At 44.5% G+C, this 72089-nt stretch overlaps 1 protein-coding gene and 1 long non-coding RNA gene across 2 annotated transcripts; both read right to left on the reverse strand.

Annotated features, from left to right (window-relative positions):
* Positions 1-5128: 5128 nt before the first annotated feature.
* Positions 5129-44270, reverse strand: LOC138765517 (immunoglobulin mu heavy chain-like). The gene is made up of 11 exons (XM_069942546.1): positions 44134-44270; positions 43655-44024; positions 43447-43585; positions 42882-43002; positions 37505-37819; positions 36290-36592; positions 33122-33421; positions 32719-33036; positions 12585-12887; positions 12179-12496; positions 5129-5358 (listed from the first exon to the last, which is right to left on the reverse strand). The coding sequence occupies exons 1-11, from the start codon at positions 44177-44179 to the stop codon at positions 5144-5146; spliced, it is 2748 nt and encodes a 915-aa protein (XP_069798647.1). The 5' UTR covers positions 44180-44270; the 3' UTR covers positions 5129-5143.
* On the reverse strand, positions 37893-42874 carry LOC138764823 (uncharacterized). The gene is made up of 2 exons (XR_011358321.1): positions 42407-42874; positions 37893-41452 (listed from the first exon to the last, which is right to left on the reverse strand). It is a non-coding gene; the product is annotated as an uncharacterized lncRNA (long non-coding RNA).
* Positions 44271-72089: the final 27819 nt, after the last annotated feature.

A 72089-nucleotide genomic window follows, 5' to 3' on the forward strand; every position in this document is an offset into this window, starting at 1 on the left:
CAAGAAAGCCCACTTGGACTGTTCAGAGCCTTTCCCTGCCTCTACACTATGGCTCTGGGTACACCTGCCAAAGACAATCTCCCAAACCTCACCCAAAGAGGTGTGGGGGTGGGGGGGGGGGGACAGTGTGTGTAGTGGGCTGGGTTGCTGTAGTGAACAGCCAGAGCAGCAGGGCACAGGGCTTTCCCCCCACCCCCCACCGCGCAGAGGTTCCAGGCTGCAGCAGCGCATTGTCGGGGAACGGCCAAGCCTCACAGCAGTATGATGACATCACTCCTGTGAGCCTGTCTCCTCCCTGAAAAAGGAAGCTGCGTGGTTTGAATAAACGGCAGTTACTGGTTTACTTGCTTGGTGCAGACAGCATTTATTTCAGTAGCTCTGCCTTTGGCAGTGCGACACACAGTCTTTTTTACATGGGGGAGGGACGACTTCTGAGGAAAGATTTTAAACGTACCTGAAGAACAACTTTCTTGCTGTGCATTTGGAACGTGTTGCCAGTGGAAGTGGTAGAGGTGCGTACCATTGTAAAATTTAAAATATCCATATATGTTGGCATATAAGATGGTAATTGAATCTTAAAAATGTCACGCCAAAACCAGGGGTCATCTTGTGCACCAAGAATAATATCTGAACCTTAAAACTCCTACCGTCCTACCAGTAAATAATTTTTTCCTGAACCTTGTGTTTGAGAAGCTGGATTAATAGTAAAGATATATTTAAACAATAAAAATATAATAAACCTGCCAAACAAACCTTACAACAGCACAGAAAAATGAAGTGAACAGCATTAACCAGTGGCTGTTAGCAACAACTGACGATCCATTCGCCCAGTCTGACTACCATTGACTTAAAACATCCTGTTAAAGGAGACAATGGTGGTTTCTTTTAAAATATGTTAATAAAATTTAAACCTTTGCTGGGTAATATGCTTTTAAAATATTGTTTCAGCATTACTCCTCTGGTCAGTGGTATGTTTGGTCAAGGACTATTGGGCAATAAGCCCTCAGTGGAAAGTGCCAGACTTGAAGTTGTCTTGTATGCTACCTCGACACCAACATTTTAGGTGGAAATACTGGGGGTTATCTGATACATGACTCGTCTTATATGCTGACATATATGGTTCTCAGAAAGTGTGTGGACAAGAAATTCTTTGATGGATATGGCTGAATATAGGAACATTGGAATAAATGGGGCAGACAATTGGGTCGGCAGGGCTAAATTGGGCATTGAAGTCTGTTTCAGTGCTTTAAAGCTCCATGACTCTGTCTTGCTTGTGAAATTCTAGGGTGAACGATTTGATTTGCATATTTTGGAATAGAAAGGTATGTTTGGTACATCAATTCAATGTCATCCTTCGAATCATTTGGAACAGTCACGTTGCCCCTCTTAATTCATCTAAATTCCCTCTCAGTTGCCCATCATCCTTCACTGATTCTTCTTGGTTCAAGATATAATGTACAGAATCAAATTAGCTGGCAGCAGGTCTCTGGTTTATGTGGGAGGAAATCGGGGCAACTGGTTAACCCTCACACAGTCACATGCAGATTCCACCCAATTCGCACTCAGGGTCATATCTGAATCCAGATGACTGCATCAGCCACTGCAACTCAATCCTGGGACGGTCCCTTCTTTGAGAATCTCCATCCTGGAAAATTCCAATCCTATGACACATCGTCTTGGGAATAATCTCACCCCCGTGAGACTCCATCCTGAGAATAATCCTCCCCTGTCCAACGCCATCTCAGTACACTCGCATGCTGTGAAATTCCATGCTAGAAATATTTGATTTTGCAGAGGACTGGATGACTCGACCTGTCAAGTCGGTGGTGATTCACAGATCATTCCTTTCTGTTGCTTTCTCCCTTCTATTTCCCGTTCACTGTTCTCTCTCCCACTCTCCAACAACCCCTCACTGCTCTGGCATTTATCTGAATTGGCATCAATTTTCTATCACCAATGAGCCCACCAGCATATCTTGGAGATCAATTCTGCACAGTTGGGGAATAAAGGGTCCTGGGGTAAGTTGGAAAGTGAAGTCCATGGCCTGATCAGCCATGATATATGTAAATGGCAGAGCATTCTCGACGGGCTGGATGGCCTGATCCTGCTCCAGTTCTCATGTGTGAAGATCCTTCAGCATCCAGGAAAACAATAACATCACGTGGAGAATGTGTGGAGAAAAATTCAAAGTCTCTTGGTCACTGAAACTGTGCCACAGCAGCACTAACTGCTGCAGTGCTCTGCGCCTACTCTGTGAATTCTATCTGCCCTTTGAACCTCCAACTGGGAATATCCCCATCATGTGAAACACCCTGGTGACAATATCCCTGCTTTGTGAAATTCCACCTGCATGGAAAAACACCAATTCCTCCAATTTACTGCCTCCCTCCTCCCTCCCTCCCCACTGTGGACTGGGCAGAAGTTGATTTTCACAACTTGGCTCCACTTTGTACAAACAGAGTGTCTGATTCATTGGCTGAGAGGAGCTGAAACACAAAAACAGGAAACAGAATTTGAGGCCATATTTGTGAGCAAGGATGTCTTTAAAATACACCGGAAGATTAGCCGTTCTTATTCACAGTGGGAGAGGAGATGGCAGGTCAATGTTCAGAGCTGATACTTGTGGAGAGGAGCAGAGGCCAGTAGCCTGGTAAGGTCCTTCTTTGTTCCACTTCCTGGGTTTGTCGATGGCTAAATTATGAGGGTGGGAGGGAGTCTGGTTGCTCAGTGACAGGTGTTGTTTGTTGGCTGCTGACACCACGCTGCTGTGAAAGATGGAAGGAAGTTGACAAAGTGTCATAGGTGCACAAGGTGGGGAGGGGTGGGGAGTGAGAGGGAGGACATTGGGGAGAAATCTATTATTAACCAGGAAAAAAACGGAGGAAACGTACAAAAAGGAGTGATTTGAAGTGGAAGGCAGAGGGGAGCTGAGTGCATGGATCAGGAGAGAGAAAGAGGGAGCACGAGGAAGTGGAGGGAATGAAGGCGTAGAATGGCAGATACACCAACATGATTTTTAATTTACTGGATGTCATAAAGAAACTGCATGATTTGGGCACAAGTTCCAGTCAAACAGCAGCTGGGAGGTCAAAGTTCATTCCATTAAATGTGTGGAATGAAGGGCCTGTGTCAGTGGTTTTGACATTTTAAAAGAAATTGGATTTTAAATCTGACACTGACAGGCTTCAGTGACGATTATCTGCTGACTTTACCTGGCCTGATCTGTACATGACTCCAGACACCGCAGTGCAGTAGCTGATCGTTTGCTGTGAACTGGCACAGTGAGCCACCCAGTTCAAGAGCCATTAGGGATGGAAACAAATACTGGACCTCTCCACATCTTATGAATGAAGAAATAAATGTCACGCATTTTTATACTGTGATATGACTGATTCACCTCGATGTTTTCTTCTATGTTGGGGCGGAATGGTCGGCGGAGTGATTAGCTCAACTCTATTGTGGCACCAGTGGCCTGGTTTGACTCCGGCACTGTCCGTCAGGAGTTTGTATGTTCACCCCACATCTTTGTGGGGTTCCTCCGGGTCCTCTGGTTTACTCGCACCCTTCAAAACATGTGGATGTTTAGCAATAACATAAGGGGTACCGGAAGTGCCTGTTTCCGTGCTGTCCTTATGTTTAAATTTAATAGATCTATCCCATTGGATTGGGATTGATTCCTGATCTAAATTGCAATGTAATTAATTCATTGTTATGTAATTTAATGACTGTTTCATTGTTTCCATGGAAACAGGATGGACAAATTGTTTTCATCTGTATAACTGGCTGTGGATGGTTTACCCATGGGGCAGGTCATCTCCACCAAGTCCTGTTCCAAGGTCAGATTCACCCTTTGTTTGTTCCTGTGATTTATTCCCCCAGGATCTGAGTTCAGGCCATAATCCACACCCACCTGCTCTGCACTTTGGGTTTTGGGGACTGGGATTCTCTCCCAATAGGTTATTTTTGGTGCAGTCTCTCAAATCTTATCCAGGTATAAATTATGAACCATGGGCATTTGTCTGGGGTCACATTGTGAATTTGATCCTCTTCATTTTCTAAAATAACTGATATTCTTGTATGAATTGTTTCTCATACATGGGAATCAGACCATTCTCCAAGATAAAACATATGTCCCTCATGACGTTGGATGAGGAGATTAATTATATTCACATCATTAAAATCATGTTGCCTTGCCCTGTGCTAACTGATCTCTATCTGTAACGTTGCTCTTATACTGTGTTTTACTTGCTGTACAATCTACGAAATGACCAGCTGGACTGTTTGCAAAAAAAGCTTTCTCAGTGCACTTCAGGGCATGTGCCAATAAAGTAACTTGTGTCTTCATAATTAACTGTGCCATCTGGCCCTAGGCCGGGGTCTGCTGTTTCCTGTTATCTGCAATTTCAGAGGTGACCCCATGACTAGGTGTATTCTTCCCGTATCTCATCCTGGTGCATTCATTTCCAAAATGCCTGCCCCTTGGACTTAGTTCACTTGCATCAGATGCTGGTGTTTATTACCCACATATGTGTGATGTCCTGCTCTATTCTTGGTTGCTATTAATCCTGACGCTGTCCATGCATTGTCGTGCTCTCCTCAGCGTCCTTCTTGGGATGCAATGCCCCGATGTTTCCACTGTGGGAAATCCCTTATGAATGTGAGCAGTGAGAATGTGACGACATTCAAACATTACAAGCTGCAAATCTCTGTGATATTTGTTCTGGGGGGTGTCCACGTGCTAGCTGGAAATGGTGGTAGGTGAACTAACTCCCAGATGTGGTGAGGGAATTAAGATGGGACAGGTATTTTTTTTTCACTTTAATCATCCATTTTTTAATATATCTGATTTTAAATCAAAACATACACTCCAGCAAAAAACTGAAAAATAAGCCACAGGCAATGATTTCAACAACAACTTATTTACAAAAGTCGACATACCAAGACCCCAAGCACTGACCCACCCTCCACCACGTTGCTTCAAACTCCTCTCCTGTCCCCAGATCACTTTCCTGCTCCACAATATCAATACACCCTCTCCCTCTGCCCTCTTCATTGTCACTGGCCCCACTTGCATTCCCAAAAATTAAACCTGCCTGCCTCTCCCCACCCATCCACTGTCACACACCCTGACATTTTCCCACTGCTATGACCCCTCCTGTCCCTCCCTCCCTCTCCCAACCCAATTCTTTTCCAGGATCCCCAGTGCATAGAAAGGTTTATTTCCTGAAATGAGCGTTGCAGTGCAGTAGCCTAGGATTGCTGAGGGAATGAGAGGGAGAATCCATTTCAGAACATCAGCAGCTTCACCGGGATTTCCTGACGGAAGGTGGTGCGTGTATCCGTTGGTCATTGCTGTACCTGGAATGTGGACAGAGAAGTGAGATATTGTGTTTTGTAAGAGGCAGCACAGACCATGACCTGGAAGGATGGGTAAAATAAATAAAGGGGACTGTCCTTATTCGAGGAGACGGACCCTCCGAGACGGGTGGTTCCCCCCTTTTCTAGGACCCTCCTGGTTAAGGGGTCTGTCACACTTACAGATAATGGATCCCATGGGAAAATGGTCTATTTTTCTTCTAGGAGATGGTTCCTCACGGACAGGTGGTCTCTCAACATTCTCTGAGGAGGTCCCTAAAGGAGCAGCAGTCTGAAGCCCAGTTGGGGTCTGAAGTGAGATCTGCCCTCGGGCTCAGGTTTTCGGAGCAGAGATCTTCCTTGTTCACATGAACACAACTCTTGTTTGATTTCAATGCTGGAGCCCAGGATCATTGTCCCAAACACTCAGCAACGTTCTGTCACATTTGCTATGTCAAAGCCCAGTAATGTCCCAGGGTTGTGCAGGCCCCCCGACTGCATCCGCTGTTGATTGTGCTATAGTTGGGATTCGAAAATCCGAGAACACAATGTAGTGAGAAATGGAAGCTGGGCTTCATGGGTTATCTCTGATATTGGTCATTTGGTTACCTTGACCACAGTGACAAAGGTGCTGTAGAGGAAACTGATAATGAACAGAATGGCGAAGGCAGCAACTGTAAGCACGTTGTCATCTCCATCCAACTCTCCTGGTTCTTCCTTTCCTTCCTCTCCTATCAATTCAGTGCAGGCTTCTGCAGTGATCAAGAAAGCAGGAAAGTTAGTTTCCCACATATGTTTCATGAAGACCAACAACGTCTCAATAAAATGAAGACAGCAAGAGGACATGAGCCATTTCATGAGGTTGTGGATGATCTGGAACCAATTGTGTTATCTGACTTTACCATTAAAACCTTGGGTCAGCAAAAATTCCAGAATCTCAGTGTGAAAATAACCTTTGGATCTAGCATCGATTGCGTCCTTGTAAAACGGTGTGAACATATCTGTAAAACTCTTCCCTCCAAAATGTCTGAGGGACAAATGTGAGACCTGAATTGCATTAAAGTGAGAAAAAAGTTGCAGGACTGACATTCACTTTTTTTGGAGGATGGAGTTCTCTGTTCAGACAAAGTTCTGAACCTTAGAGCGATGAAAAAACATGAGCAAGTTCAAGGTGGAACTTTGGCCCAGTCACTGTTCCCACTCATTGCTGAATGAAGCACAATATCTTCTCCAAAAGCAGGGCAGGCATTCTCCACATGAAGAAGCAGCTATTTCAAAGGATATGGAGTTTGTTCTCTGTTATTTCAACCTACAATTCATTGGCATATTCCAGGGGTCCCTGGAGGTACTTTCTGGAAGCAGGTTTGCATTCACGACAAGTGCAGCTTCTGAAGTACCATGGAAGCTTATGGAATTCTGAAGACACAGCCTGTTGAATGACTTGAATTACAAAATTACCTGGGAGGGTAACAGAGCCAGGACAGTAACTGTGGTTTTGGAAACTGCGCTTACTCGGTCTATAACTGATAACACCGAGTGGCTGTTTGAATCACTTCCCATCCAGCAGCCGATGACGAGCCGGCTCCTAGAAAGGCAGGACGCTGCTGAACAAAATTTTGATTTGCCTGTATTGTTGAATGACAGAATCCCAGTGGACACTCATTATGATTACTCCATTAACTTTGTTTTTACCATATGGTTTTCAGCGAATTCCGGAACCATAAATGGAACGAGAGAGTGGCGACCTTTTGCTATGCCTGGATAGCATGCAAAACAGTTTTTAAACTGCATCTTGGTGCACAGAACAATAAAAAATACACGAAATCAATGAAACAAAAAAAAATAATGTCTTCTAATTATCTCTGTCATTTTCCTTTAACATCCTGAAAACATTGAATGTGTCTTCCTTCAGCTTTCCAGATTTCAGAGAATACACCATCATTTAACTATCTCACCTTGTAATTTACCCGTGAGGGTCCAGGTCTGTCCAGCTGGAATTTCCTGTCCTGGTTGTGGTATCCAAACTGCTCAGTACTGTACACGTGTTCTAACCTACAGCATAACTCTCCCCCTTGCTGTCCTGTCCTCCTGATATAAAGAAATTGAGCCTGTTCACTATTCAACAAGATTATGGGTGATCTGGACCTGGAATTAGTTCCAAATACCTGCCTGTTCCCCATAACCCCCTTGATTCCCCCACAATGCAAAACTCTGTCTTGAATATATCTAATGAGCAGGTCTCTACAACTTCCTTGGGCAGAGAATTCCACCGATTTTCTGTGCTCTAGGAAAAGCAGATCCTCATTATCAATTACAACCTTGGATGGCATTGAGTTTGATTTTTTCTTTCCTTTTTTTCTCTTTCTTTACTTTTTATGCAACTCTTTGTACAAATACATATTGGACTGGGAGTTAAGAGTAAGTATTATTGTCATAATATATGCTTTAACCTCAAATGTGTAATAGTCTCAAGCAATGGATTTATTATATATTTGTTTTTTCTGACAAAACAATAAAAATAAATTTAAAAAGACAATATATCTTATGAGTAGATCTTCACAACTTCCTTGGGCAGGGAATTCCACTCTCGACACTCTCTGAAAAGCAGATCCTCATCATCTCTCTCCTAAATATATTCCCCCAAGTCTTCATGAGATGTTCCTTGTTCTAATTTCACCTGCCAGAGCAGGAACTTATCTATCTCTGTTATCTATCTCTTTTAGAATTTTGCACATTTCTATAAGATCCCCTCTCATTTTTCTTAATACCAGTGAATACAATCCTCTCTGTAAAAGGGAGTTAATCCTCAGTGGCTGGCACGACGTAACAAACACAGATAGATGTTTCATACCTTTGTTGTGAACATCTTGAATATTGTGTGTAACTGTGGTTGGTTAAGTATTAAATGTGGAGGGGGTAAGGTGGCGATGGGGGGGGGAGAGTGTGAAAGGGATCGAGAAAGCTTGAACTCCTCAGAAATTCTTGTATTGAATTGATAATTTTTAACTGTAATCAATGTTGATATTGTCAACATTAACATCGATAAGATGGATAATTGTTTAAGTCTAGAAAATTATAAATAGAATATTAAAGAAAAGAGTTAATCAGCACTTCTATCTTTAAACCATTCTCCCGAATCTTGAGGTTAGGGCCCCCCCCAATCAGTGGAAATAAATTTCCTGCCACATCTGATCTATCCCTTTCATAATTTTACCTTTCTGTATGATCCCCTCTGTTAGGTCTGCTTTGTTCATGAATGAGTGAGTCAAACACCAGACTGAGTCAAAATCAAGGTTCTTTGTTCTTTATTGCCGGATTGTAACACTTGCAACTAACAGTGTTAGTTGGAGAAGGCGCATTCTGCCATTATCAGCAAGTGGTGTTTTTTATATACCTTAGGATACGTACTTAGTAAATTATCATACCATGACATTGTCCAATGAATAAACTGTTGCTATCCTTCTCTGCTAGTTTCCTGCACATCAATTTGTCATCCCCACTCTTATCTTGAGAGTACAAGGTTACAACTGCATCTTGTTACGGCCCAGCACTGGGTGACTCCTTCTACATTCCCAGCTCATGATGTTTTTACCTAACACCTCTCATTCTTCTTAATTCCAGTGACTATATTCCCAGCGACTCAATCTCCCCTTACAGGATGAACCTTTCTTTGCTGGAATCAACCTGATGAACCACTGCTTCCTATCCAGTATATCCTTCCTTCTCACATATGGAGACTCAAACTCCAGGTGCAGCTTCACCTGAACCCTGTTCAGCTCCAGCAGATCCTACCTCTCTTCAATTCAATCCCTCCGGAAGTGAAGGCCCACATCCCATTTCCCTTCTTCATTACCTCTTGCATCTGCAAATTAACCTTTGTGATTCATTCGCAATCATTGCCAACTCCCTCTGGATCAGAACATACGGTAAATATTCACCATTAAAAAAAATAACCTGATCTATTATTTTCTTCCACCGTGAATGATCTCAGATTTTACAACTTGACAGACCCTTCTCCACTCATTAGTCTGTCTTTCTCTTCAGACTCTGCATTCTTTCCACAATTTTTCTCCTGTATATATGGATGACATGGTTAGCATAGCAATCAGCACAATGCCTTTACAGCGCCAGCGATTGTGACCGGAGTTAAAATCCCGGGCTGTCTGTATGGAGTTTTCATATTCTCCTCATGTCTGCGTGGATTTTTCCTGGGGGATCCAGTTTCTTCCCACTGTTTGAAACCAGAGGTGAGGGTTCATTGGGTGTAAATTGTGTGCCAAGGGCTTGTGGCCGAAATGGCCTGTTTCTGCAATGTTTTATTCTTACAGCAAGCTGGGGAACTTTTACATCACGAGTGCCCTCACCACATCTAAAAGTAAAGTTGTTCACCCCTTCTGTCATGTACCTGAGTCTGTTCAGAAGGCTCTAACATGTTACTCTGTTTTTGCTTCCACCACTATCCCTGTTCCAGGCACCAACCACCGTCTGAGTGAAAGATCTTGCTAAAACTTGCTCTTGTTCGGGTTAAACACGTTCTCTTGTGTGTTACATGTTTAGCTTTGGGAAAAGACAATGACAGTCTACATTCTCAATGCCATTCATGATTCTATTTGCATGCAGTTCTCCAAGTGACTCCAACCTGACTTATATAGCAGCCACATGTCTTGCTCACTTTGGTACTGAATGCTCCACCAGAAGAAGACAAGCAGACCACACCCCTTCTTCAGCACCTTCGGTACTTTTCAAGGAGCTGTGGATCCCAGATCTCTTTGCACATCCATGCTTTGAAGAGTCCTGCCATGAACTGACTTTCCAAAGTTCAAAAACTCACATTTGTCTGGATCAAACTCCATCTGCCATTTCTCTGCCCATATCTGTAACTGATTTACATCTGTTATATTCTTTGTCCACAACTCCACAGAATCATCTCCAAATGTACTGACCCACACACGTACATTTTGATCCAGGTCATTTATGTACACCACAAACAAAAGGATTCCCAAGACCTTTCCCTCTGGAACACCATGGGTGACGGGCTTCCACAACCACCTTCACTTTTCAAGGGGCCAGACACTTCTGAATCCATACTATCATTCACTGTCGATTTAATGCATCCTATCTTTCTGGATCAGTCTATTGTGAGGGACCTTCTCAAATGCCTCATTGAAATTCATGAGGTCAAGATCCAGTGCCCCACCCTCATCGACCATCTCTGTTACTTCTTCAAAAAATATCATTCACATAATTAAGACATGATCTACACCACGTAAAGCCAAGTTGATCTGACCATGATGCTCAAAATGTGCACATATACACTATCCTCAAGTCTCTTTTGGTGAGGTTCCCACCACAGATTGGATGTTACTGGAGTATAATTTCCTGGAATACCCTTATTTCCCTTCTTGGCCACTCTCTACAGAAATAATTAGGGGAAAAAGTGTGGAGCGTATCACCAGTCCAGAAATAACATCTTATCTCCAAATGGACCATAACATTGCTTGTGTTTGTCCTTTTGCAAAGAACACAAAACTCTGTGAATTGGATCAGGACTGGTCTCTCAGCTGCAGTCACTTGAGAACAAATAGTGAATTAGGGCTTCTGCAGAATGTTACATTCACAACGCTGTTCAAATTGTGAACCATGTGATCAGATGCTGTTCTCCATACAAGGAAGAGTGACATTCTGGAGATACCCTCTCTTTCCTCAATGGAATTAATTGGTGGTGCAATCATGACCTGGATTTCCTGGACTCTAATACTAAAGGACAGCATGCCTGTGGATGGATGTACATCACGCCAATGCAAACCGACTCCAACTGAGTTTCATTGAAGCGTTGAAACTTCGTGATGGACCTCTTCTCCAGTGTTGACAAAAACCTGAACAAATACAAGTACTCAGCCTGACTCCACCCATCTGCAGTGAGTCAGCCAAATAAACCTTTGACCCTGTTCCTCTTCGGCCCAAGTCTTCACGTCCCAGGTTACCCTGAACTGCTCAAAATCAATGAGGGCCAGCTCACACAAAGTGGCCATCATCCTCTTCCTTCAGTTGTGCTGACAGACAGACTTGCCCAAAGTTCCTGAGAAACTAGTGTCCAAACCTTGATCTTGCCACCATTATGTCATCTTTCTTTCATCGGGTGAGACTGTTGCTTATCGGACCAGCATTTATTGTTCTGCTCCAGTGACTGACTTGCCAGGCCTATCAGAGACACTGATGAATTTGGTGAGTGACTGAAGGCGAAAGAGTGCAAAAGGCAGGTGAACTTTACAAAAGGTCATCAGTGAACCTGTTAATCTTCTGTTCCTTTCCCAGTTTCACCCTCACTTCGACTGCCCACAGCAACTCATATCCTGCTATTGCTTTCTAGTTTAAAATCCTGCACTGTCCCTTCAAGTTGTGCGTCGAAGCCATTCTCCAGAGGCTGTTGAGCATAACCAAGCGTTGCCCTCCTCTGTGTTGGGCTATTGAGGTGTTCGACAAGATGTGGTGGAGGCAGATACAATTGGGTCTTTTAAGAGACTTTTGGAAAGGTACATGGAGCTTAGAAAAAAGACCTATGGGTAAGGCTGGTCATTTCTCAGGTAGGGACATTATTGGCACAATTTAGTGGGCCGAAGGGCCTGTGTTTTAATGTAGGTTTTGTATGTTTTTCTGTGAAATTGTATCAATGAATATATTTGCTTCTGTTCTATGCATTCAGGTTATCAGCTCCCTCACATAAGCACAACAATGCCTCATCGATCTTTCAGTGAACTAACTTGGCCCCAGTTTGTGGCATAGAGAAAGGTGTTTAAGATTAGGGTGAATCCCAGAACCGTACCTTGCATGTTTTTCACCTCCCGGCTGATACTGGTGTTGGAGGGGGGATGAGACACTATACAGCTGAAGACTGAGCCTTTCTTCCACTCATCTGTCCTCACTGTCAGGAAGTGGCTGGCACTGAAAGTGCCCACCTGCTCCAAAGCAGTCCGTGTAGTGGGGGTGTTGGAGGAGATCAGGGAGCTGTCTTTCTCCCAGGTGACATTTATGAGGTCCGGGTAGAATCCAGAGACCACACACTCGAGGGTGGCCGTGATCCTACTCTTGGTATCGTCATGTGTTGGCGGCAGCAGACGGACCTCAGGCCCTTTGATCTCGACTGGAACAGACGAGCAAAGAAAGGAGACGTCAACATTTTTACTCAAGGTCACAGATGTTGTCCATCTAATCACTGATCTTTTGCCCACCTTTGGTACTTTGTGTCTGTGCTGAGACTGGCGAGGACGAAGAAGATCCTTGGGTGGAACAAGTGTACACTGCCCCACTGTACCACTCCTCCACACTGGTCTGAAATTGGCTGATCACTGTGCTTTGTGTCCCTTCCTCTCTCGGTTGTTGGGTCACATTTCCTTTCATTTTCTCCCTTCCGCTCACCTGCCAGTATATTTGGACCTGGCTCAGATCAGCACCCACAACCAGGCACACCAGAGTAGCGCTCTTGTTGATCCAAATCTCTTCAGTGGATGGATTTTGTAAAAAGATGGATAATTCTGCAGGTGAGAAATAGAAAACTTACAAACTGGACTATGTCTGGTGTCAGCGGGCTTCTCCACTTCGGCCCAGACTTGAATGACAGCTGCATCTGCAGTGAACTGAACATTAGAATGAAACCATCTTTTCTGACTGCCTTGACTGAGTAAACGGAATTGAACACCAGGAACTCATATCCTTGGGAACCTGTCGGCTTTTGACAGGGACAGTGAGATAGTTGTAAACTGAATGGCATTTAGTTGCTGCAGGGTCAACAAGTGCATTCACCTGGATGTGAGATGCAGTTTCTGACCAAAGGAAACATTGCACAAATTCATCTTGCCTTGGTGCCTCTGTGGGACTGTGGACCACTTATTGACATTGTGCCTACTGAATCAGCGAGGCCTCTCCTCTCTGTTCAGACTGAACCTGGGATTCTTCTGGTATGAAAACATTGGTGCTGACATTCAGATCTTCCTTGACCATGCCTCTTGCCATCTCAGTATGTTTGACCAAATCAGTGCTTGGAATATTACAATTTTCTGCAGCGTGGGAGTGTGGCAACTTTTTGTGACCTGCTTCAAATATCTTTAACAATATTTCTGGGCACCAATTAATTCCTGGACATACCAGATGACAGGTGTGTACGTATGAAGCAGGAGCAAAGGTCGACTATTTGGCCTGTGATACCTGCACCCTCAACCAATAAGATCATGTCGGATCAGTTCCACATACCTGCCTTTCACCCATTAGCCCTGATTCCCCAACAATGCAAAAATCTATTGAACTGTCTTAATTACATCGAATGAACAAGTCTCCAAAACTGCCCAGGGCAGAGAATTCCACGGATTCGCTACTTGATGTGAAAACCACTTCCTCATCATCTCAATCCTAAATATATTCCTATCCCTTTCCGATTTCAAATTTCCTCATAATATTTCTGTAAGACTCCTTCTCATTCTTCTCTCTTCCAGCGTGTATAGTCCCAAGCAACTCAATCTCCACCCCTAGTTTTCCCTCCATTATCTACAGACTCAACCTGATGAGCCTCCTTTGCACCGCTTTCTGCCAGGATAACATTTCTCACGTAAGGAGACCAGAACCTTACCCAATACTCCAGCGGCGGCCTCACCAATAGCCTGTCCAGTTGCAGCAGAATCTCCCTGTTCTTCATTTCAATCCCTCCAGCAATGAACCCGCATCCCATTGACCTTCTTAATGACCTGTTGTACCTTAACACCAAGCTTCGGCGATTCACGCACAAGCACTTCCAAGTCCATCTGCACAGCAGTATGCTGCAAACGTTAACCATTTAAAGAATAATTTGATCAACTATATTTTTCTTCCACTGTGAATGACCTTGGTCATAGCAGGGTCTGTGAGATAGTTGCAAGCTGAGTGACCTTTAGCTTCCCTAATGCAATAAGTGCAATCTCCAGCAGATGTAGTTTCTGGACTGGCTACCATGTGACTCTAGAACCATGTGACTGTCCTCAGAATGAACAACAGCAAGTGCTCACCTCAAGGATAGGTCAGGGTGGGCATGAAATGATGACCTTGCCACTGAGGTCCAAATGGTGTGAATGATTCAAATGGTTTTAATCACATTTTTGAGAAGCTGACCTCAGTCTTGGGATCAGGTTTTTACGTGAAATACTTGCTATGTTTGGTGCACCAAGGAACATAAGAATTGAGCCTGTTCCACCATTCAACAAGATTATTGCTGATCTGGTCCTAGAATTAGTTCCAAATACCTACCTGTTCCCCATAACCCCCTTGATTCCCCCACAATGCAAAACTCTGTCTTGAATATATCTAATGAGCAGGTCTCTACAATTTCCTTGGGCAGGGAATTCCACCGATTTTCTCCACTCTCAGAAAAGCAGATCCTCATTATCAATTACAACCTTGGATGTCATTAGGTTCGATTTTTTTTCTTTCCCTTTTTTCTCTTTCTTTATTCTTTATGCAACTCTTTGTACAAATTCATATTGGATTGGGAGTTAAGAGCAAGTATTAAAAAGGGCACAAGGTGTAGGCCAAGCAACTATAGGCTAGTACATTTGATATCGGTGGTGGAGAAACTAATGGAAGGAATTCTTAGGGATAATATGTATAAATATCTGGATGGGCAAGGATTGATCAGGGACTCTCAATATCAGTTTGTCAGGGGAAAGTCGTGTTTGACAAATCTTGTTGAATTTTTTGAAGAGGTGACCAGAAAGGTTGATGAAGGTAGAGCAGTTGATCTGGTGTATTTGGATTGTAGTAAGGCTTTTGATTAAGTTCCACGTGGAAGGTTAGTGAAGAAGGTTCAATCGCTAGGGACTAATATAGAGATAGACAGATGGGTTTAGCGGTGGCTAGAAGATAGGCACCAGAGATTAATGGTGGACAACTGTCTGTCAGGATGGAGGCCAGTGACGAGCGGTGTGCCTCAGGAATCGGTGTTGGGTCCTTTGTTGTTCGTCATTTATATTAATGATTTGGATGACAGGGTGGTAAACTGGGTGAATAAATATGCAGACAATACAGAAATAGGGGGAGTTGTGGATAGTGAGGAGGATTTCCATGGACTACAGAATTATTTGGACTGTTTGGAATGGTGGGCTGAAAGGTAGCAGATGGAGTTTAATGTAGACAAGTTTGAGTTGCTTCATTTTGGGAAAAATAACCAAAATAGGACGACGCATGCAGTGAAGGGGATTGAGGAATGCTGAGGAACAGAGAGATCTTGGAATAACGGTTCAGCATTCCTTAAAGGTGGATTCCCATGTAGATAGGGTAGTGAAGAAGGCTTTTGGTATGCTGGCCTTTATAAATCATAGCATATGGTAGCATAGCATAGCTCCATATAGGAGCTGGGAGGTGATGTTCAGACTGTTTAAGGCATTGGTGAGGCCAAGTGTGGAGTATTGTGTTCAGTTCTGGTTGCCAAATTCTAGGAATTTATAGAATTATTTATAGAAATATAAATAAGGTAGAAAGGGTGCAAAGAAGGTTTACAAAAATGTTGCCTGGATTGGAGTATCTTGAATACGGAGAAAGATTGAGTAGACTGGGACTTTATTCGTTGGAGCGTAGAAGGTTGAGAGGGGATTTGATCGAGTTTTTGAAAGTTATGAAGGGAATAGATAGAGTAGATGTGAATAGGCTCTTTCCCCTGAGGGTAGGGGAGATGGGAACAAGGGGTTATAAGTTAAGGGTTAGGGGGGAAATTTTTAGGAGTAATTGTGGTGGTACACCACCGGCCTACTGCAGGGGCAACCTCTGTACCTGCAGAAGTGTGAGGGGACAGGACAACACCTGGCTGGCTATCAATCTGTCGGCCTGAATGGATCAAGATCCACCCAGTCGGGTGTCAATCATCCTCCGGGATATAAGCCTGCGCCGGCCTCCCGAGGCCTCACTCAGAGTTGCTACAGCTAGAGCCAGCCTGGCTCTGTGGAAGTCTTTGTGGATTAAAGCCTGTTGTACAGTCTTTACCTTTGTGTGTGTCTGATTCTGGCTATCAGCGCACCACAGTAATATAAGAGGATGCTTCTTCACTCAGAGAGTGGTGGTTTAGTGGAATGATCTACTGGAAAAGTAGTTGCTGCAGGGTTAATTTTGTCATTTAAGAGGAGGCTAAATGAGTACATGGATGTGAGGGGATTGGAGGGTAATGGGCATGGTAGTAGATAGGTGGAACTAGTGGAGTTTCACATAAATCGGTGCAGACTAGAAGGACCAATATGGCCTGTTTCCGTACTGTAAATTGTTATATGCTTATATTATTGTCATAATATGTGCTATAATCTTTAATGTGTAATAGTCTCATGCGATCAATTTATTATACATTTGTTTTGTTTTTCTGATAAAACAATAAAAATAACATAAAAAGAATATATCTAATGAGTAGGTCTCCACATCTTCCTTGGACAGGGAATTCCACAGATTTGCTACACTCTCTGAAAAGCAGATCCTCATCATCTCTCTCTCTTCAATTCCCCCAAGTCTTCATGATATGTTCCCTGTTCGAATTTCACCTCCCAGAAGAAAAACTTTCCTGCCACTGTTATCTATCCCTTTGACAATTTTGCACATTTCGAAAAGATCCCCTCTCATTTTTCTTAATTCCAGTGAACACAATTCTCTCTGCAAAAAGGAGTTAATCCTCAGTGGCTGCCACGACGTGACAAACACATACCTTTGTTGTGAACATCTTGATTGTTGTGTGTAACTGTGGTTGGTTAAGTGTTAAATGTGGAGAGGGTATAGCAGGGTGGGGGGGGGGTGTGGGGGCGGTGTGAAAGGGATCGAGAAAACTTGAACTCAATAACTGTTCAATTCAGAAAATTATAAATAGAATATTAAAAGAAAAGGAGTTAATCCACACTTATATCTTAATTGACTACCCCGAACGTTGAGGTTAGGCTCCCCCTACTAGAGGAAATAAATTTCCTGCCACATCTGATCAATCCCTTTCATAATTTTACCTTTCTGTAAGATCCCCTCTCATTCTTCTTAATTCCAGTGAGTATAGTCCCAGCAACTCAATCTCCCCTTACAGGCTGAACCTTTCTTTGATGGAATCAACCTGATGAACCACCGCTTCCAATCCAGTATAGTCTTTTTCATATACAGAGACTCAAACTCCAGGTGCAGCTTCACCTGAACCCTGTTCAGCTACAGCAGATCCTACCTCTCTTCAATTCAGTCCCTCCGGAAGTGAAGGCCCGCATCATCCCATTTCCCTTCTTCATTACCTCTTGCAGCTGCAAATTAACCTTTGTGATTCATTCACAATCACTGCCAACTCCCTCTGGATCAGAGCATAAGGTAAATATTCACCATTAAAAAAAATAACCTGATCTATTATTTTCTTCCACTGTGAATGACCTCAGATTTTACAACTTTGTCCCACCTGACAGACCCTTCTCCACTCATTGACTAGTCTCTCTCTCTCTTCAGACTCTGCATCCTTTCCACAATTTTCTCCTGTACATATGGGCGACATGGTTAGCGTAGCAGTTAGCGCATTGCCTTTAGAGTGCCAGCGATTGAGACCGGGGTTAAAATCCTGGGCTGTCTGTAAGGAGTTTGCAAGTTCTGCTCATGTCTGCATGGTTTTTTCCTGAGGCTCCAGTTTCTACCCACTCTTTGAAATGTACCAGGGATGTAGGTTCATTGGGGGTAAATTGGGTGCCAAGGGCTTGTGACCGAAATGGCCTGTTTCTGTGCTGTGTGCCTCTATATCTCAATTTTGTGTCATCAACAGGCTTTGATACAGAGCACTCGGTCCCTTACTTAAATTATTCTTGCATATCATGGGCCCAGTATCAACCCCTGTTGCAAACTGCCAATAGATAACACCCATTTATCTGAATCTTCTGTTTTCTTTTGGGAAACCAATCCTCTATGCATCCTAATATCTTATGCCCCAATTTCAAGCATCCTTATCCTCTGGGTGTCTTTTTTGTGGCACATTATTGAATGCCTTCTTGAAGCCCAAGTCCCCAACATCCACCTATTCTCTTTGATCCATTGCTTTCATTACATCCTCAAAGAACTTCAGGGTTGCACAGTTAGCGTAACGCTCTGACAGCTGCAGAGATTGGGACCAGGGTTCAAAACCCGCGTGGTCTAAAAGGAGTTTGTATGTTCTCCCTGTATCTGCGTGGGTTTCATCCCAGTGCTCTGGTTTCCTTCCACAGTTTAAAAAAGTACCAAAGATTGTAGGTCAATTGGGTGTAGTCAAGCAGCACAGGTCCAGGTGCTGAAAGGGCCTTTTATCGCGCTGTATCTCTAAATTTGCAGGCGGCGGCCTCGGCCCCGGTCCGGGCAGTATGGACCGACCTAGGAGGGGAGGCAGGCCCCTCCAGCCCGGGTAAGAAACCTGCATAGGAGAAGGCCACTCCGATATAAAACCTACGACCCAAGGACCTCGCTGCCACGTCCCAGCTTGCTTGGCCACGGCACACGAACCATGGGTGTAAAGGGTGGGGCCAGTACTGCGCGCACTGCACTCCACCTAAAAGCTCCTTTGCGCAGGCCCGAGGACAGGTCCACGTCCTCCCCCTCCACGTCCTCCCCCTCCACGTCCTCCCCCTCAAAAGATGCTCACAAACTCAGGCTAGCATGCTGGAACATCAGAACCATGCTAGACAAGGCTGACAGCCACCGACCTGAACGTCGGTCTGCCCTCATTGCACATGAACTCCTCAGACTTGACATCGACATAGCCGCTCTCAGTGAAGTCCGCCTGGCAGATGTAGGCAGCCTCCGAGAACGCGGCGCGGGCTACACACTCTACTGGTCTGGCAAGCCTTTGGATGAACGACGCCTATCTGGTGTAGGCTTCATGGTCAAGAGCTTCATTGCCTCCAAACTCGAAAACCTTCCGACAGGCCTCTCGGACCGAATCATGTCCATGCGACTCCCACTTCAAAACAAGCGTCACATCACCCTCATCAGTGTCTATGCTCCAACCCTCCAGGCGGAACCAGCAGAAAAGAACAAGTTCTACACCGACCTGCGCAACCTCATCCAACGTACCCCTACAGCCGACAAGGTTGTCATCCTGGGCGACTTCAACGCTCGTGTCGGCAAAGACTCAGAAACCTGGCCAGGAATCCTGGGCAAGCATGGTGTCGGCAAGTGCAACGACAATGGGCGCCTCCTGTTGGAGCTCTGCGCAGAACAGCGACTTGTCATTACAAACACCCTTTTTCAGCAGAGGGACAGCCTTAAGACCACCTGGATGCATCCCCGATCCAAACACTGGCACCTCCTGGACTACATCCTGGTGCGAGAAAGTGACAAACAAGATGTGCTCCACACCAGGGTCATGCCTAGCGCGGAATGCCACACTGACCACCGGCTGGTTCGCTGCAAGCTCAACCTTCACTTCAAGCCAAAGCCCAGGAACAATAAAGCCCCCAGAAAGAGGTTCAATGTTGGAAACCTGCAGTCAGACGAAGCGAGAGGAAACTTCCAGGCAAACCTCAAAGCAAAGCTCGACGTTGCAACCCGCCTCACGGACCCGTCCCCTGAAACCCTCTGGGATCAGTTGAAGACTACCATACTGCAATCCACTGAAGAGGTACTGGGCTTCTCCTCCAGGAAAAACAAGGACTGGTTTGACGAAAACAGCCAGGAAATCCAGGAGCTGCTGGCAAAGAAGCGAGCTGCCCACCAGGCTCACCTTACAAAGCCGTCCTGTCCAGAGAAGAAACAAGCCTTCCGTCGCGCATGCAGCCATCTTCAGCGCAAACTCCGGGAGATCCAAAATGAGTGGTGGACTAGCCTCGCCAAACGAACACAGCTCAGCGCGGACATTGGCGACTTCGGGTGTTTCTACGAGGCTCTAAAGGCTGTGTACGGCCCCTCACCCCAAGTCCAAAGCCCGCTGCGCAGCTCAGACGGCAAAGTCCTCCTCAGCGACAAGATCTCCATCCTCAACCGATGGTCAGAACACTTCCAATCTCTTTTCAGTGCCAACCGCTCAGTCCAAGATTCCGCCCTGCTCCAGCTCCCTCAACAGCCCCTAAGGCAAGAGCTGGATGAGGTTCCCACCCTGGATGAGACATATAAGGCAATCGAACAACTGAAAAGTGGCAAAGCAGCAGGTATGGATGGAATCCCCCCAGAAGTCTGGAAGGCTGGCGGCAAAACTCTGCATGCCAAACTGCATGAGTTTTTCAAGCTTTGTTGGGACCAAGGTAAACTGCCTCAGGATCTTCGTGATGCCACCATCATCACCCTGTACAAAAACAAAGGCGAGAAATCAGACTGCTCAAACTACAGGGGAATCACGTTGCTCTCCATTGCAGGCAAAATCTTCGCTAGGATTCTACTAAATAGAATAATACCTAGTGTCGCCGAGAATATTCTCCCAGGATCACAGTGCGGCTTTCGCGCAAACAGAGGAACCACTGACATGGTCTTTGCCCTCAGACAGCTCCAAGAAAAGTGCAGAGAACAAAACAAAGGACTCTACATCACCTTTGTTGACCTCACCAAAGCCTTCGACACCGTGAGCAGGAAAGGGCTTTGGCAAATACTAGAGCGCATCGGTTGTCCCCCAAAGTTCCTCAACATGATTATCCAACTGCACGAAAACCAACAAGGTCGGGTCAGATACAGCAATGAGCTCTCTGAACCCTTCTCCATTAACAATGGCGTGAAGCAAGGCTGTGTTCTCGCACCAACCCTCTTTTAAATCTTCTTCAGCATGATGCTGAACCAAGCCATGAAAGACCCCAACAATGAAGACGCTGTTTACATCCGGTACCGCACGGATGGCAGTCTCTTCAATCTGAGGCGCCTGCAAGCTCACACCAAGACACAAGAGAAACTTGTCCGTGAACTACTCTTTGCAGATGATGCCGCTTTAGTTGCCCATTCAGAGCCAGCTCTTCAGCGCTTGACGTCCTGCTTTGCGGAAACTGCCAAAATGTTTGGCCTGGAAGTCAGCCTGAAGAAAACTGAGGTCCTCCATCAGCCAGCTCCCCACCATGACTACCAGCCCCCCCACATCTCCATCGGGCACACAAAACTCAAAACGGTCAACCAGTTTACCTATCTCGGCTGCACCATTTCATCAGATGCAAGGATCGACAATGAGATAGACAACAGACTCGCCAAGGCAAATAGCGCCTTTGGAAGACTACACAAAAGAGTCTGGAAAAACAACCAACTGAAAAACCTCACAAAGATAAGCGTATACAGAGCCGTTGTCATACCCACACTCCTGTTCGGCTCCGAATCATGGGTCCTCTACCGGCACCACCTATGGCTCCTAGAACGCTTTCACCAGCGTTGTCTCCGCTCCATCCTCAACATCCATTGGAGCGCTTACACCCCTAACGTCGAAGTACTCGAGATGGCAGAGGTCGACAGCATCGAGTCCACGCTGCTGAAGATCCAGCTGCGCTGGATGGGTCACGTCTCCAGAATGGAGGACCATCGCCTTCCCAAGATCGTGTTATATGGCGAGCTCTCCACTGGCCATCGTGACAGAGGTGCACCAAAGAAAAGGTACAAGGACTGCCTAAAGAAATCTCTTGGTGCCTGCCACATTGACCACCGCCAGTGGGCTGATAATGCCTCAAACCGTGCATCTTGGCGCCTCACAGTTTGGCGGGCAGCAACCTCCTTTGAAGAAGACCGCAGAGCCCACCTCACTGACAAAAGGCAAAGGAGGAAAAACCCAACACCCAACCCCAACCAACCAATTTTCCCTTGCAACCGCTGCAATCCTGTCTGCCTGTCCCGCATCGGACTTGTCAGCCACAAACGAGCCTGCAGCTGACGTGGACTTTTTACCCCCTCCATAAATCTTCGTCCGCGAAGCCAAGCCAAAGAAAAATCTCTAAATTTAAATTTGAAATTTAAATCAGCTACTTGATGGTTATTCATTGCCCCATCACAATAAGACTCATACTGGAGACTAAAGGCACTTTTAGGTTGCCAAAATCCCCCTATGTAAAGCCACATATTATGCCCATATGTGTCTGTCAGGAGGCCACTTGAAAGCACAGGAGGTGGATGTGAGGCAAACTTTGTAACCCTCCTCCAGGAGGGATAGTCGCCGGAGTACTGAGGACCCCCGGCACCTGAATGCAGCCGCCTGAAAGCGAATGCTGAGGGGATGACAATATGCTGGTGAGCGCTTGACAGCTCCCCTCGCTGCTGCCCTGCCCGCTGGCACAGGACGTCAGGGCAGGGGCAGTGGGCATGGGCTGTCAGTGCTGGGGCAGCCAGCACGGTCAGTCAGGGTTGAGGTGACCGGCGCGGTCAGTCAGGGTTGAGATGACCAACGCGGGCTGTAGGGGTTGTAGGGCTGTAGTGGTTGGGGAGGACGGCGCGGGCTTTAGTGGTTGGATTGGCCGGTGCGGGCTGTAGTGGTTGGGCCTGCCAGTATGGGCTGTCCCTATACTGATCCCACTTATGTGGGACAGATTAATTTGTTGCTTTCCAATGCAGGCACCGAACACCAAATGTTTGTTGATAATCTGCCCACAGCCACGCCAAACCTTGAGTGCTCTCCCCACAGCCCTTAATCAGTCCCAACACTGTGGGGCGGCCGGTGTGGGCAGAGCAGTGGGATCAGTGTGGGGACCAACATGTGGCTATGGGGAGAGAGCAGAGCAGTGGGATCAGTCTGGGGACCGACATGGGGCTAGTTTAATTGGACGGTAATGTTTGGTGCACACATTGTGGCCAAATGGGCTATTTCTGTGCTGTCCTGTTCTTTGTTTTAGATATTCATTATATTTAGTGTTTGCATTTCTCTTTGATAAACTAGCTGGGTTTTTATTTGCCACCGTGATGTCTTTTGCTAACTGGTTCATGTGTAAATTCTTCTGTACCATATATTTTTCCTAATGCCTCTGCTAGTTCAAACTCTCTGCCGGTCTGATTCCTCTCAGAGCACTGAAGGTTTGACTTGGCTGTCGGCAGATTCTCAACAAACATTTGGTGCTCGGTGTCTGCATTGGAAAGCAACAAGTTAATCTGTCCCTCATAAGTGGGATCAGTATGGCAACAGCCCACGCCGGCCACCCCAGCGCTGACAGTCTGCGCTGCCCACCCCAAACCCTGTAGACCACCCCACCTCTGACAGCCTGCCGCCCCAACCCTGACAGCCCGAAGGGACAGGAGCCAGAGTGTGCTCCGAGGCACCTCCCTTGCAGCTTTCCCTTTCAGATGGCCAGCGCTGCACTTTCAATCGCAATAGATATTCACCAAGAGAAATGGTTACTTAAACAAACCTTGCTTTTAATTATTTTGAAACATGAAAATAGAAGAAAACTTTAACTTATCGCTATTGACTTACTTAACCTAACTTAACCCCCTTCTAATTCTAAGCGCACGTGTATGTAATGTGTGTGTAAGTTCTCTGGTTCTCAGTCCAATCTCACTTCTCATTCCTCCAAGTTCACTGATTGCAGGCAATTCTTATACTGTGCACAGAATTTAACATTTATGAAGTTCACCAGGCTTTGGTGCTTGAAAGGTGAGGTTCTTGTCGGTTTTCAGAGAGACATTTGTTGTACGATGGACACCAGCCACCTCAGTGTCTCGCTGATGAAACTTATCCCCTGTGACAGTACAGGATACAATCACCAATGTATATTTTTCTATATTTTTACAGAAAGTGATTGGCTGAGAGCCGGAGCCACACCTACTGGCAGGTCATAAAGGGCTGCTCTGGACTGGTCGACCTCAATGTACTACGCTCCAGTCTTTTGTCAATAAAATCGTAGCGCGTCAAATGACTCGAAGACTTGTTGACTCAAATCAAGGCTCATGGACCTTCTACCTCCCCAAACCCAGAAGGTACTCAAATGCTGCCTGGGTTTTTTTTTCTTATTATGCTCAATGAGTCCCACAGTACCCTGACAAGGCACGGCCTAATTAAGTCCACCTCCTTCCCCTTGTCAGCGGAAGCCAGACTGTCTTTTGACCGCATCAAGTCGGATATCACCGTGGTCACTCTGTTCGCAGTAGACATATCCTTCCAGGTGGAGACCAATGCGTCTGACTTTGCATTGGCAGCCACCTTAAACTAGGCCGATAAGCCTGTCACCTTCTTTTCTAGGACCCTGCAGGCCCAGAAAGCCAACACTAATCTGTTGAGCAAGAGGCCCAGGCCAGCAGAGAGGTCGTATGTTGTTGGAGATACTACCTCGCTGGCAGGCGCTTTACACTCCTGACCGACCAACGCGCAGTCTCATTTATATTTAGTGGCAGCAGCGGAGTAAGATCAAACATGACAAGATTCCCAGATGGAGAATCAAACTCTCTATCTTCAACTACGACATTCAGCACAGGCCTGGCAAACTCAATGACCCGCTGACGTCCTTTCCCATGGGACATGTGCCAGTGTACAACTGGACAGGCTGAATAGATCCACGAGGAGCTCTGTCTCCCAGAGGTCACCAGGTCTGCCCACTTTGTAAAGGCCCACAACCTGCCTTATATGGTCGAGGAGATCTGCTCCATGACCCGAGCCTGCCCAGTATGCACTGAGTGCAAGCCCAATTTCTTCTGGCCCGAGAAGACCCAGGTCATTCAAACCACCCAGATCTTCGAACATCTCAGAGTGGACTTCAAAGGGCCCCTACTGTCGATGAACCGTAACACCTACATTCTCACAGTGATACATGAGTTCTCCTGCTTCCTGTTCGCTATTCCCTGCCCAGACGTGATTGCCTCTTCAGTCATAAATGCATTCCACAGCATCTTCGCCATTTTCGGGTACTCCAGTTACATCCATAGTGACTGGGGGGTCCGCGTTTATGAGTGCGGAGCTGAGGCAGTACCTCCTGGAGCATCGAGCAGGACCACGAGCTGCAACCCACATAGTAATGGACAGGTCGAATGGGAGAATGCCACCGTCTGGAAAGCAGTCACGCTTTCCCTCTGGTCCAAAGGCAGAATGTCCTCCCAAATGCCCTACACTCCATCAGGTCCCTGTTATGCACTACCACCAACGCTACTCCGCACGAATGTATATTCTCGTTCCCGCGGAAGTCGGAACCGGGAACAACTGCACCAGCATGGCTGACGGTCCCTGAACCTGTCCTGCTGAGAACTCATGTCCGCTACTCGAAAACAACCCTCTAGTCCACCAGGTAACGCTGTAACATGTGAACCCGCACTATGCCTATATCGAGTACCCGGAAGGGCGGGAGGACACGGTTTGGATAAGGGACCTGACCCAAGCCAGGTCTAACATTGTCACGTTCCAACCCCAACCTCCATTCAATCCTCCCCTAGGTTACATGCAGGGACAGTGGGACCAGCAGCACCTCGCAGATGACAACGGCAGCAGATTGGACCAGTCCTCAGCCAACGACGTCTGTGTACTAGGCGAAACTGCACCCACACCCGGGGTCTCCAGCAATGATATTCTGCCAGCTACCCCGATCCCGGTGATCATGTGAACAATCAGGCCTCCCGACTGTTACAGCCCGTGAACACTGCATGATATACTTTCCACTTTTTCTTTTATTCACTCCGAGGTCAGTTCCTCAAGAAGGGGTGAATATGATAATACAGGATACTATCACCAATGTATATATTTACATATAGTAATAGTGATTGGCTGAGAGCCGGAGCCACGTCTACTGGCAGGTCATAAAGGGCTGCTCCTAACCAGACCCAGGTCAGTCTGGACTGGTCGACCTCAATGTACTACGCTCCAGTCTTTTGTTAATAAAAGCCTTGTTAATAAAGTCAACAAGTCTTTGAGTCATTCGATGGGCTACACCCCCTTCAGGTTTCTCCAGATGCCCAGCCACCTCACTGTCTCTCTGACAAAACTTGCCCCCTTCAGGGTTCTCCAAATGATAACGTCTTTCTTTCAGGTCACCACAGAGTGCCTTTTCCTTTCTCTTCTTGCAAGTGGAACATTAGAGAGCCAGTCCTCTCCTCTTGTATGAACCACAAGGGCTTTGACCAGGCTAAATCAAGCACTTACAACCCATCTTTCACATGGGGTTTTCCACAAGCTTGCAAGCTTGTCCTGTTCCAGTCCCAGCTGCTGTTGCTGGGTGTAATACTGGAGAAGTAATCTTTGTCTCTCTCTCTTTCTGAGAGAAAGTCTGTTTTACTCTCTCTGCTTGCAAAACCACATGACCCACTTAGACCAGTAAGTTCTCTTCCAGACAGAAGGCGACCGACAAGATCTTTCATTTGTTGCATTTTTGTAAACAACAATCCATTCGTCAAGTCTCTTGGGCACTCTCTGAATCTCTTGCAAAGACTGTTGGCCCTGACATGTCTAGCAAATGGCAGAGCTCCAGTATTTTAAATAAGATCTGTTTTAAAGTGTTTGTATGTGACCTACTCAAACAAACCTTTCCCAATTTATCTCCCAAAAACTATCTATATATTCTGTCACACAGGGAACAACATCTTTGACTCCAAGTGAGCCGATTTTCACTGCAGAGGAGCTGCTTCTCAGAACCCTTTTTTCAGCACGAAATAAGTACAGTTCTGTTTCTTTCCAAATTAACCTGAACAACTTCAAAGTCAATTTCTTTCAAAATTTATTGTAGAAATAGAGGACTGTTACCCACTGTAATTAGAGATTAGTCAGTTTGGCCAATGATTTGAGAATGTGGCTTCAATCAGCAGTGCCCTGATATGAAGAATTGCAAGGTGTTCAGCCCTGTCCTGCAGTCGTGACACCGAGACACAGTCACAGTGTCCAGTGCCCCAGGTAAGGTCACCATCAGAAAGCCTGGCAGTGTTGGGACTATTCCCCTTATTGTTAGAGAATGCTGATCCTATTCCAATGGCTAATTATATTCACCTTTTGGCAGAATTTAAACAAACACTTTGCCAATTTCTGCACTTGACTGAATTCACTGATTGGAATGAAAATGACACAGTTGTTGCTTTTGCTGCCAAGTGTTTCAACCAAACGCACAGGAGGAGACAGAGAACCAGTTGGATCCCTGTGTTCAGTCTCACCAACCTGCCGCAGGTTCAGGTTTGTGAAAGGGTTCGCCACCCTCCCCCATCCACCCGCATTATCTCCTGCCCGTCAGGCTCTGGATGAGAAGGAGGGCTTCCAGTTCCCAACAGGAGTCTGACCAGAAAAATGATCTGGTCCTGCAGTGGGTCAGTGGGCTGAGTGACAGTGAGCCAACATTGTTCACAAATAAATGGGCAAGGAATAGGGGGAGTGTGACTGGGGATTGCTCCTCCCTCTCTTTCAATCATTTTTATTGTTTTTTATAATAAATACACAACAATGAAGAGAAGGGAACAAAACTGAAAATACCTGTACACGATCACCTATCGAAATTTGTGTGTGTGTGTGTGTGTGTGTGTGTGTGTGTGTGTGTGTGTTTTGTCCACGTGGCTTACAATGCCATCACCTTCTGCTGCTGGTAACCCTTTATATCCTTTCAGCCATGTCATGAATATGTCCATGATTGGTTACGGAAGCAACTGAGGTCATTACAGGACACTGCACATCATCATCTCCTGCTGGGTTCAGTTCCCACCCATCGTGTCTTCAGTCTTTCTCCTGTCCTTCTGCCACTCAGACTTCAGGCTGCAACATGTGGCAAACAGTTTCTCATGAGAAACATTTGCAAACGCCTCAGAAAACTCCTCTCAATAAATTCCTGTCTCAGATACTTTAATTGCCTCTTTAATAAGTTCATTGATGTTCCTAAGTTATGATGAGACCTACAAAAGATTAGTGCTGGATAACAATGAGGAGTGAGGTCTCATAGAGTGGGAATAAACCCAGTGAATCATGGGAAGGTTCCCCCTCTGTGAGCCTCATCCTGCTTTACTCTCACATTCTATTTTCCCTCTTTGATTCTTCCACACGCTATTTCTCTCTCAGTCAATTTTCTTCCCACTTCAATTTTTGCTTCTGTTTGCAATTTTCTCCGTCTCCATCTCCATTCTCCTGAGAAGAACAATGGAAAAAAGGAGCAAGAGTAAACTACCAAGCACTTCACGTCCACCCAGCCAGTCAACCTGAACATGGCTGATCCACTTTGACCTCAACTCCACTACTGTGCCAGTTACCCAAAGCCCTCAATTCCTTGCTGGGTTTCAGAGGTACTTTTCCTTTCAGTGAGTTTAACTGTGCCATTGGAATGGAACAGCTTTCTGGTTTGGAAAACAATTCTCTTGAGGCAAGGTTAGCAGAGCTGGGACTTTTGACTTTGGGGTGTAGAAGGATGAGAGGAGAATTGATAGAGGTCTACAAAATTATGAGAGGCAGAGATTGGGTGGAAAGCTAGCACCCATTTCCCAGGACAGGATCAGGAAACCCCAGAGGACATATGTACAAAATTAAGGGAGGGAAGTTTAGGGGAGACATAAAGGGCAAGTGTTTTTTACACAGAGAGTTGTGGATGTCTGGAACACCTTGCCAGGGATGGTGGTAGAGACTGAAACATTAGGGACATTTAAAAGACTCTCAAGGCAAGGACATGGATGAAAGGAAAATAGAAGGTTCTGGGGTAAGGAGGGTTTAGAACTTTTTTTTGGAAGGAATACATGAGTCGGCACAACATTGAGAGCTGAAGGACCTGTACTGTGTGGAATTGTTCGATGTTCTATGTTAACAGGTCCTGACATTGAAGAGTCCCTTTATTTTATTTCACATTTATACACATGGTGAGCATCAGCCATGGATTCCTCAAACAATGAGGACCCCTGTTGGACACAGTTGTCACGTGTGGCTCAGTGGTTAGCAATGGCACCTCTTGGACTGAAGGTGATGGATTCTAACCTCTATCTAGAATTAGGCTTTGAACAGAGGGGCTTTTTCAGATAAATCTCAATAATCTCATGACGAGCCCAAAAGAAGAAAATAAGAGCGTTCCCCAGGACCCTGAGCCAATATTTATCACTAAACTAACAATTAAATACAGAAGATCCAACCGTATTCGATTGGTTATGTGAAGTCTTGCTTCAAGAACATTGTGACAATTGGACTGGGAAAGTCGATGATCTGTCAGCTCACATTCTGTCACCCTGACAGTCACATGACACAATGATAATGGAGTTATCGACTCATAATCACAATCCATCCCTGTCCATTAGTCTCCGGCGGGTCCAGGTATGGTGCAAGGCTACCCAATGATGGAAGGTTTTGCACATCATCGATCCAAAGACACCAATTTCTCCCAAAATGTGCATTTTCCACACAGCACATCCCACATCATTCATTTCCTGCCTCTCAAAGCCCATCAGCAAAGCACACGCAGAATCATGACATTTTCAAGTTACATTTATTGAACTTCCAAATGATACATGAACACATCCATTGATTTGACACATCTTGAGATCCCAGATCATGTTTCAATCTGATCAATGTCTGTAAAGCCATACAGATGCTGAGAAATTTGTGGCTAATGTAATCCTCGAGTCTCATTTTGTTCTCAATGGTTCAGAAATGTCCAGATCTTAATCATGATAGAAAGTAAAATGATCTTCTTGGACAGTTAATTTTCATCAAACTAACAAAACCATTGAATCGTGAGGTATTATGCACAAGAGGTAAAACTATCAGTGAGAACAAGTGAGACATTGACCGAGGTGGGTTTGCTGTGAGATTTATTGATGCTTCTGAACAGATTAGTTGTGAGCGACTCATGTCCCACCACGCAGGAGAAAGTGGTGCCATGATCCCACTCCTCTGGAGAAACCTTCAACTGACTGGTCATCATGTTCCAGCCACTTCTGGGGTCCTCGGTCACTGGCTGGTTCACGTAGCCAGTCTTCAGAAGGATGTCGTTGGCCATCCAGGCCACGTAGATGTCTGCAGGAGAGAACTTCTTGACTAGGCACATCAGGGTTGCAGACTGATCGCCCTCTAACTCTTCTGATGAAGGGGGGAGGAGGAAGATGTGAGGAGAAGTCACAACTCCACCTGGGAACAGAACGAACCTCAGTTAGGTTGCATCTTTCAATAATTCTGTGCTGAACCCACACATTGTGCTTTCAAACCAACATGGGCAACTTCTACATCTTGAGGGATTTCACTTTACCTGACACTGGAGCCTTTTCCCTTTCTACTCATTGTTGGGATGTGCAGGGTGGAAGCCTTGACTCGGACACATTTTAAAGCTTCCAGAGAGGTTTGTCTGTTTCGTTTAATCAGTGGAAGCCACTGATCACAGAGACTCCACAGAAAGTGGGTCAGACCATGGACTTGACTCATCCTGTGCTGTTTGGTCCATCTCCCCCTCTGCTTCAATGATCTGCTGAACTTCAGTCTGTGCCTCAGCCTCCCTGCCCTTCCACCCACTGCCTTGACTCAGTCTCTCCCTCAGGGTTTGAAAGCTGCAGATCCTTCTCCCTCGACATCATCACAGGAACTCACCCCGCAGCTGAGTTTGGTTTTGGATGAGGCTGCTGTGGTGATTTGGGGTCTTACTGGTTTTCTCTGGAGGCTTCAGTCTTCCTTTGCTCCTTAATATTCTCTGACCAACATGAGAAGACCTTCTCCAAGGCAAAGAAGAATGTGGGGAGTCTCATGGAAACTATAACATTCTGAACTGATTGGACAGAATCGATACTGGAAGAATGTTCCTGATGGCGGCAGAATCCAGGAACAAGGGTGACAAGCTGAAGATGGTGTGAGAGGAGGAATGATAGAAAGGAGAATGGTGAACCTAGGGAATTCTCTGCCACAAAGAGCAGTTGAAGCCCAGTGAGTAAATATATCCAAAGATGAGCTGGATATTGTTCCAAGGGTAAAAGTTCAAGGGGCATGGAGAGAAGTCAGGAATAGGGGGCGCAATTTGAATAATCTGCTTTGATCATATTGAATGGCTAAGCAGCAATGAAGGGTTGAATGGCCTACTTCTACTCTCTAATTTTCCCTGAGACAACCACACTGCTGAATGGTGACATATGCTTTGCTTCTGTACATTACACAATGTAAATGACAAAACCTCAGTATTTATTATCATTCCTCTACTTGCTTAGATCAGAATCACACCAAGCTCTCTCTTCACGTACCTGTGGCCTTCTTAATGGACCTCTTCTCCGGTGTTGGCAAACTCTTGTCCTCCACCACGCACGAGTACTCAGTTCCTATCTCCCACTCCGCAGCGGGCACCGTCAGTCTGCTGATAATTATGTCTTCACCTCCGTTCCTATTTGGACCCTGAGTTCTCACCCCATCTTTTCTCTCACTTCCATCCACTTGCCAGGTTACCCTGAATCCCTCTAAATCACCATGGACCACCTCACATAGAATGGTCGCCGTCCTGTTCATCCAGATCTCTTCGAAGGAAGGTTTTCTTAAAGTGACTGAGGGGCTGGTATCTGAACAGTCAGCTGGGAGAAATGTCATAATTATTATTTTGTAGAGGCTCACTGGAGGCTTAATCGAACCAGCTCAAGAGGTTCCGAGTGATGTCATGATATTATTTGGAACGTACGGTGTTTTCAAAATCTGCGCGTGACTGTTTGAGTAAAAGACTTTTACTGAACTTCAACTGGACTATGTCTGATCATTTTCTCATTCTTCAATACACGCTGTAAACCAGTTGCTACAATTTCACCATTCCCCAAAGGATAGGGCATCACTGGTGAGACCAACATTTCATATTCATCTCCAGCAAATCATTCGTTGGTCGCATCAGATCAGTCGAGACTTATCTACATTGATGGAGGAATGAGATTTCCCCAATTGAGCAGACAGGGTAAACCCTTGTCAGGAATATCAATGAACAAATTTGTCTCTGATGTAAGTTGGACAGTTTCAAGGACACTTAAGCTGTTCCCAGCCACTTATTAAAACAAAAACAGAAAATTCCAAACAATTCAGGCTGCACCTGTGCAGAGGGAAGCAGAGCTAATATTTTAATTCAGAAATATTCCAGCAATTTTCCTTGACATTTTTAAAATTCAAGCAGCATCAGAAATAGTTGATCTTTATTACAACTGTTAAAATGCATTTGGCCTCCATGAAGTGTAACTGAAATCTCTTGCTGCTTTCTCAGAACGTTTTGTGTTCAAGCCGTCCTGCAGAGGCTTCCACATTGCCCAGGCTAACTCTTCCCATGCTGGAGCAGAGTGCTGTCCTGATGCAGATTCAGTCACGGCTGAGGCCATGACCAGAGGCCCAGATTACATTCAAAGACAGAAGGAGAGACCATTTGGAAGAGGGATATCCGGGATCTCCAGGGCACCTGGCCAGTGAAATAGTTTGTATTGTGCTCAAGTTATGAAAGCAATTATTTCTCTGGCCAAGATTCTGGAGGATCCGTTCAGTCATCAAACCATAACAGGTCTGCACCATGTTTCTGTCTGGCACAGTTTATAGCAAAAAGCAAACAATGTCAACAATGGAGTGGGTCGGGACCTTACCTTGGAGGTTCCTCGCTTCCTTTGTGATGCTGGTGTTGGAGGAGGGATGAGACACCGTGCAGCTGAAGATTGAGCCTGTCTTCCACTCCTGTGAACTCACCGTCAGGAAGTGGCTGGCACTGAAAGTCCCATCCTGCTCCAGAGCAGTCTGTGTCCTGCTGGTGTTGGAGGAGATCAGGGAGTGACCTTTCTTCCAGGTGACATCAATGTGGTCTGGGTAGAATCCCGAGACCACACACTCGAGGGTAGCCACATTCCTATGCTTAGCCTCTTCGTATGGTGGAGGCAGCAGTCTGGCCACAGGAGGTTTTGTCTCAACTGGAACAGAAGAACAAAGAAAACATTGGACTCTTTCTCACATCATCACTGATGTTTGTTATTTAATCAGTGATTTCTTACCCACCTTTGGTGCTTTTTGTCCATGCTGAGACTGGTGAGGATAAATGATCTTGGGCAGAACACATGTACTCCATCCCGCTGGACCACTCCTCCACGCTGGTCTGGAGTCGGCTGATTATTGTGTTTTGGAACCCTTTCCTTCTGGGCTGTTGGGTCACAGCTGCATCACTTTTATCCTCTCCGTTCACCTCCCAGGAGATGTGGACTTTCTTCGGATCAGCAGAGATGACTGTGCACACCAGAGTAGCTGTTTTGTTGATCCATATCTCTTGAATGGAGGGATTTTGAATTGAGACAAACAATTCTGTGGATCAGAAAGAGGAGATGTCAGAATTGTAGTGGAAACTTTTCTCTTTGTGATGGAAAGTCAAAGCAGATCCAAGTGCATTGTGGCAGTGAACTGGAAACAAGGTAACAGAAACTCGCAAGGGTGGAAAGGTGTGCTGCAAATGTTGGCTGGGAAAATAAACTCAGTATAAAGGACCTGCCAAATGGGTTTAATCGCCTTCCCCACAACTGTGACCACAAGGTTCAGAGCAGGGACTCGATGGGAGGTGAGAGGCTGAACAACATTTTGATGCTGCAAAGCCAGTCACAGGTTTGTGGGAAGCCAGAAGAGAGGGAAGTGGGCATATTTCTCATCAGAGACAATTCAATATCTTCTTCACATGGAGCCCCTGTGGAATGAGTTACCTCCACTGAGCATTGTGAATCAATGAGAATCCTTTTCTCTGGACTGAGGCTGGGATTCCCTCAGTTTGTATTCAGTTAATAAATGCATCCTGGAATAAAACACTCTCTTTGGTGGTGGGGATTATAAAGTATTTGTGCTGTTATAAAACCCATCTGGTCCACTGTTGTTCATCACCAGAAGAAATCTGTCATCTATACCTGGTCTGGTTGCATGTGACTCCAGACCTGCAGTTACATGGCCAAGCCCTGGTCCAGCAAAACCCTCAGTTCAAGAGCGATCAATGAGGGACATGAAATTGTGAATGAATATGATTCCTCTGTGACGGAGCTTTGGGGGCACCTGACATCTGGGTTTGAATCAGTTTTCTGTGAGTGTGCTCCAGTGAAGTGGTGCGGTGTTTTAATATTTGAAAATAACTATTTGAAAGAAAGATGTGGACAACTTGCTCTCCAGCAACAACAGAGCAAACCATAAATCTGGAGAATAACAGAAATCTCCCTCATGCTGCACTTTGGGAAATTTTTGGAACAGATGTAGTTTCCCCGTTTCATTTTAGAATCGTTTGTTTCCTGTTTTCTGCAAAGCCACTGGTCTCCTCAAGCACCATCGTCACATCAGTTAAACTGCAGTTCACCATTTACACAATCAGTCACTTTGGTCCACGAGGGCTGTGTTTGCTTTCAAACACTTTTCAAGGAGGGTGATTATGTTTGTGTCAGGGTTGAAACCTTCACGACATTCAGCGTAAATTCCTCTATGGTATTTAGAGCAGATATAATGAACTCTGTGCCTGTCTGGCAGGACACATTTCATTTGATGACATATGATGTTATCTCTTGCTCAACCCATCTTTCTTTTAACAAGTGTTGAGCAATTTAAAAACATATGACAGGTACCTGGTGTTAGTCCAGATAAGATTTCTCGCAGTGTGTGGTCTGAAGTTTGTAAAGTGAGGTGTGTGGTGTCAGGGTTATTTCTTTCAGAATATTGGTTTAATCAGTACAGTGATGTTGTTGAACGTTTGTTTGTTGTTCAGTGCCATCCCATATCAATGACAAAATCCAATGCTCAGCCATCTCTGGTGAGAGGCAGTTCCCCCTCATAAGTCCTCACAGTGTCAAGATAGCTTTCCTTTTTGCAAAGTGCTGATATTATTCTATTAACCTTTGGGTGATTACACCCACACACTCCCCTCAGTGGCATTCCTTGTGATCACTGAGTTTCTCTCTTGGACTGAGTTCAGTGTCCAGGAAGTGAGTGAACAAAATGCTTCCAATGTTTGCTGTCCATCCCTTTCACACCAAGCGCGTGAGTTTGGTCAGGTCACTGGTGGGGTCCTGTGGTTTGTCTCACTGATTTGTCACAGGCCCCTTTTCTTACAGGTTGTCACATTCTGTAACTGAGCCAAGGTGACATTTCACCCCTGTATATCTTCAGCACCTCCTCCCCAAGCCACTGGCTGAGATGTAGTTTCTGGTTCTTGCTGACCTGGAAAGAAGGTGGTGAAGGGAAGTGGGGCTGGGATCTGAATCACACTGAACCAGCAATGTCCACAAATGAATGAGTGTACATGTGAGGTGTGGAGTGGGGATGGGGCAGCTTGAATTGATGCCTTGTTCTCTGCTGCACTTTGATCTCAGTGGATATGGTGGGATAGATTTGAATCCAGAAAATGGATTGTAATAAAATTCACTGACGAATTCCACATGCAGCCAATCACTTTATTTGACACTTTCCTTGTGAACAATGATACGGTCGGGTGGTACCATCAGAGAATGTCACATTGACATTAGTCTGCTGGAAGAATATCGGCACACACGTCGAACAGCTGGGACAGTTTTTATCTGAAAATGGAAGATGCATAGATTTAACCATTAGATATTCTCTCCTCTACTGGCTGCACTGAGAAAGGAAGTAGCTCCACACAGTCCCGACCTCTATTCTCTGCATTCACCATCTTTTAGGGATGAGATAATGAAAACCAATGATGACCTGTTGTCCCAAGTTCTAATCCCAGTGTTTCTGAGGGGTTGGCCAACAGAATAATAATCCATCTTTGTGAGTGGATGACGTGCCAGGGAGATTCCTGGGATACTGTGGAGATAGACTGTGGAGATTCATTCACTCGGCTGGAGCTATTTTTCCAGAAACTGAGACTGCAAAGTGAAAAGTGAAGGTGGAGATCTTCTCCACATGGTCTATCGGTTGGGACACATCTTGCTTGATGTCCCATTTCCCTTTCACTCCACACAGTAACCACAAGAATTATGTGGGAGTAAGTGCACAGGAGACTTAAACTTTCACTTTTGCTGTACAACAGATTGGGTTAAAATTAGTGACGGAAAGGGTTGGATTGAAATGTAGAGGGAATAAATATCACACCTCACTCAACAGGACTCCCATCGGGGACATGAATTGAGTGGAGGTCAGCTAGTTGAATACTGTAAGTAAATTAATTCTCCTTCAGACACCACTCACCCCCCTGATATCTCATGACGATCTTCTCACTGAAGCTGGAAGGTTTATGGGTCACTTCACAAGAATATTCTTGTTCGCTGGTCCATTCATCCACAGACAAGGTCAGGTAGGCAACAGTTTCAAATCCACCATCAGTTTTCATGGAAGGGAGAAGAGTGCCCACTTGCTCTGATTTGCCTTTTTTCCAGGTCACCTGAATCTTGTCAGGTGAGAATCCAGATATCACACAGCCTAGGATAGCAGTTGTTTGATTGCTGAGAACCTCCGGGGATGGAACAAGAGGCATGAGCTTTGGAGATTGAGCTGTAAAACAATGCAATGTTAATGCAATATTACTGATGGCATAACTGGCCACAGTGTAGGTGGACTCCATTCCCCAACTCCATTTGCAAATGCCCCAACAGCAGCCCACTCTACAAATCTGATCATTACAGATGGCCTGTCGTAGGATGGATCCTATCGTGAGATGTTGGGTAGAGCTGTGATTGGGAGATCAAGGTGTACAACACAGGCCTCCCCAGCATTATGTCCCACACTGCAGTGTTGAGGGGGTTGAACGAGGAAGTGGCCTGTGTGGGCAGACTATTGGTGATCTGATTGTTTGGTGGAATGGCTGACTCCAGATCCTGTGGATATGAGCAGATGGGGTAGAACAGGACATTAGGGAAGCACAATATTGAGGACAATCAAAAAGAAGAACAGATGGACAAGAGGAAATTATTTGGTTTTAATGGCAATGATTTGCTCACATCTTAGAGGTGATGGATAAAGGTGAGTGGGGGATGTTGATTCTTCAGTTCCCTTCACAAGGAGTGTGAGTTTTGCAGGAACAGTGACTAATGTCTGTCTGGTTCCGTGTGGAGGAGCTAATCTGGGGGGTGATGCTTGGGCCAGGTGGTGGGGATGGTGCAGAGTCTTCTGAAATTAGATAAATGAGTGGATACAATGGAGGCTGTTCAGCACAGATTATTTCCTGTACATTCCACCAAAATTCAGTTTCATTGACTGGAGGAAACTGCCTCATTCTCCGTCTATTTCCACCTAATTTCTCTCTGCCTTTTTTGTGCGCTACAGCAGCACTGGCTTGTAGGAATGGAAGAAATGAGTAAAGGAATGAATGGACATCCTTGAACATTTTTTGACAAAGGTTCCTGCTCTAGTTTTATCTCTCGACAGTAATGTAGTTTCAAATAGCAAATCAAATCTCATACTAACTTTCAGCGAATATTGGTTTTGTGCTTGCTGTCACGAACTCGGTTGACTTGTACCCTGCCTTGCAGTAGTAGATATTGTTGCTTTTCCAATCCGCCGCAGGGACTCGGAGCAAGCTGCTCATTGTGTACTTTGCATTCTGCCCCAACACTGCTGGATATTTCTTGATTCCGTTGGTGATGTCCCCACTGGCAGTGGACCATTTCTGGATGATGCTCTCAGGCTGATAATCCTTGACCAGACACAGGAGGCTGACCACTTGGTCAGATTCTCTGTGGCAGGGAGGGGCGATGAAGACTGACGGTAATGACTCAACCTCTGAAAAGTAAATAAATTCACAGACAGTCCTGTCAATAAATGCATGACCAACAGATGAAGCAAACATCCAATGTCATTTCCAAATTCATTTACCGTGTTACAGAAATTGCTTCCCGACTTATGTCTCAACAGAGAGTATATGTCTCTGAGGGAGAAAGGCATGGAATAATCCAAGGAACAGCAAAAGGCAGCTCGGTTAGTGTAGTGGTAGCACAACGCTGTTACACCACCACCAACTGGGGTTCAAATCTGGCGCTGTCTATAAGGAGTTTGTACGTTTTCCCTGTGTGTGTGTGGGTTTCCTCCAACCATTCAAATTGTACCAGGGTGTGTAGTTCAATTGGGTGTATTTGGGTGGGACAGGCTCGTGGGGTGAAAACACTTGTTACCGTGCTATATGTCTAAATTTAATATTCAAAAATCCCACAGAGGAGATTTAAGCATGGCATATAAGGTGACTCTCTCCTGCAGTACTGAGGCAGTGACCCAATGTCTGACGTGTGGGATTTTGATCAAAGTTGCACCAAATCTCTCCCTCAAATGCAACGAATGATCCTCAGTGAATGTTTTGCACCAGAATATTGTTCACAGAAAAAAGGAAGAATTTGGCAGGAAGGTTATTGTATAAATCAGAACATTTCACCGGTAATGTTTTTGCATGGAATGAAGTTACACCGGCCTGAATACCTGAACCTCGTCAATATGAAATGTGTGATATGGTGGCACCTGGGGACTCTTCTTCTGAAATTCAATTGAACTGACCCCACAGTGAATTTGTTCCTGCTTTACAGGTTTTCCAAATGTAGTGGCAGAGGAGCTTGATGAAGCAGGAGGGAATGTTAACATGGATAAGAAAGGAATTTGGAAATCCATTAGCCCAGTCCTGAGTAAATGCAGGAATCTTGGAAGGTTGAAAGGTTCACGGAATACACAGCTCCCAGTGTCCAGAGAGGAAATGCACAAGTTAAGAGGCAGAATCTACTTGAAAGATCTGGTTCTCATTTGACTGGAAAAGTGCAACCAATGATCATGTGGTTACTTCAGCTAATTCCTGGGCATTAATGGGTGCTTAGGTTTTCATTACTTTAATCTTCTCAATGGCTTGAAAAGTTGTGAATCATTTCTTAATGTTCAGTGTGTGACAAACGACATCTCCTCTATTTCCTCCACATCTGCTCCAACTCCCCCTCTCCTCTTCTCCACATTTTCCACTTCTCCAGCCTCTCCATTCAACAGATCAACCTTGGTGATTTCTGCCACCTTCAATGAGCTTCCACCACCAGGTGCATCTTCCCCTTCCCTTCCATTTCAGTGCTCTGAAGGGACTGTTTTCCTTGCACCTCCCTTGGCCACTTTTCATCTCCACATTTCACTCCCCTTACAGCACTCTCCCTGCAACCACAACACTTGCTTTTTCCCCTCTTTCCTCACTCTCCATGGATTGTTTACAAATAAAGGGATATCCAGCAAGTGGGATTCCAAATGTGAGATAGGTGGACTTCAGGACCAACATGATCCTGTTAAAACGCAGGATAAAACTGGTAGGAGGAGGGAACCTTGGACAATGAGGGATTTCAAGGATCTGGTCATGGAAAGACAAGGAGGCACATGGACAAGTTGGGTTGAAGGGTTGGTTTCTGAGCTATGACTCCATGACAGATTTGATAGCAGGAGATTTTGTTTTGGCCCATTGTCAGAATTATCTGGAGCAGAGTTGTGGGCAAGACTAGTCTTGGCCACCAAAATAGAGTCACAGAGTCAGAGAGGGTTGAAACAGTCCCTTTGGCCCTACTTGCATGCACTGACCAGAATGTCTGACCCACACTCATCCCACCTGCCTGCTTTTCATGTCTTTCCCTCCAAATTTATCCATGTATCAATCCACATTTTTCTTAAAACATGCCTCAACTTCCTCTTCTGCCAGCCCATTCCATACAGCCACCACCCTCTGTTTAAAAAAGTTATGCCTCATGTTCTATTGGATATATTCTGCGAATGAAAGGATAGTGAGCAAACTTTGGCCAAGATTTCAATTAGGTGGAAAATAAAATTACAAAATATTTACTTCACAATAGTTTCCTCCAGTAGATGGAGGTGAAATGTTGAACTGCAGTGCACAATGGTGCAGGAGAAACTCAGCAGGTCACTCAGCACTGATGGGAAGTAAAGGGTAACCAGCATTTCAGCCCTGAACCCTTTGTCAAGGTAATGAACAAAAAGCAGTGTTGATATCTTGCTTCAAAGACATTATTCAACCAGATAGCAATGGCCATGATTCCCAGGTGTCAGCTTCTCTGAGGATCTGTCCTGGAGCCTCCATTTTGATGCAACCACAAAGAAGGTTCCCCAGTACCTATACAACCCAGACCTGTGTTGTGGTGAAGTGTCACAGGACAGGAGGTAGCTGGACCATAACTACACTCAATGGGCTGAATGGCGCTGGTCTGGCCTGCTATTGGGACTCTCCCCACCCTGCCACACAGGAAAAGGTGGGACCTGGCTGGGCCTCAGGATGTTGGAGACCTGCAGTGAGGAGCACCAAGACCTCAACACCCTATGGTTTCATTTCTGGGTCTCTGGGCCAAGAACACCCTGACACAAAGCAAACCTGGGTTAGCAAAGCTGTCATGTAACATAACAAATTTAAATGTCTGAAACATAAAAACTGACGTAAATTCTGCCACAAAAGGTACTTTGTTTAAAATAAGCGATCTACAGTTCACTGAAACCACAAAATGTACCCCGAAGTCCTTCATCACAAATGATCTTCCCAGATCTGCCGACCGAGAGTTCCCAGATGAATGGGGACTGTGAGCCTTTACCAGGCCCAACTTGGTAGGGAATCATAGTGTTGGAATCCCTCTTGTAATCCTGGGAAGCCCAGCTCCATGTGGAGAAGTGTGGTGAATGGCCCACTACATCTCAGTAAACTCTGTACAGTGGGTCTGTGCATGTCCAGGACTAACTGTAGTGCACGTGGCTGCACACTGTTGGTTCCCTTTGGAACTGCCACTCACTGCCAGCACTGTCTGATCCTGGTGAGCCTCAGCTTCATAAGGAGTCAGTAATTCAAGTAAAGGATGATCTGAGGAACCTCACTGCTCTTCATTGATGTCAGCCTTTAGTAATACAGGGATTCCTGGAGCAAAGAACTGGGATCATCTGGATGCCCTCCAGCCAATCAATGTCTGTCCATTCATCCACAGCAGAGTCATTCTTCAGCAGAGGAGTCCCCAGTGGAGGAGAACTTTGGGAACTCGGGTCCCTCCCGACATCACTAAAGCAGACCGTCTGGACTTTTTCCTGGTTCCGTTTGTGGGACCAAGCTGCAGACAAGTTGGGTACAATGTGTCTGCACCTCAAGGGCTAGGGAAGAGTTTGGGATGTTTTGGGGATATGAAAATCAATGAAAAACACAAATGAACTTTCACCAAATAAAAGGGTCAAAATAAAAATGAAAGAGGCTGGGTGTCAAAAATCTGACTGAAGGACTTTAATGAAAGGCCATTGATGTAAAATATAATCTCTGTGTCCCTTCCCACAGAGGATCGGAGAGCTGCCAAGTGTCTCTGGTGGAGAGGCACAATGTCAGTGAGTGGGATTTACATCCAAGGTTCTTCTACATCCCAAGATCTGCAGATTGTAAGTGCAATTTAATAGGGATCAGTGTTCTGAATGATGGTCAGGAGGTGAACTTGGAAAACACATCAAATCGTCAGCAGGGAGTCAAGTGTAGAGGGTTAGAAGCTGAGTGGGTCAGCAGGATGCTGGGATGGAGAGGGGAGAAGTGCTTGGTGGGACAGCAAGGTGCTGGGATGGAGGATGAGGAGCTGGGTGGGGCAGCGGGGTGCTGGGATGGAGAGGGAGGAGCTGGGTGGGACAGCAGGGTGCTGGGGTGGAGAGGCGAGAAGAGCTGGGTGGGTCAGCAAGATACTGGGGTGGAGAGGCGAGAAGTGCTTGGTGGGACAGCATAGTGCTAGGATAGAGGGGGAGGAGCTGGGTGGGACAGCAGGGTGTTGGAGTGGATGGGGGAGAGGAGCCCATTGGACAGCAGGATAATGGGGTGGAGGGGAGATTTTCTGGGTGGGACAGCAGGGTGCTGGTGTGGAGAGGGGAGAGGTGCTGGGATGGAGGGGAGGAGCTGGGTGGGACAGTGGGGTGCTGAGATGGAGGGGAGGAGCTGGGTTGGACAGCAGGGTGCTGGAGAGGAGAGGTGAGAGGTGCTGGGTGGGTTAGCAGGATGCTGGGATGGAGAGAGAAGTGCTTGGTGGGACACCAGTGTTCTGGGGTGGAGAGGGGACAGGAGGTGGGAAGTACAGCAGTGTGCTGGGGTGGAGATGGGAGAGGTGCTGGGTGGGTCAGCATAGAGTTAGGATAGAGGGGGGTGGAGCTGGGTGGGACAGCAGAGTGCTGGACTGAAATGGGTAGAGGAGCCCATTGGATAGCAGGGTGCTGGAGTGGAGGTGACAGGAGCTGGGTGGAACTGCAGGGTGCTGGGGTGGAGGTGACAGGAGCTGAATGGGACAACAGGGTGCTGGGGTGGAGGTGGGTTTGATAACACAGTGCTGGATTTTCCAAAAGAATAACCTGGGGATGTGGTTTGCAGCTCGGTTTGGATTCGGCCTCATCTCAGGAAGTGGAAAGAACATCAGAAAAATTAGGCATTTTGACTCTAAACTCTGAGCCATGTTAATACATAATGTGGACTGAAATGCTTAGAGTTCTCGAGCATCTCTAAATATTGCAATTCAAGAGAAAAGAGAAAGCAAATTTGTTCAGCTGAAAAATCACATCTCAACCGGGTTCACTGGAACCCTGGGGTTATTCAGACTTTAACCGGATCACACATGTGCAGACCTTTTCCCCAGCCAGGTCTTATCTAACAGTTATAACCACGAAAGCAGCCGACAGGAAACCCCGATTCCAGTAACTGGAGAAACCGCCCGTCTCGGGGAGATTCAAGTAATTGCTTCAATATCTCACTGGCCTCAGTGAATCAGCTCAAAGGGCAAATTAATAAAATACAAATGGGAAAGGGTAGAATGGAGAAGTAGGGTCTTACCTGAAGTCACTGTCAGCGAGGTTCCTTTCCCCCAGTAGTCGAGCGCACACTGCTCCGTCTCCCGACTCACCCAATACAGTAACTTCACTGAGCCGTCACCTCCAGTTATCTCAGCCAAGTGTCAGAATGAACCCTGTCCGGACCAGGAGCAGCCGCTTCCCAAATCTCTGTCACCAACTCCGTCCTCGTCTCTTCCTGACGAGCGAATAAAAGCAGCATTTTGGGCAGTTTTCCTGTCTGCGGGCACCGGCTCCCCCGCCCCGCGAGAAACTCAGTCGCCGGCTTTGGGGTGTTTAATTGCCCGCAAATGGACATTTCCTCAAACAGCCGCAGTCAGGCTTCGGGGATGTGACCCTGGGAAGCAGCAATGCGGGATCCGTGGAGACAGACTGCGCTGCAGACGCTCATTTGTCCGGCGGGACCAGTTTCTGCTCAGCTCCCTACCACCGTGACACTCCAGCTAGAGTCACGGTGACACACCGCCGTTCAACAACCTCCGTCCCTCGCTCTGTCTCCGACCCCACTCTCCCCTCAGTTAAACCGTCCCGACACTGTCCCGGCTCACAGATCCCCTCCCATCCACACTGGCCAGGGGGCTGGGGCCGCCGCTTCGTGCTCCTGGTTCCGATACTCCAGTCCCATCCGCGGCGCTTGGCTCCGACCTGTTCTGTGATCGATCCCCTCGTCCTTCAACCACTCGCCTCCTATTGCAGGGAGGGCCGACGGGGGCACAGCAAGGCCGGGAATCCCTGTGGTGATCACTGCTGCCCTCTCACTCAGCGCCCTGAGGGCAGGCGCTCTCGCTGGGTTTTTGCAGCGGTCCAGCCCCGCTTCCTCTCGCCGTGTCTCTCGCACAGTAATAGGTGGCCGTGTCTTCCACTTTCAGCTTGTTCATTTGTAGGTAGAAGTTGTTACTTCGCTTGGAAGCGGTGAATCTGTCTTGGATTCCAGGCGCGTAATACTTGTAACTTTCGCTATCATACGCCACCAACCATTCCAGCCCTTTCCCGGAGACCTGTTTCACCCAGTGCATGTAGTAGCTGCTGAGATCGAACCCTCTGGTCTCACAGGTCAGTCTGTAGGACTCCCCGGGCTTCTTCACCGCTGACGCGACCTGTGTCAGGACGACGTCGGACCGCACGCCTGTCAGTAAAAGAGAAAAGAGTGGATTTTAATGATCGGTTCAACGGCGAGAGAGTCTCCGAGAAGCAGCCGGGCCCGGCCGGGCTGGGTGAAGACACGGGGCACCCACCTGCCAGACAGGACAGAAAGAGAAAGAGATAAGGAGCGATCCCCATCGCCCCGCGCACTGAGCCAGACTTGGACACTCCACAGATCGGCGGCTTCAGCTCAGACCGGCTTTGTCGGGAGCTGCAGTGAGCGCTGTTTAAATGGGGAAGGGGCCAGTGAGAGGGAGAGAGGGAACCGCGGCTTGAACAGGCTCCCACCCACTGAAACCAGAGGGGCAGCTTCCTGTCCCCTCCCCCAGCAGAGATTTCAGTTCCCCAAAAGATGTTTGTCTGTGCAACAGGTGCAGGCCAGTGGTCATGATAAGATCCGGATTAAAGATCTATCATACTTTTCAATTCACTCATATACCCCTGAGAGAGAGGGACTGGTCAGTGTTCAGATATCCCCTCAACCCCCAACCCCCAGAGAGAAGGACAGAGAGACACAGGTCAGTGTTCTGATATCCCCTGAAGGAGAGGTACTGAGAGACACAGGTCAGTGTTCTGATATCCCCCTGAGAGAGATGAACTGAGAGACACTGGACAGTGTTCAGATATGCCCACCACCCCCACCCCCCAGAGAGAAGGACTGAGATACACCAGTCAGTGTCCGATATCCCCCCGAGAGAGAGGGACTGTGTACAGATCTTCCCGTGAGTGACAAAGAGAGACATCGGTCAGTGTACAGATATCTCCAAGAAAAAATAAATGAGAGATACCAGTGAGTATATGAATACCTCGCAATAGACAGGAATTGAGAGGCAATGTTCAGTGTACAAATATCCCCCTGAGAGAGGGGAAAATTTAGAAGAAACATCAGGGGCCTTTATTTTTACACACAGAGTGGTGTGTGTCTGGAATGGAGACTGGTACCATCAGAACATTTGAAAGACTTCAAAAGAAAGATTGTGGATTACAGATATGAGGTGGGAAAAGGCCCTGTACTGTGCTATATCGTTCTATGTTAAATCAGGGCTTGATCACAGACAGCAAAGTACTTTTTGAAGTGGAGTGACTGTTGTCTTGGAGGGACGCTGGGACCCAAATTGTACAAAGCAAGTTTCTGAACATCAAAGAAATAAAGAGAGCAGACAAGCTATTTCAGTGATGCTGGTTGAGGGATCGATGTTGGCAAGGATGATGGAAAATTTCCAAAACCTACATCCACTTCACATGACAGGCATGCTCTCAGTTCACTGCTTCTTCAGATGGGCAGACCACCTTCAGTCCTGTGCTGGGAGGGCCAGACTGCAGAAAGGGCTCCAGTCACTGGAGTGGGACCTCAACCCACTGCCATTGACACAAGCTGGCTGTGACCTCACTGGTGAAGGTGAAATTGATACAGGCAGAATCCATACATGTTGTTGGAGGTCCCCAGGACAACTCTGTTACATCCTCAGCTCTCACCGTGGAACCAGTTGATCCAGGACAGTGGGAAATACAAAAACATGAGAGACAGAGAGAGGAGAAGCCCATCCAGCCCCACATACTCTCTCCATCAATCAGTGAGATCATTGTTCACATTTGACCTCAGGGCCATTTCTAGGCATAAACTCACATCTGTTGAAACATTCATGTCTCAAAGTCCATTTATTGCAGCCTCAAATGGAGTCAGGGACTGACTCTGGATCCAGAATTTCAAGAATTTCACAGATTCACTCCACTCTGGGTGAAGACATTCTCATCTTCTCGGTGATAGAACTATGTGACTATGAACCTTGGTTCTCGACACCCCACCAGCAGAAACATCACCTCAAAATTTATCCTGCCAAGTCTCTCACTAATATCAGATATTTTAATGAGGTCACACACCCTGTTCCAAACTCTGGAAAGCAGAGATGCAGCCTGCTTCATGCTTAACATACAACAAGCCCACATCCCAGAACTCAATCCCTGCACTCCCTCAATCACGTTGATCCTTCCTTCAGAGCTGTAATCCTTATTCCAAATATTGTGTCAGAAGGGCTCTCAAAAATTGGAGCAACTTTCCTCTGCTCCTCTACTCAAATCTTCTTCCAATAATCACTGTCTCACCTGCATTTTAACTTCAGTGATTCTTGTGCAAGGGCACCCACATCCCTCTGACCTTTCGTTCTCTCACTTTGTAAACAATACTCTGAATTTGTATTTTTGTTTCCAAAGTGGACGAGCTCACATTTTCCACATTCAATTTTCCAGTGTCTGAGACGTGAATCCTTGCTGTACACTTGCTGATAGCCCACACTAAGTCCTGTTGTGTTATCAGTCGCTGTACCTCTCCTTCAGACTGAATGCCAGTTAATGAAGAGGACAAAGGCTGTGTAGTTCACCGGAAATCATGGCTTTTATTAGTAGAAACTAAGTAATACAATAAGGAATGATAATGGGTGCAAACACAGTTATAACCAAGGGGAGAGTCTTTAGTGGTAGAGATAATACACGTCTAATGTCAGTAAAGAAGACTAAGCACAGTGAAAGACTGACAGCATGACACAGATTCATCACACAGGCCCTGTTAGTTTCCCCTTAAATACATCTCCATCATTCTCTTCAGCCATCTCCTGTAGCAACAAGTTCCTCCATCTCAGGTGCTTGGGGACAAGCGTTCTTCAAATTCCCCATCACATTTCTTGCTGGCTCTCTGACAATGTTGCCCAGGTTGGGAGAGTGAGCTGAACACTTTGCCCCTTGAGCTTACTCAGCCATCCATGGGATCACGACTGATCTCACTCTAAGCTCAACTCCGCAATTCCACTATTCATCCCTTGCTTTTCAGGTACCCACCTCCCTCTGCCTTCACAAATATCCAAACACCGTGCTTCCATTGTCCTGGAAGGATATCATTCCAAAGACCTGATCTCTGTTTTAATTTGGCAATCCTTTACTTTTAAGCACTGATCCCTAGTTCCAGAATCTCCCACATCACCCTGCCATTATCCCTCAGGATTTTAGACATTTCAATCAATTCATCCCATTCTTCTAGATTCCAGCAAATGTAAGCCTAACATGTATTTGGATACAAGGATTTAGATTGACAGGGACTGATGAGGGATTGTCCACATGGCTTTGTGCATGGAAGGTCGTGTTTAATCTCGAGTTTTTTGAGGAGGTTAACAGCAAAATTGATGAAGGCCGTGGATGTTGTCTACATGGAATTTAGCAAGGCCTTTGACAAGGACCCACATGGGAGGATAGTGAGGAAGGTTTAATTGCTGGGTGTTCATGGTGAGGTAGTAAATTGGGTTAGACATTGGCTTTATGGAAGAAGCCAGAGAATGGTAGTGAACAGCTGTCTCTCTGACTGGAGGCCTGTGCCTAGTGGTGTGCCTCAAGAATCGGTGCTGGATCCACTTTTCATTGTCATCTCTATCAATGATCTGGTCTTTGGAACGATAATGTGGTAAATTGGATGAGTAAACTTGCACATGACACAAAGACTGGAGGTGGAGTGGATAGTGAGGAGAGCTTTCAAAGCTTGCAGAGGGAACTGAACCAGCTGGAAAAATAGGCTGCAAAATGGCAGATGGAATGACATGCAGACCAATGTGAGGTGTTGCACTTTGGAAAGACAAACCAAGGCAGGACATGCACTGTAAATGGTAGGACACTGAGGAGTACAGAAGAACAGAAGGATCTGGGAATACAGCTAAATAATTCACTGAATGTGGCATCAGAGGTGGATAGGAATGTAAAGAGAGCTTTTGGCACATTGGCCTTCGTAAATCAAAGCACTGAGTACAGTGGTTGAGAGGTTATGATGAAGTTTCATAAGATATTGATGATGCCAAATTTGGAGCATTCTGTGCAGTTTAATTTCTGAGATTTAAGAAAAATTTAGATGGATCCAAGAACAGGAGGAGTAGGGAGGGATATGTTCTGGATGCAAGTCAGTTGGACCAGGCAGGAAATAGTTCGGCACAGACTAGAAGGGCCAAAGGGCCTGTTTTGGTGCTTTATTGTTCTATGGTTCTATCGTTCTAAGAAAATTTGTCCAGTCCAGGTTGCTTTTGAGTAAACCTTCTCTGAACTGCTTCTCTGATTGAATAAGGAAAAAGTATTGTGCACAGTAATTTGCATGGATATTTACCAGTGTTCTATACCAGCCATTCTTACAAGGGCCCATATAGACTCTTGGAAGTCACAGCACATTTAAGTATGGGGTGGGGTGGGTGGGGGGGGGGGGGGTGTCACGGTCTGAAATCATAAAATATGAGTTTTTTTTATGCAGTCAGTAGGAGAGATATATGAGGAAACCAACTAAACTTGACTGTTTCACAGGAAAGGGAGCCCATAGACTTCTGTCAGAGTCCTAAGGGGGCCATAGTTTAAAAAGTTTGAGAATGGCTGCTCTCTACTACTGATTCATAGCTCTCCCACCTACGTCATCATTTCCTCGGTCTGCAAACAACAACAATCTGTGAGCTTTCATTATTGCTGTGGTTATATACCAGCCTTTTGTAATCTGTGCAAATGGTTACCCAGATCTCTCTTCACCTCTGACCCCTGCAATCTCTCACTCTTGGCATTTTCAGTTTCTGAAATGGACCATTGCAGATTTTCTAACATCCTTTGCCAGATTTTTACACCCTCACTTAACCCACCTCTATCCTTTTTGTCTTCAGCATCGACTTTCGATCCGATCATCAAGCAACTGTGCCTTCAGAACCTTTGCCCAAGCATTGATTATATTTATATTAGCAGGTTGAAGGCCCAGCACTCTTCTTGTGGCACCTCACTCAGTACATTTTTCCAATCAAAAAAGACCCAAGAATGTTGACACCCTGCTTCCCGTTACTACCCAGCCCTTCTCTCCATGTCAAGATGTTACCTCCTGATCCCTGAGCTTTATTTTTCTGTAAAGGCCTTTGAGGGCTATTGCAGAAAAATGAAGCTCAGGGCTAAGGAGGTAACTGGGCAGCACGGTTGGCGTAGCAGTTAGTGCAATGCCTTTACAGCGCCAACAATCAAGACCAGGGTTGTCATCCCGCGCTGTACGTTCTCTCGGAGTCTGTGTGGATTTTTCCCAGGGTCTCCAGTTTCCTCCCACCATTAAAAACTTACCACTGGTGTCGGTTAATTGGGTGTAAATTGGACCCGTGGACTGAAATAGCCTGTTCCTGTGCTGTATATTTAAATTTAAATGATCCTTGTCTTCTGCAATCTGAGTAGAGTACATCCACCGGCTACCCATTCTCTGCAACTCATGTCACGTATTCAAAGAATTCCAAGCAGGGGTTGTGTGTTCTTTCTGTGATTATGTAGGTTTACTGCTGGATTCTCCAGTCTGCTCTCGCAGGGATGTAATGATGTTGGAGAGAGTACGGAGAAGATTTACCAGGATGATTCCTGGAATGCAAGGGCTAACACATGAGGAACGCTTAGCAGCTCTTGGACTGTATTCATTGGAGAATAGAAGAATAAGAAGGGATCTCGCAGAAACATTTTGAAAGCTGAAAGGATTGGACAGAGTAGAAGTGAATAAATATTTCCCTTGGAGGACAAGAGGACACAGTCTTAGAATTAGAAGGAACCCATTTAAAACAGAGAGGAGGAGAAATTTCCTTAGCCAGGGGGTTGTGGATTTGTGGGATTCATTGCCACATAAAGTCGTGGAGGCCCGATCATTGGAGGAGTTAAAGGAAGTATCTAATTAGTCAGAGTATCAAGGTTAATGGGGAAAAGGCCGGAAATTGGAACTAGACGCGAGAAAGGTTTAGCTCGGTGTGGAGTTGCGGAACAGATGTGATGGGCTGAATGGCCTACTTCTGTTTCTTGTGAATATTTTACTGATGGCAGATGTTCAGCCAAGTGGCCTGTGATTGCAGACTTCCTGCTCTACCTTCCTGAATGTAGGAAATACATTTTCTGTATCTCATCGAAGGGAATTGCTCCAAACTTCATGAAATTTGAAATATTAAAAGCAGTTACCAAACATCAGAATTCACAGCTATTTTTCCAAAAAACACTGATCCCTTTATTGTTCTGTTCTTAACATGCTCACCTAATCATCCAATCTCAGAAAACACTGACCTGATGATTTAATATTTCTGCTGTCTCACTAACGTTACTTGGAGGTATTAACCCCCATCTCACTTGAACTAGATTAGCAGGACGATGGGAACCAGGATGCCAGATCAGATATGGGAGTGAAGGAGGAAAGAGATGGACTGAAGATTCAAGATTACAGGAAATGTCAGAGTTTTCAAGTGCATCTATTTCTATGCAGAAGTATTATTGGAAAGGCAGACGAGCTTAGAGCAAAGATTGGCATGTGGATTATGACATTGTGCCCATTTGTGAAACTTGACTGCATAAGGGGCAGGACTGACAGCTCAATGTTCTGGGCTTCTATTGATAGAACAGGGGGATGAAAGGGGGAAGAGGAGCATTGCTCATCAAGGAAAATAGCACAGATGTGCTCAGACAGGACAGAACAGAAGACTCCTCTCCTGAGGCTATATGGGTCAAGCTGAGGTCTGGGAAAGGTATGACCACCCTCATGGAGTTATATTATAGACTGCCCAATACTCAACGAGAATTGGAAGAGCAAATGTGTAGAGAGATAGCAGACAGCTGCAGGAAACATAAAGGTGTGATAGGAGGAGATTTTAACTGTCCACATATTGACTGGGGCTCCCATTACTGTAAAAGAGCTGGATGGCTTGAAGCTTGTCAAATTTGTTGAGGAAAGTTTTCTCAATTAATATACAGAGGTATCAACTAGAGAGAATGCAATATTGAATCTCCTATTAGGGAACGAGACTAGAGAGGTGACAGAAATATGTGCAGGGTAATATTTTGAGACCAATGATCATAATGTTATGCATCGCAAGTTAATTATGGAGAAGGATAGGTCTGGGCCTCGAGTTGAGATTGTAAATTGGAGCAAGACCAATTTTGAGGAAATGAGAAAAGATCTAGAACATGTAGATTGGGATAAGTTGTTTTCTGGCAAAGATGTGCAAGGTAAGTATAAGACCTTTAAAAGTGAAACTTTGAGAGCACATTGTTTGTATGTTCCTGTCAGGATTAAAAGCAAACTTAACAGGCATATGAAACCTTGGTTTATGAGGGATACTGGGGATCTGGTTTGGAGGAAGAGAGAGATAAATAACAGGTATAGACAACACGGAGTAAATGAAGTTCTTGAGAAGTATGATAAATGCAAGAAAAAAGAAAGAAATCAGGAAGACTAAAAGAAGACATGAGGTTGCTTTGGCAAACAATGAGATGGAAAATCCTCAAGGTTTCTACAGCTTTACTAAATGCAAAAGGAAAGTAGGGTCACAATTGGTCCCCTTGAAGATCAGATTGATCAGCTATACATGCAGCCAGAAGAGATGGGGAGGTCTTAAATAGGCATTTTGTATCACTATTGAATCAGGAAACTGGCACAGAATCCAGGGAAATAGGCAAACAAGCAGAGTTAAGAGGAGGTGGTGCTTCCTGTTGTAAAGCAAATAAGGATGGATTGATCCCCATGGTTGACAAGATATTCCCTTGGGCCTTGAGGGAGGCTAGTGTAGAAATTGCAGGAGCTCTGGCAGAAATATTTAAAATGTCCTCAGCCACGTGTGTGGAGCCGGATCATTGGAGGGTAGCTCATGTTGTTCCGTTGTTTAAAGGAAGTTCCAAAAGTGACCGTGAAAATCATCAGCTGGTGAGAGCCTGACATCAGTAGTAGGTAAATGACTGAAAGGTGTTCTAAGAGATCGGATATACAAGTATTTGGATAGTGAGGGACTGGTTAGGGATCGTCAACATGGCTTTGTTTGTGGAAGGTCACGTTTAACCAATGTTTCAGAGTTTTTTGAGCAGAAAAGTTGATGAAGGTAAGGCTGTGGATGTTATCTCCATGGACTTTAGTTAAGGCCTTTTACAAGGTCCCACATGGCAGGTTAGTCAGGAAGGTTCAGACACTTAATATTCATGGTGAGGGAGTAAACAGGATTCAAGATTGGCTATACAGGAGAAGGCAGAGAGTGGTAGTGGATGATTGATTGCTTCTTAGAATGGAGGCCTGTGACTAGTGATGTACCTCAGGGACTGGCTCTGTGACCATTATTGTTTGTTATCTATAGCAAAGGTAATGTGGTGAATTAGATCAGCAAACTTGGAGGTGTTGTGGACAACGAGGAAAGCTTTCAAATTTGCAGAGGGATCTGGACCAGCTGAAATGGGCTGAAAAATGGCAGATGGAGTTTAATGCAGACAAGCGTGAGGTGTTGCATTTTAATTTAATTTCGACATACAGCATGGTAACAGGCCCTTTTGGCCCATAAGCCCATGCTGCCCAATTACCCCCAATTGACCTACAACTCATGGTAAGTTTTGAAAGTTGGGAGGAAAACGGGGACCCGGGAAAACTGACTCAGACATGGGGAGAACGTACATACTCCTTACACACAACACAGAATTCAATCACTGGTCCAGATCCCTGGAGCTGTAACAGTGTTGATCTAATGGTGTTGTCCCCTAACTGTTACACTAAGGGCGACACCCCTACACTAACCATGCCACCCCGATGAATTTTCAAGGGACAAACTGAGAAATGGCATACATGGTAAATAATAGGGCACTGAAGAATGTGATCGAACAGAGGGATCTGGGAATACAGATACATAATTTTCTGAAAGTGTGTCACACGTGGAAAAATGTTGCAAAGAGAGCTTTTGTCATATTGGCCTTTATAAATCTAAGTATTGAATATAGGATTTGGGATGTCATTTTCGAGTTGTATTGAGATTGGTGAGGGCAAGTTTGAAGTACTGTGTGCAGTTTTGGTCACCGAACGACAGGAAAGATATCAATACGATTGAAAATGTGCAGAGAAGATTTACTTGGATGTTAACATAAGCAGGAACTGAGTAACAGGGAAAGGTTAAAGAGGTTAGGAATTTATTCCCTGGAGCAGAGAAGAATGAGGGGAGATTTGATCGAGGTATTTAAAATTATGAGGCATATAGTTAATGTAAATAGGCTTTTTTGAACTGAAGGTGGGTTAGATACAAACCAGAGAGAGCTTGCCGCGGACCTCCATCTCCTAAAATGATAAGATGATAAAAACTATTAGATTGAGTGTGTAAAAGTAGAAGACACATTTTTCTTGTTCATTTTCCTTTGTGTGAAGACATTGTTTTATGGAACACATGTCAAACTCTGGCCCGCGGGCCAAATTTGGACTGCGATATAATTATATTTGGCCCGCAAGATCATTTCAAAAATGTATTAGAGGTGGCCCGCTGGCCGCCGCGCCAGTATAGCGCATGCACAGCTAATACTATAAATCCCAGAATGCATTGGCGTCAGCCCGCTAATCGCCCTCACTTCCTCTGTTTACGTTGCAGGGTCTCACCGTGGACTCTGGTTTTGGGGCCTGGCCGATGTCAGGGGAAGCCAAGGCCGCTTCCCAGCGCCCGGAACCGGAGGCCTCGGGCCTGACCTCGCCAGGACCGTTGCCCACTCCCCCTCCCTGCCGCAGGATGACCCGCGACTCACGGTGACGGGGCTGCTGATCCGCCAAGATGCCGCCCTGCAGCGAGAGCCGATGCCCCCGCACTGTCGTTGTCCAACCAGATCGCCCGCAAACCCCGCCCTCCCGCACACAGGCCTGAGTAAGTATTATGAATTTTAATCTCAGGATAAAATGATCTTCCAATTGTTTCATGTCACAGTTATAAATATATTCCTGGTTAAAAATGGTCCTGCACCTGGATACAAGCTCATTAGGCATAAAACTTGAAAAGTGTGTAAATCAAAGGATATCTGTACCAATGGAAAAAGGGCATGGCAAATAACCCTGCTAGAGTTCATGCCCACAATCAGTCACCCATTTGATTGTTTCAGGAATCATGTTATTCTCCCACATTCTCCATAGCCCTCAGATTTTACTATTCGACAGCCACTAGCAACATTTGACAAATCCGCTATAGAGAAATATTATTTATTGAATATTTTATTTCTCATTTGTTCATGCTTCTGGAAAGAGTTTATCCAAAACTATTATTAAACATTTATTTTAATAAGAAAAAGTTTAACATTACATATGTTGAAAGAAGAGAAAACCTGCAGATGTTGTTGAAAATTTTCAATAAATATTTAGTTCGGCCTTCGACTTAGTCCAAGTTTTTAATTTTGGCCCTCCGTGAATTTGAGTTTGACACCCCTGTTTTATGGTTTTATTGTGTCGTATATGTTGAATATTTATTGGTTTTGGAGGGGGGTGGAAGGGGGGAGGGAGGGAAAGGGGGAAAAAAGGGAGAAAATGCCACTGTGTATATTTAATGAGAAACGTTATTATGGTTGATATGGTTCACAGTGTGAAAAATAAAAAAATAATTAAAATTAAGAATTTGGACAGGTACTTTACATCTATATGAGTGTAATGGAGGGTTATAGTCTGGGTGGAGGTCAGTGGAACAAGGCAGAATAATAGTCAGGTACAGACGAGAAGGGCCTAACATCCTGTTTTTGAGCTGTACCAGAAATATAGAAACTAGGTGCAGGAGTCGGCCATTTGGCCCTTCAAGCCTACACCACCATTCATTTTGATCATGGCTGATTGTCTACTCAGTACCCAGTACCTACCTTCTCCCCATACCCCCTGATCCCCTTAGCCACATTTGTCTTAGCTAATCTCTTTCTCTTTAAGTCCTAATAAAAGCTTTTACAGTCATTTTTTATGTTCCCTGACACCTTTCTCTCATAATCCATTTGACCTTTCCTCATGAATCCCTTTGTCCTCCTCTGTTGAACTCTGAATTTCTCCCAGTCCTCAGGAATATTGTTTATCTTTTGGTTAATTTATATGCTGCTTCTTTGGATTTGATTCCCTCTCTGATTTCCCTTAGCCATGGATGCAGCACCTTCCTTGACTTATTCTTTCCCAAACTGGGATGTATAATTGTTGTATTTCAGCCAAGCTATCTTTAAATGATCGCCATTGCATTTCCATCATTGATCCTTTAAGTACATTTGCCAATTTACGTCTCATACCATCAAAGTTGCCCTTCTTTAAGTTCAGAACCTTTGTATCTGAATTCACTCGGTCACTCTCCATCTTAATGAAGAATTCCACTATATTGTGCTCACTCTTGGCCAAGGGGCTTCTCACAACAAGATTGCTAATTAACATTACTCAATACCCAGTCTAGAATGGCCTGTCCTCTTGCTGGTTCCTCCACATCCTGGTTTAGACAACAATCGCGCATACATTCTAAGAAATCCTCTTCCTCGTTACCCTGACCAATTTGGTTCACCCAATCTACATGTAGATTAAAGTCACCCATTATAAGTGTTGTACCTTTGTTGCACACACTACCAAATTCATGGTTAATGCCATCTCTCACCTCACTGTTACTGTTAGGTGGCCTGTACACAACTTCCACTAGCGAGTTCTGCCCCTTGGTACTTCTCCGCTCGACGCATATCGATTCCACATCCTCGAAGCTAATGTCCTTCCTTTCTATTGCATTTACCTCCTCAAACCAACAATACTGCCCCATCTCCTTTTCCTTTCTGTCCAACCCTCCAGAATACTGAATATCCCTGAATGTTGAGTTCCCAGTCTCGATCCCCCTGAAGCCATGTCTCTGTGATCCCGACTAAATCATAGTCATTAATAGCTATCTCCACATTCAATTCATCCACCTTATTGTGAATGTTCCTTGCATTGAGACACAAAGGCTTCAGGCTTGCTTCTGCCACACTTTTATCCCTTTTCCCATTATGTTGAGAAGTGGCCGTTTTTGATTTTTGCCCAGGGTTTACCCAACTGCTACTTTTGATTTTCACCTTGCTATCTTTTGCTTCCACCCTCATATTACACCCTTCTGTCTCTCTGCGCTTGTTCCCATCCCCCTGCAACATAAGTTTAAACCTTCCCCAACAGTGGAAGCAAACCAACTCCCAAGAACATTGGTCCCGGCCTGCCCAGATGTAGACCGCCCAGTTTGTACCAGTCCCACCTGTCCCACAACCCATTCCAATGTCTTAGGAATCTGAAACCTTCTTTCCTACACCACTGTTCATGCCACATATTTGTTCAAACTATCCTGTTATTTCTACTCTTGCTAGCTCGTGGCACTGGTAACAATACAGAGATTATTACCCCTGAGGTCCTACTCCTTAATTTATTTCCTAGCTCCCTAAATGTATCTTATGGGACCTCATCCCATTTTTTTCCCTTAATTGATATTACCAATATGGACCACAACAATTGACCCTTTCAGAATGTCCTGCAGCCGCTCCGAGACGTCCTTGACCCTTGCACCTGGAGGCAACAGACCGACCGGGAGTTCCGTTGCAGTCACAGAAACTTCAGTCTATTCCCCTTCCAATGGATCACTATTGCCCTTCCACTCTTTTTCGTGCTCTCTTGCACAGCAGAATGACTCACGGTACCATGATCCTGGATACTGATGATCCTGGGGGTCATCTCCCCAAACAATATCAAAAATGGCATATCTCTTTTGGAGGATGATGACCACAGAAGACTCCTGTGCTCCTTCCTATTACTGTTGGTCACCCAGTCCCTATCTTTCTCTACCCTCTGAAACTGCAGTGTGACCAATTCACTAAAGGTGCTATCCACCACCATCTCAGCATCCCAGATGCTCCAAAGTGAGTCCACGCGCAACCCCAGTGCCGTCATGTGGTCAAACAGAAGCTGCAGCTGGACACACTTCCTGCACACGTAGTCCCCAGGGACACTTACAGTATCCCTGAGTTCCCACATAGAATAGGAGGAGCATGATACAGGTCTGAGCTCACCTGCCATGCCTGAAACAAACTCTTGTACATAAATAAAATGGAAGAACAAAGAAACCTGAGAACAGGGTTAATTGTTGGTTACTTAAGAGTGCAGATGAACAGAAGGAACGGATGCAAATGCATACATCCCACAAGCTCACCACAGACATTGATTGGATAGTTAAGAAAGTCTATGGGATGCTTGGATTCATTAATCGGGGAATTGAATTCAGGAATAGAGAAGTCATGTTGCAATTCTACAAATGTTTAGTAAGATCACACTTATTTGTTCTGGTCACCCTATTATAGGAAGGATGTGAAAGCTGTGGAGAGGGTGCAGACGAGATTTATTAGGCTGTTGTCTGGATTGGGAAACAAATCTTATGAGGCAAGTTTAGCAGAGCTGGGACAATTTTCTTTGGATGGTAGAAAGATGAGAGGAGATTTGATAGAGGTCTGCAAGATTGTGAGAGGCAATAGATAGCGTGGAAAGCCAGCACCTGTTTTCTTGGGCAGGATCAGCAAACACCAGAGGACATCTTTCTGTACAAATTTAAGGGAGGAAGTTCAGAGTAAGATTTTTTTTAAACACAGAGAGTTGTGGGTGCCAGAAATTCCTTGCCGGGGATGGTGGTGGAAGCTGAAACATTTGGGACGCTTAAGACATTCTTTGGCAGACACACGGATGAAAGAAAAATAGAGGGTTATAGGGTAAGAATGTTTTAGTACTTGTTATTAGGAAGGGATATATGGGTCGACACAACATCGAGGATCGAAGGGCCTGTACTGTGCTGTATTGTTCTATGTTAATCACTCTGTTGGAAATAGTCTATGTACCCCAAACTCTGGATAAACGTGTGAAATAGTCGAAAGCATGTAAAAGTCAACCCACCAGTTTTTAGCCCAAACATCCGAATTTTTGTATATTTTGTGTGTAAAATTCAAGCCCACCGTATTCCTGGCCCCGTCTGTCCACCCATCGGAGCTCTTGATGTCCCGACAATGGACTCTCGCCTAGACCCCGGCTACCAGCCTGCCCATCCCAGCTCCAGATGCTCAGACCACGGACTGTCACCTTGGACCCAGCCGCCTGCCCATCTGAGCTGACAAAGCTGTCAATGTGGACTTACAACCCGATCCCAGCAACCCGCCTCCACACCTGAGCTCCTGACGCCTCAAGCGACACAGTTACTTACTGCAGTTGAAAGTATTGTGTATGTAATAGTCAACCCCCTAAATGTTTGCCTTAAATTTGTTCCACAAATTTCAACTATTATATTCATATTTGTGTAGCCCTTAGGACATTGTGGAGCAGATAAGCTGGCAGATTGTGAAACAGTGCAGAAATAACTGGCTTGTCGCTATGGGAAACTTCAACGCCCCTCATATTGACTGCGGCTTCCTTACTGCAAAAGGAAGAGCTGGAGCAGAATTTGTCAAGGGTGTCCAAGAAGGATTCCTGACACAGTATGTGAACCAGCCGATTAGAGGAGAGGCCATTCTGGATCTAGTCCTGGGTGATAAGCCTGGTAAGGCGACAGAATTCATGGTGGGGTATATTTCAATGACAGTGACTGTTCTCAGAGAAAAGCACAGAAGAAATGCGGAGGATGTTTAGGGTCCACGTGTGGGGTTCTGGATGCGTTTGTCCCATTGAGACAGGGAAAAGATGAGAGGAAAAAGGAAGTGTGCTTGACTAAAGAGGTGAGACAATGAGTTTAGAGGAAGAAGGAGGCTTATATAAAGTTTAGCAAGCAAAAGACAGGAAGAGTTCATGAGAATTATGTGGTAGCCAGAAAGGAACTGAAGAAAGGACTCAGGATAGCTAGAAGTTAGGCAGGAGACTGTCTTGGCAAGAAGGATTAAGGAAAACCAAAAGGCTTTCTATGCTCATAAAAAAAAAACAGAAGGATGACTCCAGTGAAGGTAGGGCTGCTTCAGGATAAAGGAGGCAACGTGTGCCTGGAGGCAGAGAGGAGGTCCTAAATGAGTAGTTTGCTTCAGTGTTCAGCAGAGAGGGGGATCTTAAATAATGTGAGGTCTATATAAAACAAGTTTCTGTGCTGGTGCAAGGTGAGGGTAAGAAAGAGAACGTGCAGAATCTTTGTAAAAACACTAGGATTGATGTTCCCGTGACTAGGCGAGATATAGCCCAGATTATGACAGGAAGTGAGGGATGAGATTGCTGGGTCATTGACAATAATCTTGACATCCTCTCTGACCAAAGAGAAGGTACAGTGGATTGGAGAATGGTAAATGTAAACCCTTGTTTAAGGAAGGTTATAGGGAGAATCCAGTGAATCTGACATCAGTGGTGTGCAAAGTATTGGAGAGGATTCTTCTGAACAGCATTTCCAAGCCTTCAGGGAAGCCTAGTCTGCTCTGGAATAATCAGGAGAACTTTGTGAAGGGCAGGTCATGCATCACGAACCGAATTGACTTTTTTGAGGAAGGAACAATAGAAATTGATGAAGGCAGGGCAATTCATGCGGAGTCTGTGGATTTTAGTAAGGCAATTGACAAGGTCACCCAAGGTAGACTCATTCAAAAAGTCAAGGGGCATGAGAGCCATGGAAACTTATCTTTGTGGATTCAGAATTTTGATTGGAGATCAGTGACCAGCGAAGTTCTCTGGAATCTCTGCTTTTTATGATTTTTATAAACGACCTAGACAAAGAATTAGAAGGTTAGTTTAGAATGTTTGCAGATGACCCAATGGTTGGAGGTGTTGTGGATAATGTGGACGGTTACGATAAGTTACAAAAGGATATATACAGGATGCAGCGATGTACGGAGAAGTGGCAGTGGTGTGAAATGATGCAATTTGTAATGTTGGACTTGAAGGCGGAATGAATGGTTAATGGCAGGATTTTTAATAATGTGGAAGAACAGAGGGACCTCGTGGTTCATATCTGTAGATCTTCCAAGGTGCAGGTTGATAGGGAACATAAGAAGGGTTATGGTGTGCTGGCCTTTATTAGTAGGGGGATTGAATTCAAGAGTTGAGAGGTAATGTTGCATCACTATAAGACTCTGGTTTGACCACACTTGGGATATGGTGTTCAGTCCTTGTCGTCTCATTGTAGGAAGGATGTGGAAGCTTAAGAGAGGGTGGAGAGAGTATGGGATGTTGCCTGGATTGGAGAACAAGTTTTATGAGGCAAGGTTAACATATCTTGGGTTTTTCGCTTTGGAGCGATGAAGGATGAGAGGTGACTGAATAAAAGTTTTATAAGATTACGAGTGGCATCAATAGGATGGAGAGCCAGCACCTTTTTCCCAGAACGACAGAAGCAAATACCAGAGGACATCGGTATAAAGGTGAGGGGAGGAAATTTTAAGGGTGACATCAGGGGTAGGTTTTGACACAAAGAGCAGTGGGTGCCTGGAATTCATTGCCAGGGTAGTGGGGGAGGTTGATAGAATAGGGGCATTTAAAAGACTCTTGGACACAAGCTAAATAGAGGGTGTGATGCAGGGAAGGTTTAGCTTGTTTTTTTAAATTTTTTTATTTTTCACACTATAAACCATATTGACCAAGATACATACAGACCTTTTTTTTTCTTGAATATATACAGTGTCATTTTCTCCCCCCTTTTCCTCCCTCCCTTCCCTCCCTCCCTCACCCCCTTTCCCATTTATTTGAAGTTCAATCTATAAGATACATTAAACCCGTCAAACAATGTTGTCACTTAATAAAATTAAACAAGAAATTTTACTGAGTCAGTTCTTTTCATTGTCTTCTCCTTCTGTCATTTTAGGTGGTGGAAGTCCATGGTAGGATTTCTCTATTGTATTTCATGTATGGCTCCCATATTTGTTCAAATATTGTGATGTTATTTCTTAAATTATAGGTTATTTTTTCTAATAGAATACATTTATTCATTTCTATATATCATTGTTGCATTCTCAATTTGTCTTCTCATTTCCAGGCTGACATAATACACTTTTTTGCTACAGCTAGGGCTATCATAACAAATCTTTTTTGTGCTCCATGCACATCGAGTCCAAATTCTTTATTTCTTATATTACTTAGGAGGAAGATCTCTGGGTTTTTTGGTACATTGCTTTTAGTGATTTTATTCAATATCTGGTTTAGATCTTCCCAAAATGTTTTCACTTTTTCACATGTCCAAATTGCAAGAATTGTTGTTCCCGTTTCCTTTTTACAGCAAAAACATCTGTCTGATACTGTTGGGTCCATTTATTTAACTTTTGAGGTGTGATGTATAGCCTGTGTATCCAGTTATATTGTATCATGCGTAACCTCGTGTTTATTGTATTTCTCATAGTTCCGGAGCGTAGCTTTTCCCATGTTTCATTCTTTATCTTTATGTTTAGATCTTGTTCCCATTTTTGTTTAGGTTTACCATTTGTTTTCTTGTTCTCCTTTTCTTGCAGTTTGATGTACATGTTTGTTACAAATTTTTTAATTATCATTGTGTCTGTAATCACATATTCAAAATTGCTTCCTTCTGGTAACCTCAGACTGTTTCCCAATTTGTCCTTCAAGTAGGTTTTCAGTTGGTGGTATGCAAACATTGTATCGTGAGTTATACTATATTTATCCTTCATTTGTTCAAAGGATAATAATTTATTTCTCGAAAAACAATTTTCTATTCTTTTGATCCCTTTTCTCTCCAATTCTCTAAAGGAAAGGTTATCTATTGTGAAAGGGATTAGTTGATTTTCCACCAATATTAGTTTTGGTAGTTGGTAATTTGTTTTATTCCTTTCTACATGAATCTTCTTCCAAATGTTGAGCAGATGATTCAATACCGGTGAATTCCTACATTGCACCAATTTTTCATCCCATTTCTCGGATCCGGAAAAGGCACGAAAATTTGCAGAACAATTACAAAACAGACAGAGAGATGAAGAGATGTAACAAGAACAAAAATGACAACAAACTATATATGTATATATAAAAAAATATAGAGTATAAGTAAGAACTAAGAAGGGAAAGAAAGGGAAGAAATGAAGTAAGGAGGGAATTAAGAGAGTGACCTTTGTTATATATGAAGATTAAAATCTTTTCTGGGGGGGCTGGGTGGGGAAAAATAACAGTCACTGCGAAATCAGTTGACACTTGCGAGCGGATTCGCAAATCCAAATGGAGAGGGGAGATGTGGTTGCCTGACAAGGGACAAAGGGCAACTCAGAAAGGGGACAGACTATTGGGGTTAAAGGAATTTTAGATCTGAGAATAGTGGAAATATTTTGTTTTAGAAATGTTGTCTTATAATGTGTTCAAAAAAAAAGCAGAAATGGATAAGAAGGGAAGGTGGTGATGAGGAAACGGAAAGGAAAGATAAACAAAGTATGAAATTACTATGTTGAACTATATGACTTTAAATATTAATGGAATACATAACCAAATCAAAAGGAAGAAACTGTTAAATTTACTGAAAAAAGAAAAAATTGATATAGCATTCGTACAAGAAACACATCTAACTGAAGTGGAACACAATAAATTAAAGAGAGATTGGATTGGACATGTAACAGCAGCATCATACAATTCAAAAGCCAGAGGAGTAGCTATATTAATCAATAAAAATGTACCAATCAAAATAGAAGAGGAAATAATAGATCCAGCAGGGAGATATGTAATGATAAAATGTCAGATTTATTCAGAATTTTGGAATTTACTCAATGTATACTCACCTAATGAAGAAGATCAAAAATTTATGCAAGATATCTTTTAGAAGATAGCAGATACGCAAGGGAACATACTAATAGGAGGAGATTTTAACCTTAATTTGGACTCAAACATGGATAAAACTGGAAAAAAAACTAACAGAAAGAACAAAGTAACCAAATTTATAATTAAATCGATGCAAGAAATGCAACTTTTGGATCTATGGAGGAAACAACACCCAAAGGAAAAGGAATATTCATATTATTCGGGTAGACACAAAACATACTCAAGGATAGACCTATTCCTGTTATCAGCCCACATTCAAGGGAGAGTTAGGAAAACGGAATATAAAGCTAGACTATTATCGGACCACTCACCCCTGTTATTGGCAATAGGGCTAGAGGACATCCCACCAAGAATGTATAGATGGAGATTAAACTCCATGCTACTTAAAAGACAGGATTTTAGAGAATTCATTGAACGACAAATTAAAATGTACTTTGAAATAAATACGGCATCAGTGAAAGATAAGTTTATACTATGGGACACAATGAAAGCGTTAATCAGAGGGCAAATAATAAGTTATATAACTAAGATGAAGAAGGACTACAATCGGGAAACAGAACAGCTGGAAAGGGAAATAACAAATATAGAAAAAGAATTAGCAATAAAGGAAGATACAACTAAAAGAAGAGAATTGGCAGACAAAAAAAAATAAAATATGAAACACTACAAACATATAAGGTGGAGAAGAACATAATGAAGACAAAACAGAAATATTATGAGCTAGGAAAAAATTGTACAAAATTCTAGCGTGGCAGCTTAAGACAGAACAAACTAAAAGAATGGTATTGGCATTAAGGAAAAAGGACAAACAAATTACATTTAATCCAATGGAGATCAATGAAAACTTCAGGGAATTCTACTAGCAACTATATCAAACTGAAAACAAAGGGAAAGAAGACAAAATAGATGAATTTCTAACTAAAATTGAACTACCGAAATTACAAACAGAGGAGCAAAATAAATTAATAAAACCATTTGAAATAGAAGAATTACAGGAGATATTTAAAAAACTACCGAACAATAAAACACCAGGAGAGGATGGATTCCCAATAGAATTCTATAAAATATTTAAAGACTTATTAATTCCTCCCCTCCTGGAAGTAATCAACCAGATTGATAAGACACAAAACATACCAGATTCATGCAAAACAGCAATAATTACAGTAATACCAAAGACAGGGAAAGATCCACTAGCACCAGCGTCATATAGACCAATATCTCTACTTAACACAGATTATAAGATAATAGCTAAACTATTAGCAAACAGATTGGCCGACTATGTACCAAAAATAGTAAATCTAGACCAAACTGGATTTATTAAAAAAAGACGAACAACGGACAATATCTGTAAATTTATTAACTTAATTCATGCAGTAGAAGGAAATAAAACTCCAACAGTAGCAGTTGCTTTCGACGCAGAGAAGGCCTTTGACAGAGTAGAATGGAATTATTTATTCAAAGTACTACAAAAATTCAGCCTACCAGAGAAATATATTAATTAGATTAAAGCATTATATAAGGGGCCATTGGCGGAAGTGACAGTAAATGGATATATATCAAAACAATTTAACTTAAGCAGATCAACAAGGCAGGGATGTCCACTATCTCCCTCACTGTTCGCATTAGCTATAGAACCACTAGCAGAACTGATAAGAACAGAAAATAAAATAAGAGGGATAAAAATAAAAGAGAAGAAAAAAATCAGTCTATTTGCAGATGACATTATAATATACTTAACAGAACCAGAAATATCAATAAAAGAATTACATAGGAAATTGAAGGAATGTGGAGAAATATCGGGGTTCAGGATCAACCAAATAAAAGTGAAGCAATGCCAATGAATAATGCGGATTTCACAAAGTTCAAGAAAGAATCACCATTTAGATGGCAAACACAAGCAATGCGATACCAAGGTGTACAACTAAATAAAAATCTCGGCCATCTATATAAACTAAATTATCATCCATTAATCAAAAAATTACAAGACGACTTAGAGCATTGGAAAGACTTACCACTAATACTGATAGGAAGGATAAACTGTATTAAAATGAACATTTTCCCAAGGATAAAATACCTATTTCAGTCATTACCAATTCACCTAACAGAGAAATTATTCAAGGAGTTAAAGAAAATAATAAGGAAATTCTTATGGAAAGGGGGGAAACTGAGGATAGCACTAGATAAATTAAAAGAATGGTACAAACAAGGAGGCTTACAACTACCAAACTTTAAGAATTATTATAGAGCCACACAATTAAGATTCCGATCAGATTTTTATCAAACAAGGGAAAAACCAGATTTGACCAGATTAGAACTAGATAAAATAGGGGAGAAGATACCTGAACATATATTATAGTTTGCCTTGCTGCCCCGGGATAAGTATTTTAAATACCGCTGGGTATTTTAACATAAATTTATAACCTTTATTCCATCGGATCATTTTTGCTGCATTAAACTCCTTCCTCTTCTTCAGGAGTTCAAAACTTATATCTGGATAGAAAAAAAATTCTTGACCTTTGTATTCCAGTGGTTTTTTTGTCTTCTTTTATTTTTTTCATTGCCTTCTCCAATATATTTTCTCTTGTTGTATATCTTAGGAATTTTACTAGAATGGATCTTGGTTTTTGTTGTGGTTGTGGTTTAGGGGTTAATGTCCTGTGTGCCCTTTCTATTTCCATTTCTTCCTGTAATTCTGGTCTTCCTAGGACCCTGGGGATCCATTCTTTTATAAATTCTTTCATATTTTTGCCTTCTTCATCTTCCTTAAGGCCCACTATCTTTATATTGTTTCTTCTATTATAATTTTCCATTATGTCTATCTTCTGAGCTAACAGCTCCTGTGCTTCTTTAACATTTTTGTCAGATTCTTCTAATTTCTTTTTTAAGTCATCTACTTCCATTTCTATGGCTGTTTCTCGTTCTTCCACCTTGTCTACTCGTTTTCCTATATCTGTCATGATCATCTCTAATCTATTCATTTTTTCTTCTGTACTTTTTATTCTTCTTTTTATTTCACAGAATTCTTGTGATTGCCATTCTTTTACCATTTCCATATATTCTTTAAAAAAGATATATCCATGTACTTGCCCTTCCCTTCATCTTCCATTTCTCTGTGTTCTTCCTCTTCTTCTTCTGGGTCCACTCCAGGATCTGTGTCCTTTACCTCTGTCTCTTCTGGTTTTCTTGTTGGGTTGTTTATTTTATTTTGTTGGGTATTTTTGGTCTCCTTATTTTTATTAAAAGTGTCTTGGTGTTGGTCTTCTTTCTCTGGGTTGGTCATCTGTTGTTTCTTTGATTTCCTATTTTTATTCTCTTCCTTCTTGTTCTCGTTATTTTCTATGTTTTCCTGTTGAGAGTCTTGCTGTTGTGTTGTACTTGTCTGTTTCAACTGTGGAGATTTACTCCTCAGTTGGTCCCCCCTCCCGTCAGTGTTCTTTTTTGTCTTGCGCATCGCGCATTCTCACTTTTGTTTGGCTCCATGAGCCATTTTTGTAGTCCTGAGTTCGGGGTTTCCACTGACCTCAGGGAGCAGGCTTCTCTCTCCATGGCGGGCTTCCTCGACCGGTAAGGCCTTCACCTTCCTCTTCCGACGTCCTTCCTTCTTCTTTCCTTCCATTGTTTTTGGTTTTTCTTTCTTTGCTGCCATTTTCTCCACACTTTCACTTTCAATTTGTTATGTTTTCTGTGTTAGTGCCTTAGTTTTTTCTCTACCTTTTTTTTAACTTTTCTGGAGAGGGCTGGAGTTCCCCTACCGTCCACTACTGAATCACGTGACTCCTCATCGAAGGTTTAGCTTGTTGAGTTATTTATACAGGATGGCATAACATTGGGGGCCAAAGGGCCTGTACTTTGCTGTGATGTTCAGTGTTCGAACCCTCCACGACGTCCCTCTGCCTCTTATCATCAACCCAAATCTGTATCCAATTGATTCCATGGAAAATTCACCATGTAGTTCAGCCGACCATGTTGGATCTTGTCAAAGGCCTTGCTGATAAATTCCACATGGTAAACACGGGTTGTCCTGCCATCAGCAATTTTCCTGGTCACCTCCAAAATTTTAATTAACGTGACAAGATTCAAGTTCCCATGCAAGAAGCCGTGCTATCTTTAATCAGTGCCTCCCCTTCCAACTGCAAGTAGATCCTGTCTCTCAGCATCCCCTCCAGCCTCTTATCTACAACTGGTGTAAATCTGTCCAGCCCATAGTTCTCTGGCTTATCTCTGGAATTCAGCTCTTTGGTCCCCATGAGAACAAAGGCAAAGATGTGCTGAATAACCAAGTGGCCCAGGTAACACCTAAACTGGTCACTGGTGAGGAGGTGAATGGTGAGTAAGTGGCACTTGATCCCACAGCCAAACATGTCCATCACTTTACTGAGGATTGAGTAGACTGACATCAGGAATTTACTTATTGGATGTGTCCTGTTTCACAAGAACTGGGGAAACCTGGATACATTTTCATGTGATTATTCAGGTATCAGAGTGGAATCTGTCCTGGAACATTTTGCCAGAAGCCTCCATTTTAATGGGATCAAGTCATATCCCCAAACTTCCTGGTTGCAGAATAATTAAGAAGCAACATTGATCTGAGCCAAGTTTGTTTTTCTTCTCAAATGAATCCAGTATTTGAGTTCGACTCGAGGTAGTTTAGCGATGTTTCTCTCCACAGGACAGACGCTGAGCACATTTGCATCCTTATCTGCCTTCACCAATCCAAACACATTAATCAAGCCGTCTTTTTCTAGCACGGTGAGAATTGTTTGTTGGTGTTGATCACTAAATCAGGAACACATTTCCATACATCAAGCAGCATGCCTGTTCTTTTTAGCAGCCTGTTCCCACTGGGAGGTCCCCATCTCAGATTAAGTCCCACTGCCATCTCCTACAGGAAGTCTGAAGTGAAGGTAATAGTCCCCAGATCAGTGCCCAGTTTCACACACAACAATGAAAATGTCAAGCACATCTCTGGTCAATCGACAGCTGCATACAAAGAGTCTGTTGAAATTTGTCCCATGCAGAGAGCATCAGAAGGAGGTTGTTCAGCCTTCCACTTTCTCCTATTCGTTGCTGACATGTATCTGAACTCCATCTGCCTTCCCTGGCAACCAAAATCTTACAAAATTCCATCACTGGAGAAAATTTCAACTGACCCCCATCCTTGAGAGTTTTCCAGCAAGAGTTCCGGATTTCCTGTGCTCTGAATAGCCTGGGTCTAATTGAAATGTTTTCCCCCTTATTTGGAATGCACAGATGATGCATCAGTTTCTATCTCCTCCAGTGCACCCTTTCATGAATTTAAACTCCCAATTCCAGCAGGTTTCATTTTTCATGTATCATGACAAGTTTCATTAAAACGATCCAGCCCAACGACCATCGGATATAAGCCTCACAATTTTGGCTTTCCCATCTCCAATATCGTCTGCATTCAGCTCCCATTCTGAATGGAGACATGGAGTGCAGACAGTGGTTCTTTGAGCCTTATGATCTGACTCACCTGCCCACAGGGAATAGGATGGGGTCCAACACTGTCCCTGGGAAACAGCAGCTCCTGGGAGTGAGTTTGATGGTGGGTGAAGGAGAAAAAAATAAAGGGAAATAAAGAGGCAGTGGGAGGAGAGGGGAAGGAGGCAAGAGATGTGATGTGGCAGAAAATGGAAAGGGGAGGAATGGAAGAGTGGGGTGACAAAGGAGGGAGAGAGGAAAAATGGGTGGCTCCAGAGAGCTGGGAAGAGAGGTGCAATGAAAGACGAGGAAGAGATGGAGAATAGGGTCAGGGAAAGGCTGGAAAAGTAAGAGAGGGAGAGGATGAGGAGAGAAGGCCCTGATAGAAGGAATGTAGGGGTGGGGAGAGAGGCAGAGAGGGTGGGGGGAGGGGGGTTAGATGGATGTATGAGCTGTGGCAGAACACAGACTCTAATCTCAGCAGCTGTGATGGAAACCTTGGTCTGTTGGATTCCCTGCTCATCCTCTGCTCAGTGATAGGGCAAATCACTCCTTGCTTCTCTCTTTTCTTGAGGGAACTGCATCATGTGCCAGCAGCAGAGTTCTGGCTTAATTGGGACATTGTGTTCAGCACAGACAGTGGAGGCCTGAAGGGCCCAACCCTGAGCGCTAATGTTCGATGACAGAGGATTCAACAGCCAGGTGTTGAAGGGCATTTCTTTCACCAACTTCACAGGCCCTGTCCACGTTTTGGCTGCCAGTGAATCAGGGTTAACGTTTGTTTGACATGATCCCCAGTTCACACAGTAATCATACCAGGTAAAGGCAGAACGATGAGGGTAGCACTGTTGGTGTAGTGGTTAGTGTCACGCTGTTACAGCGCCAGCGATCAGGACTGGGGTTCAAATCCCACGCTGTCTGTAAAGTGTATGTTCTCCCGTGGTCTGGTTTTCTCGCACTGTTTGAAATGTAGCGGAGGTTGTCGGTTAATTGGGTGTAATTGGATGGCACAGGCTACTGGGCCAAATGGTCTGTTACCGTGCTGTCTTGCACAGGTCACAGACGGTTCCGTGTGTCTTTTTCCTCCTCCGTTCTCTCACTACATGGACCTGACAGTGATAGTAACTGTTCCAAGTTGATAGAGTGAGGATTGGAAGTGGGCACAGAAATGGTCGAGCCAGAGGTATTTCAAGCTGATCTTAACCCCTCTAAAGATGTGATTGAAAATCAGCAGTGCGACAATTTGTCACTGAATCCTTTTCTTCTCTGACATTAATTCTTCTGCTGAGAACTGCGAGTAATTCTGTGATTGGCTGATCTGGAAATAAGAAGGAAATAACCATGACGGTGGCACAGATGGAGACCTGCTTCACTTCCACACTGGTGCCAATAACAGGAGCAGGTGTCCCAGAATGAAGATGCCAGTGAGGTGGAACCAGTGGAAGAGGACAGAGTGCTCAGGAGGGAACCTGCATCTCACAATCCAACTCCCCCTCATTCCCAAAAATCACTTCCAGTTCATGAGCTGCACTTGTGACTTCATTCAACAGCACCGCTGCACCCTCTGCGCCTCCAATCCATGCAGTGTAACTCAGTCCCTTCCACACAGATGAGAAGATGGAGGCAAAGGAGACACTCCGTCACTTCACCCTGACATCCACGTCCTCCATCGCAGGGTCAGAGTCAGGTTGGCCACGAACATGGATCAGGGTTTGTTGTTTTAGGGCAGCAGGGTTGTGGAGAACAAGGTGCAAAATGACTATCAATTACAATTTTGTAAATACAAAATTGTAAAAGAAATAATGAGAGCGAGAAAGAGGAAAAGTGAAGCCATGTGCACAGGATCTTGTCCATTCAGAAATATGATGGTGGGGGAGAAGCTGCTTTTGTAACATTGTGTGTGTGTGTGTGTCTTCAGACTCCTGCACCTCCTCCCAGTGAGAAAAGGGCAAGGCCTGGGTGGTGAGAGTCCTTGAAGATAGAAACTGCTTTCTTGAGGCACTGCCTCTTAAAGATGCCCTTAATGGAGTGAAGACTAATGCCCACGATGGTGCTGGTTGAGTTTACAACCCTCAGTCGCCTATTCCCGTCCTGTCCATTGGCACCTCAATACCAAACAGAATTTCTGTGGAAATTTGCAAGCGACTTTGGTGACATCACGAATCTCCACAAACTCCTCATGAAGTATAGTGGCTGTCGAGCCTTCTACATGATTGCATCGACATCATGGTTCAGGATGGATTTTCAGAGCACTTGACCCAGGAATATGAAGTTTCTTACCCTCTCCACATGCAGAAAGCAGCCAATGTCCATTGATCCAGTGGACTCTCTCTCCTTGGAACATAGCATCTTTCTGGATTCTAACCCTGTCAACCTATTATTTGCACCTTTCTGCATCATATTTATGAACTATCTAATAAATGCAGGAATGTTTTTCACATCACCCACTCTGTGTGAATGTCACTTCCACATGTTCACCATTCCAAATGCTTAATCCCCTATTTATCAGGGTCGAGAGCTTTGGTGTTTGTCAACATGTTCCTTGCCTGAGAGGGTTTAATATGCCTATACAGAGGAATCCTCACCCTGTAACATATGCTCTTCTAGCCATAGGATCATTGAATGCTACAGCACAGAAAACAGGCCATTCACCCCCTCTAGTCTGTGCTAACCATCATCTCCCTCATTGCACTGATCTGCTCCCATTTCATAATCCTTCAGGTATCACCCATCCATAGACCTATTGAATTCATTCTTAAAACACACTATCAAGCTCGCATTCACCACATCAGTTGGCAGCTCATTCCACACTCCTACAACTCTATAAGTGAAGAACTTCCCCATTATGTTCCCCTAAACTTTTCCCCTTCAGCTTAAATCGATGATCTCTCATATTTATCTCCTCTAATCTGCGGAAAAAGCTTATTCACATCCACTCTGTCTATACCTCTCACAATATTGTAAACCTCTATAAAATCTTCCCTCATTCCTTTTTTCTCCAAGGAATAAAGTCCTAGCCCATTTAATCTTTCCCTGAAACTCAACTCCTGAAGACCTGGCAACATCCTGGTAAATCTTCTCTGCACTCTTTCAATTTTATTGAGATCCTTCTTGTAGTTAGGTGCCCAGAAATGCACACAATATTCCAAGTCTGGTCTCACCAATGTCTGAAACAACTTGGGTGAAATTGTTGGAACAAGTGAAAGGAAGCTCTCTCCAGATCAAATCTGTGTTCTTCCTGTCCTGGAGGATATGACCACATTCTGGTGGGAGATTTATTGACTGCCCCGTGGATGTTGTTGCTCCCATGTGACTCTGAGGTTGCACTGACTCACATTGAACATACAACACTGGAGAAGATTCAGGTCAGCTTTTCCACGCCATTGTTTAGTTTCCACACGAGCCTTCAGCCACCCCAACACCGTCCAACTGGGTCAACATCTCCGTCTATTCCCTTCCCACTCATTCACCTCTTTGGGAGAGTTCCACATTCTCCCTACTCTATCTCATTGAGATTATGATTTATCAAGAATGAGAGATTAATGACATTAGTCTCCATACCCCTGGAGAATTAATTTTTTTTAACCTCCTCAATGTTAGCATCTTGAAGGTGGAAATAAGCATTAGACTCTAAACTTGTCTTTGTGAAGATTGTATGCAGGGTTAACATGAGTATCTAAACCTATCAGTTATCGACCGATAATGTCACTAATTGTTCCACGTTCACACAGAAAAGAGCCTCACTGTATTCAATCCACTGCATTGCAGCATCAAAGAGATGGAGTCCCTGCTGGGAGGGTGTCAGGGCACTGAGTGGAAGGAGTGGAGAGACTGCTTTTGGTCTACAAGGTCCCCATAGGTTTTGAATTAACCCTGGATCAAACTTCACCAACTCTCAGTGACAGCCTGTGGCTCATTTAAAGTTCAGTAGCCATTTGCTTTGAAGAGCTACAGATGTCTGAAACTCTGTGTTAATGTGAAGATGCAGTCCTTCTTCCACTTCCTCTCAGGTTGTACAGGCCGGTTTAATTTGAGCTGGGGGCCCTCCCATTGCAATCTTGTTACTAAAATGAATAAGCCCACTGATTTGCATCTGGAAATACA

This window comes from Narcine bancroftii, chromosome 5 (assembly GCF_036971445.1).
Source record: "Narcine bancroftii isolate sNarBan1 chromosome 5, sNarBan1.hap1, whole genome shotgun sequence".
NCBI lineage: Eukaryota > Metazoa > Chordata > Chondrichthyes > Torpediniformes > Narcinidae > Narcine > Narcine bancroftii.

What these genes read in the sequence shown, in the direction of transcription:
- LOC138765517 (XM_069942546.1), bottom strand. Translation starts at nt 44,179, where the DNA reads ATGGGGATCGCTCCTTATCTCTTTCTCTTTCTGTCCTGTCTGGCAG. An exon ending in GTGTGGATGGGAGGGGATCT is followed by an intron (nt 43,003 to 43,446) that starts GTGAGCCGGGAC and finishes GGTTCATTCTGA; the next exon opens with CACTTGGCTGAGATAACTGG. An exon ending in ATGGACAAAAAGCACCAAAG is followed by an intron (nt 33,037 to 33,121) that starts GTGGGTAAGAAA and finishes CTTCTGTTCCAG; the next exon opens with TTGAGACAAAACCTCCTGTG.